Raw genomic sequence first — 72,089 nt, 5'->3', positions numbered from 1 at the left:
ATCTACATAAAGTTACTCTTTGGAATTGTTTCTGTTTATTAGAATAATAAAACGGGGCAGGAAGGAATGACTGCCTTTGATATTTTACAGTGTGCTAAGACTTTTATGCCTCATCATTCCTAAAAGCTACCCCAGAATTATAGAATGGCAATATTTATAAGCTTGTCTTCCATTTCTTCTTTCTTATGCAGAAGAAATAAAAGAAGGATCTTCTTTTCATCTTTAATAGGAGATTATCAGTACAAAAGAACAAAAACTGTGTTCTTCAATTTGAGTAATTCAAGTTTTAGGCAACGTTTTCCAAAGTTCCTTCTTTCCCAGGGAGCAGTTTCAACACACACAGTTCTCTCCCACCACTTCATACAGTTCACCCTCACTCAAAATCAGAAAACAGTATTTTTAACACATTAAAACCACCTAATGTGGTTATAAACAGGAGGACAGGAGGAGAGGGAATGGCCTCCAGCCGTGCCAGGGGAGGCTCAGGTTGGACAGCAGGAGGAATTTTTTTGCTGGAAAGGGTGGTGCCCAACCACCCTCTGGGGGAAGAACCTTGTCCTGAGATCCACCCTGAGCCTGCCCTGACACAGCTCCAGCCATTCCCTGGGGGCTGTCCCTGTCCCCCAGAGCAGAGCTCAGTCCTGCCCCTCCTCTGCCCTGCCCAGGAAGATGGAGCTGCAGGGAGGTCTCCCCTCAGTCTCCTCTGCTCCAGCTGAACACACCAAGCACCCTCAGCTGCTCCTCAATGGCCCCTCCAGACCCTCCACCACATCCATGTCCCTCCTTTGGACACTCTCCAGCAGCTTTAGATCTTTCTTTCGTTGTGTCACCCAAAACTGCCCCCAGCACTCGCTGCCCCAGCTCAGAGCAGAGGGGACGATCCCCTCCCTCGCCCAGTTCAATTCCTTCCAGTCTCTGATCTGAAACAGGGTCCTGAGCCATCACTGGGAATTCTGAACCCCGTGGTTTAAGACTTAATTTTGTGCTGATGTGCTCAGTTTGTTCCCCTTGCTCAGCCAAAAAATGTGAAATGTTGTTTCTTGGCTCATCTTTAGAATCTGTTCAGAGAGCTGGTGCCCAAACCCCTCTCTGCTGCCAGCAGGGTGATGTTTATTTTCAAGAGAGCATTTTTCTTCCGTGCCCTCCTCCAGTTTGTTATTTCTTTTATTTTGTAAACAAATCATTGGATACTAATTTTTTTTTTAAGTCATCTGAATAACTCCTGCATTAGAGAATGAACCACTGCGTGCACAAATCCCTGAGCAAACCAAACAAAGAGCGGAGCTCACCAAGCTCTCATTTCAAAAACCAATGGTGTTATTACTGGAGGGTAATTCTGATTTTAATAAAATCTCTCCCCTGTTCTATAAAATTTCAGCAAATGTGCCACCTCTAGAGTAAAAAATTAGTAGGTTTTTACCAAGTACTAAAAGTTGTCTCACAAAAGGAACTGTGGAGTTTAACAGACCTGAAAGACATTTGTGTTGTAATTGTAGCTCAAAAAGCTCACAGCGTTATGATCCTGAAGGTTCTAGAAACACCAACCCTTTGAGGTAAATAATGGCCAGAACTAAGCATTTTACTGAAAAATAGGCCCCTCTTCCCAAACTGAGAGGCACCAGAATGACCTTCAAATAAATTGGTCCAATTCTTTGGTCAGTTCTTTGGTAAAAACCAGAATTATAAACTGGTGATGGGAGGAATAATGGAGAACTGATGTTCTGGAAAGGATTCCTGACGCCTGTGGAGCAGGCAGCTGATTTCTAGGTGGGGAGTCTGTTTAAAACTAACATTTTTCCAGGTATTTTCAGTCTTCTTTCCTTCCTTTGCTCTCATCCCCATTTCCCAAGACTCTGCATCAACTGGGGCTGGAGAGAATAAAATAATTCAGATTCTTCAGTCAGTTAAGTGAGAGAAACAAGCATGTTGTTGACAGAATAATGACATAGTCCTGCCTAATTATGGTTGGAATCTTAGTTATCCCTGGATTTCAGTTATCCTGTTATAAAAGTATTATTTTTTTTCCTAAAGTGTTGGCCCTGACCACCAGCATATTCAGGTTCAGTAGTGGATAAACAACATTAAAAAGAGGCCACAGAAACACAAATATAAGGTGGAATTTAGCTCATCAAAAGACAAACAAATTCAACAGGACAAAATAGAAAATAATAAAACATGGACAAACATAAGAATGGCTGAAGCTAAAATCAAAAGAGATTTTTAATCCTTCACCTTTAACACCTTCAAAGAACAATCTCTGCCAAAACTGGCAGTTGATTGGCATTATTTTTTTTTATGCCACACACTTCTGCACAAACAAAGAATATTCAGAGTTAGCAAAACAGAGAACATTCAGTAGTTTTGCATTCCTGGCACTGTGTATTCAGCACTGACTCCTTTGTCTCCCTACCTTTATTCTTTCCCATAATAACAGCACTTTGCACAGCTTATTTTGATAGATTATCCAAAAATCTCCTTGCATTTTGCACACTGAAAAACAAATTGAAGAAACAGGCTTTTATTTTAAAAGAAAGTATATATTATATTTTGCTCAAATCTCCAGGGGAATTATTACCGGGAAACAAAGAGCATTAATGCTTCTTTTTCTTCTTATCTTTCTCACCCCGTTCCTTCTACTAAATAAATAAATAAATACATAAATACATAAAAATTACTGCTAAAGTTTGGTCTTGCAACGAGTTTCTGGAGATTTCAAAGACAGAGGCCCCGCCAAACCTTCCACCACCTCATAGCCTTTGTCCTTATTAGGCACCACAGAACCAAGGCAGACCTAGAAACTCATCTGAGTGAATTAAACACTGTTTTCATGATATCAAATGAGATAAAGAGGCTGTTGCTGCAGACAAAACAGTCAGCCAGGTCATTTTTGTCAGTGAAAGTGCAATCCCAGGTCTCCCTCTGCCTTTGAACATCCCATCCATCTTCAAGCTGGATTATTTTAAACCTGTGTTCATTTAAAAATAATTAGTTGGAATATTTCATATGAAAAGTAGGAAACATCTCCTTAATGAAGGAAAGGCATTTGCAAGAGATAACATTGCCATTAATGAAGTCTAATTAGAGATTCATTTAAAAAATAATCTCCTGTGCTAATTTATCAGGGAAAGCTAATAGAGTTCTAACTTGAGACCAGAATAGTTCTTTGGAGTTTTACAAATGCTCTTGTCTAAGTTAACTATTTCTATTATTCACAAACATTAAATTGGCGTGTTAGAAACCTGACTATTAAATAAAATCATTGTACAACACTTTTTTGAAGTTATTTTTGTGAAGGGGCTTTTTGTGTTTTTCGCCTTTGTGGGTTTTGAAATCAAATCCTGTAATTTTTGTTCCTCTGCCTCTTGTGTTCCCCAGTTCCTCCCCCTGACCAAAGCAAGGCTGACCTTCCTCTTTTCTCCTGAGAGCTTTGGTGAGCAAAGAGCAGTTGTTTTCCAAGTTATCATCCCTGGCACATTCAAAACTGAGCTCCTGGAGGAGCAGGGATGAGTGGGGGAATACTGAGAACCTCCCCAGTGAAAAGCAGTGCTGCCCAGCTGCTCCACTTCCAGGAAAGGCTGGATTAGCCTATCCAAGGAGAAGGATGACTTCCAGAAGAGCCAGGGGATAAACTCTTCACCTCAGCAGCTGAAAGGGAGGTGAGGTGGGACCTCCAGGCCAGGGGGCTTCTGGGGTGCAAGGGGAGAACGTTTGGGGAGGGTGTAAAACTCACTGTGGGGCTGTGGAGGTGGATGGGGATTAATATGGGATATATGGATGCTCCATCCCTGGAAGAGTCCCAGGCCAGGCTGGACATGGCTTGGTGGGAGCTGTTCTCTGATTCTGTGATTCAGAAAATGGACCAGAAGTGTGGAAAGGGGAGGGATCAAGGTGGGTTGGCAGGAGCACAGGTGGGAAAAGAGAGGGATAAGAGGTTCAGAGGGAGCTGCTTTGCTCCTGCCAAGCCACCCTCTGTGATTTTCTGAATCGCAGAATGGGTTGGAAGGGACCTTAAAGCCCACCCAGTGCCACCCCTTGCCCTGGGCAGGGACACCTTCCACCAGCCCAGGCTGCTCCAAGCCCCATCCAACCTGGCCTGGGACACTTCCAGGGATCCAGGGGCATCCAGATATCCCAGATTAAGCCCCATCCACCTCCACAGCCCCACAGTGAGTTTTACACCCTCCTCAAACGTTCCTCCCTGGCCCCTCAGAAGCTCCATAACATTTTTTGATGTGACAAATTGCTGTGATTATATCAGAGTTCTGCTCAGCCTGGCTGGTGTTTTCTGAATAATTTCCATAATAATACTGTCTGGCAAACAATAATAAAAAAAAAGAGGTCTTGAACATCCTATTGATTATTTCTGTCTGATGCTGAATTATCTTCTCTAATGGGCCCTGAGGTTGTTCCTGATGTAACAGGTTTGGGATATGATTAGTACATTATTAAGAAAAAAAATGTGATAAACAGCCTTCTACAGAATACCAAATGAATTTCAGGATGCATCAACATCTTCATTCTCGAAGTAATTCTGCAGGTGAATAATTTGTGTTGTAATGGGAAGGAAACGGAGAAAAACATGTCCTGGCATCTGAAAGAACACACGTGAGGTATGGATCTGTGCATTTCAATTTACACATCCAAATCCCACTTGGCTGGGGCCTGGAGCAATCTGGTCCAGGGAAAGGTGTGCCCTAGACACCTTCAAGGGTCCAGAAGGCTTTTCAGGGTCTAACCCTTCTAGGAGTGGGACTAAATGATCTTTAAGGTTCCCTCCAACCCAAAGGATTCTGTGATTCCATTTGTATGTGGATATTCACTACACAGGGTAAATTAATATTTTAAACCAATAAAATATTATTCCTTCCATATTTATATGCTTTCTTTTTACTTTATGTGCTTCTTTTTAATCTAATATCGTGCTGAGGAACAGCTGTCCTCAGGACTGCACATTACTCAGGCTTAGAACCAAACCTACTACAAATTTGCAAGTGATGGTTCTGCTGCAAGACTTTGTTCAATTCACAGAAATAACATTCACTCCACCCTCTGCTGCCCCAGGAAACCTCCTGCTTTGCCTGCTTGGAGGAGAGGGATCAGCTGCTGATGCTTGGTTTGCCAAAGAATTCTTTCTAAATTCAAATCAGTGATACTAAGTAGTAACAGCATAAGATAAAATTGGCATATCAAACATGATTTACCTTTGTTATACTATTTCACTTTTTTTTTTTTTTTTTGCTTTGGATTTTTGAATGTATTTTGCAACTTTATGGAACAAAAAGTGTTAGTTGGTGGATTAAAATTGGTGTGGAAACACGAACTTCAATTTAAATTCCATTTCAATTAAAATGACAATAGTTGATGTAACAAAGAAACAACAGTTGTTACTCAAGTTCATCGTGTTTTTCCTCGAGGAGCTCATTTTTGAATATGCCAGGGATGATATAATGAAAAAGGGTGGAACATCATTCTATAACTGCCCCCAGTCTGAGGTGAAATGTCTCTCATGTCTCAGATTCAGAGTAGGGAAAAGATATGGAAAGATTGGCAAGGATTGCCTGGATATCTACAGGATATTTTGATTAAGGATTGCTGGATCAAAAGATGATTTCTCCTCAACTGTCCAACAACAGTTCTCTTACTCCTGAATTAAAAGGAATAAAAGCTGCTCTGGGCTTTCCAATTGTTAATAATATTAATGTCCAACACTGAACTCTTGTCATTGATCTTTCTTTGGTGGAGGCTAAAAAAATATTTTCATGGAAAATAACACTGGAGCCCAACCACAGAATCCCAGAACATGCTGGGCTGGAAGGGACACACAAGCATCATCCAGTCCAGTTACTGTCACACCACAACCTTTATTAATTTCATGTGCTAAAGCCACTCAATTCTCTGTTTTTCTACCTCCCTTATTCACACATAAAGAGTAAGACTCATTATATATATATTTTTTTTTTTTTCCAGGATGTCTGAATCTGACTCATTGTAGGAACCATCACACATTTGGAATTGCAGGGGAAAATAAAGACATTACAAAGCAAAGTCCCTTCAGTTCCCAACTAATTGTGCTGTTTTCTCACCAAGGTACAAAGTGGAGTCACAAATATAGACAGACTGTGACTAATTCAACCAGCAGTCCCTGCCAAGCTTCTTTCTTTCCAGAGGGAATAAGTTTTCCCTCATTTCTGTCAGGTAGCACAGGTGGGTGGACTGATTTTGTCCAAAATAGAGGCACTTAGACACCTAATTTTTGTGTGTACTATATATATATATTTCAGAGCCTGAAGTCCTGCTGAAGCTTTCAGTCCATTCTTAAAAAAAAGATTAATTGAATATGTTCTTTCCAAGTGTCGCTGTGGAGCAGAGCAGGAATACATGGAGCGCAGAGCTGCCTGGATGAAAATGCTCTCAGGAGGATTCCTGAGCTCCTTGCTTGCTCTGTGGTTTATCTTTCACCTTTCAAATATTTCCCCCTTCATCTGAGCCTGAGATAGTTTGAAGTCTTGCTCCACATTTTATCCTCCTGTAAATATTTGCAGCAATTTCACAGAGACATTTTCGTTGGAGCTGAAGGTTCATTCAAAAGAAGGATCCTGGAAAGGACTTTGAGAATCTGCCTCACAGTAAAGATTTTTTTTTACATAGGAAAGGAGTCCTCTTGGCCCTTTTGCAGAACAACCTGCACTCTGGGTCTGTAAAATCCCTCTCTTTGTACTCTGATGGTCAAACAGTTTTTTTGAACCCTCAGTCCCTCAGCCCCCTGTGAGGGATTTGGGTCTATTGAACACCAGGATCAGAGAACAGACTCTGGTCCAAACCAAACAGTGAAGACTTTGTGCATTTTCCTCTATGAACTCTTCAAGTACGGTTGGAAACAGCCAGTAATGATCACAAATTAAAAAATCCATCTCTGGGAGTTCTCTTCCACATTTTAACCAAGGAGTTTGCCTTTCACTGTGTCTAGCTGCTTAAAAAAAAGGTGTATCAAGGAAAATACCCCAAAAATCACTGTACAAGGAGAGTATTTTTATCTTTCACATTACGCAAGATTTAAAAATGCCAAAATATTTGAGCTGGCATTCTTAAAACAGGACTTTTTATGCATTCTTTGCTTTTGAACTGAATGTCATTCTGCAAGCGTTCCCAAATAGATTCATTTCATCCAATTTTAACAATGGATTAAATCTCTCTTTCCAATTTCCAGGCACCATCCAATATCAAATATCTCATAACCACAGCGAAGGAACTACTTCTGTAGGCTTTTGATGACACACACTATTGCCTTTCAACACTGCAAGTGCCAGAGAAATAAAAGCTGAGCTATCCCACCATTTTTCTGGACCCCAACGACTTCCCACCAATTAGAAGCAAAAAAAGAAAGCAAAACTCCTCAGTTTTTTCTGTTGTTAATTAAAATTCTAACAACAGGAGCTAACTACAACAGGAGCCACCTTCAACACTCCCTGTGCACAAGGGATGAGAACTTCTACTCAAGTTCTTCCAGTGCCCCAAAAATCATCTGAAAAATCATTTTTTACCGCTCCAAGTCCAGCAAACCCCACAGTTCAGACCTACAGGAACATCCCAGGTCCTGTTGTTGTCTCCCCAGCACCTTCTGTAGTTAAAGTTGGAGCCTCTTCACCTGCAAGCTCTGATACAGCAGGAAGGATTAGGCAGTTTGTCAGCAGGGAAATATTTCCTGACACTGTGGTGGCACAGCCAGCCCAAACACTGCAATGTTTCCAATAATTCTGGGAGCACTTGGACTCCAAAGGAGGGGAACAAAAGAAAGGTGTGGCTTCCCCTGGTGACAGCAAGTTGCAAGACGAAGGACAAGGAACAGGATGAGTATCAGTGGCTGGAACAACCAACCCCAAGGTAAACAACATCCACAGCAGGCAAGGTCTGCTTTGGAGAGGGAAAATCACCACAAATAAGGAGAGATGGAGTGAAAGACAACCCATTTCTCTTTCAGCCTCTCTGGACACCTTCATGGCTGCAGTGAAGACCCAGCAAAGAGCACAGATTCCTGTGCTAATTAATTGTGCTGTAACCATGGGACTAAGTTAGACTGTGAGGTTAAAAATGGACATTTTTTTCCAGAATCACAGAATATTCTGTGTTGGAAGGGACCCACAAGGATGCTGGAGTCCAGCTCTTCAGTGAATGGCCCTGTATGGGGTTTGACCCCCTGACCTTGGCATTTACAGCACCAACTTTTACCCAGCTGAGCTAATTTTGCTGTTTGTGGGGCTGATCATTAAGAACCTGACATCAGCACAAACTGTCTTGCTAATGGGTGAACTTCATAAAGGCTTGGTCAGGTTTTACAAAGATGAAAACTGGTGTGGTGGGTCTAAACCCTTCCCATCACAGTGGCCTGGAGATGATATGAATGTGCATATTTACTTACAACTTCCTATTAAAGCACTGCCAGTTGTTTACAGTGGTTTTAATCCACAGCCTTATTAGTGGGAAACAAAACCTGGTGTCAGAACCTGACCCAGCCAATCTCCACCAACAACAATCTCTCAGTACATTTAATATTTCCCTCCTAATGAGCCTCCTTGTGACTTGTGTTTCTGTACCTGTAGCACGGGGGAGAGTCTCCTAGATCCTCGTTTGAATATTTAACCACAGAAATCCACCCATCAGCCCTTTTTTGCCGAATGATTAATGTGAATTTCTGTGTGAGGAGCGTCCCTGTTGCACTGCCAGTGTGACACTGCTGGCAAGTGGTGCAGAAAATGGCTCTTCAAAAATTGATGCAGCTTTTCAGCTCTGAAGAAATGCATGAGCAGGTGCGTCCTCATGATGAATGTTTCACTTGATTATTAAAACAGGCTTTTTTTTTTTTTCCCCCCTTGTTTTTCTTTTTAATATTTAGGTTGTGGTGGTGGTTGGGATGGGTGAAGAAACCCAGAGTATAATGGAAGTGGAACTAAAAATTCCCAGTGCTCGTGGTAACTGGAATAGGGGAGTCAGGGGGGCTCAAACCACCTAATGAGTTGTGTTGTTTTGTGGCCAGGAAGCACAACCATAAATCAAAATTGTTGCTTCATCAATTCCGTTGCATTTATCGGAATCTTCAGATTTTGAAATCCATTTTTACTACTTTTTGATTTGCTCCTTAGAGGCCAATTAATCTGAGAACTATTGATTACACGAAAAGCTATTTCAGAACGATTCCTTTGGCTCCCAAGGACGGATGAGGAGTGATTTCCCCATAAGGAAATAAACGTGGGAAGTCAAAGTTTTAATTTTCCTGACGCTTCCAGAAGGCACATCACGGCTTCCATCACAATTCCACCGGCTTCAAACCAAAGGAGGGCAGGGTTAGATGGGATATTGGGGAAAAAATCCTTCCCTGGTGTTTGGTGTTTGGGCAGCTCTTCCTGGAGGGGGCTGAAATGCAAACAGGGCAGGCCAGTTTGCTTTCCTGGGAATGGGAAGTTTCTCTGTGAATCTGGGGGAAGTTAAGGCAGCAGAAGACTGGCTCTGTGCACTGAAGTTGAATATTCATGAACCCCAACAGGGCTGCTCAGTGAAAGCTGGTTTGCTTCCACCTCTTGATTAATATTTTTGCAAATGCCAACAGAAGGGAGTAAAATACCTACAATGAAGGATTTTCTGTATGCACATGGAGTGCCTTGACTTCATTTGTGAGAGGAAAAAAAAAAAAACACCCTCCTAACTAACAGTTTGATATTGCTTTTGTTATTTCCTTTATGACGCTCATAATTGCATTGCTGATTTTTAATTAAACATGCATTTTGCGAAATATGTCTCATAAATAACCCTTCTGAGCCCTCCTTTTAATAACTATTCATCACTCATTTAGTGAGTACAAAGGGCAGTGGAAACAATTACTGAAATGTGCTTATACAGGGAGAGTAGAACACAGGAGACTTCCCCGAGCATCTCATTGTCTGATTAAACCCACTGATGGATTTCCAGTGGACCCCGTTTGAACAGATGAGATAAATTTACTGTTGTCCTTATTCTTTATTATTAAAACCAATATCCTAATTATTCCTGGCAGGTTAGTTCTAAGGTGTTGCTTTGGCTGTTCATAAAGTGAACATTTGTATCCTTGCTGTCATTTTTCTTTCCCTGGGATTTTGTGTCCTGCTCTGCTGTAAAGGACATTGGACACTGGAATTGTGTGTCCAGCTGACTGACCAGACATTTAAATACATTATTAAAATCTGGGCTTCTGGGGGCCATGAAGACAGACAGATAAATTATCAGTATTTAATGAGATTCATTTACCTTTCAGACTGCAGGGAGCAGGTTCTGTGTCCAGTATATTGGAATTTTTCGTGGCTGTGGCCTGTGAAATGTTTGATGCTCCAGCACTGCTCTGTTGAACCCAGAAGGTTTCATGTAGGAAGAAAAGGTCACAGAGGTGCCACAGATTTCATCTGGCTTTGCATTTTAAGGTCCAGTTTTTATAAATTTTAAACAACAGTAATTTTCAAAATAGTATAAATATATATATATATTCAAAATAATTTGATCTGGTTTCAGCCTGGAGATTCAACGTTATGGAGTCTGTTATTATAAATATATACATACTATATGTATTGCAGAATAAATTTATAAAATATTATAAATATTGCCTGTTCATGTGGGCTCAGCCCAGAGAAGGGAAAGGGATTCTAGAGAGCTGGAGAGGGACCTGGGACAAGGCATGGAGGGACAGGACACAGGGAATGGCTTCCCACTGCCAAAGGGCATGGAGAGATGGGAGATTGGGAAGGAATTCTTGGCTGGGAGGGTGGGGAGGGGTTGGGATGGAATTCCCAGAGAAGCTGTGGCTGCCCCTGGATCCCTGGAAGTGTCCCAGGCCAGGTTGGACGGGGCTTGGAGCAGCCTGGGCTGGTGGGAGGTGTCCCTGCCCATGGCAGGGGGTGGAATGGGATGGGCTTTAAGGTCCCTTCCAACAAAACCATTCTGGGATTCTCTGATGATACAAAGGAAAAATAAGTTTTGCTATATTTTCAAGCCTAAACCTAATTTTTTTCTGCCATTCATGCCAAAGAAAACCCTCCCTGAGATGCCCAAAAACTTCTCTGAGTAGAGAAAGGCTTTAGGCTGATTTACACTTCACCTTTACCACAATCACCATTAAATAGTGGTGTTTTAACTTTCTCTCAGCCCTTCCTTCATTCCACGCTCTTTGCAGTGAAGGTAGAATCCATTTTCAGACTCTAAAACACTGGGGCACATGTATAATAAATAGATAATGATGTATAATAACAAATATATAATGGCAAAAAATTATAAATAATCAAAATGTAACAGAGAAAAATATATAAAACAAATATATATGTAAATAGTAAATAAAATAAGTATCAAATATGAAACAATATATAGACATAAATAAGCATAAATAATAAAATATAGTAACAATAATATGAACAAATAAATAATAATTGGAAGAGAAGCAGTTCTCCAGTAAAAGGAGACAAACAGACTTAAAATTGCTTGTTATTGCCCAGGAATAATCACAAATTCCTCTTCTAGCCTCGAGATTGGTGACTGAAATGTGCAGGAGAGGAGCTGACTGGGGGCATGGCTTGGTCTGAAAGAGCTGCAGGTGATGCCAGTTGGTTGCAGGATGAGGGTTCCTTAAAATAGACATTTTTTTCCTCCAAGAGCTCACAGATTAAAAGGAAAATGGCCTTTAAATGTCTTAGAAATAACAATTTTCCGCTTCCTAGAAAATAAATCCAAGACCCACCCCCCTTCAGTTTTGAAACCATCAGAGATGAAGCTGGAGCAGGTTTTAATTATTGGACAAAGGCAGTAATTGATGTGCTGAGGGTTAAGAGTTCATTTGGGCTTGATGATTTTATCTTTTACTATTTTACTCTCTGCAATTAATTTTTAAGCTTCCTGTAATATTTAAAAATAAAACTCGTTTGGCAGTTGCCTTTAAAAATAGAAAACCCAGCACTTGAAATACATTTTTTCATTTCAAAACTGGTGGAAGCCACTTGGATACCCATTTACCAGCAGTGGGAAACTGCCCTATATTTGAAATGCTAATGGTGCCACTGACATTTCGAGGAATTTTATGCCAAAAGTTAAAGAAAATACATGACTTAGTCCAGTGCTAATCTTTCACTTTCTCTAATGCTCAGCCTCATTGATGCTTTTAAACTCCATTAAAAATAACTGCAGTGCCTTATTATTTTAAATGGCCTTTCTCATCAAAAAATGTCTTTTTTTTTTTTTTTCTCCAGTATAATTTTCTTTTCCTTATATTGAGGACTTTCTATTGACTTTTGGCTTTCACTTTGCAAATAATGTTATTTTTTTTCTTGGATAATTTGGCTTTCCTTCCTGAGATAAGTGTTGCAAGCTGAAAATCTGACTGTGTGGAAGAGAATGAGCATTAGGAAACTGCCCAGGTCATCCTTAGAAATTCCTGGAGGAATTCTCTTGTGTGTGAAGGGACAATTAATGCTGAATTCCCAGATCCAACATGTTCTTGCCTCTTGCACCAGGAAGCTTTTTGGTCTCTCTGAGCCCAGAAATGGGTATTTTAACAGCCCTCACTGGGTAATTCCTACCAAAATAAGGGTCTTGTCCATCCATAGAAAGCTGTAATTATAATCTAAATATAATCTATAATATAATTATGATCTAAAATTATTATGTGACCTTTAGGAAAAACATGAGGATCCTGCTTAAAGGCCTAGAGGTGATTTATTTATTTATTTCAGGGCTCAAAACATGTGAGGATGAGGCACTTGAGGACATGGTTTAGTGGGGAACATGCAGGGTTGGACTTGACGACCTTAAAGGTCTTTTCCAACCTTTTTTGATTCTCTGTCTCCTTTTTTTTTTTTTTTTTCCTCCAGTCTATATATTTAATTTGTAGCAGTACCAACTGGGGCTTTGAAAATTCCAGCTGAAAGGAGTGGGAAACTGGGAAACAAGTCTAAGGAATGGCTATGATCAAAATTCAGGGCAAATTCAAGTTAAAACATTGATATTATTGATCAAACGATTCCCTTCCATCACCCAGACTTTTGAAACTGGAATTTCTCAGTTTAAATTCCTCAGTAACTGTAATTCTCAATTTATTTTTCTCCAGTACATGTTTTTGTTGGGGTTTTTTTTGTGTTTTGTTTGTTTGTTTTTAGTTTCAATAATTGTCGAACACGTTTTTTCAGACCTATTTGAAGTTAAAAACTTGACAAAAAATGGTTGAACACCCTTTCTGAACTAAGAGGCCTGATCTGAACCAATGTGGTTATTCAGATTTTCTTAGCAGGCAAAAGAGGTGATGAATTGGATAAAAGAAAAGTCTCCCTTGGGATTTCTACCAGTTCTGCAATTAGGGTTTATTTTCTGGTGTTCCTCTTGCAGTGAATTCCAGTTTCAGAGCAAACTTATTCTTGTGGGAGACAATAAATCCATGTAATTTCCTACCACTCTGCTAGAAAATGATTATGACACCCCATCCTATTTACAGTTTTTGTCTCTTGTGTTGCAGCAGAGAAGGAATAAAAATCAGGCTGGAAAACCTTAATGAAACAGAACTTTATTGGATACATTTAAAAAGAATCCAGATGCAGAAGGAAGGCTGTGAAAATAGATGTTATAAAACGCTTCCTTTTGATGTTTTCTGATACACAGAACTGATCTTTTAGGCATAAAAATCTTCCTCAGTTTCCTGAAATTTCCAAAATCACCTCAGGGCTGTCCAACAACTGTCTGTACATTTGACTTTTTCTTCCTGGGGAAGTTTTTCTGGAATTATTCCTGGTTAACATTAAGTGCTGATTTTGGAGATGCATTTGAACTGGTGCATCTCTGGCCTCTCCAAAAGCATTTAAAATAGTTGTTGTATCAAATAAAATAGCCCAAATTCAAGCTGCCACATTACTAGCCCCTTCCTGGGGGAATAAGTAAGAGATTTAATGATTTTTAAGTCAAGTCAACAGATTAATTTCCATTCCTGAGGTCTCTCAAAGTCTTTATGGCCGGGTTTTGGTGAGTTTTATGGCTGCAGAATTGCTCTCTTGAAAGCACTGCTTTATGCAAAAGAATAACATTTCTGCTCTAAATAATTGAGCTGAGATCTGCAGAAACAAGTTCCAAACCAGAGGCCAAACCAGGGAACAGCTGCTCTTCTGCCTTGTTTGTAAACTGGGCTTCCAGGGTTTTCCTGGGATTGCCTGGAGAGAGGGCAATAAACTGGATTCTCTGAGGTCTCACTCCTTTTTTATGCTCTCTTCCCATGTTTATCCTGCACTTTTACAGCTGAAATAATCTCTGGATAACCTGCCTTCCTTTAGGAATGAGATGAGTACGGACAGAAGGCTGGGAATAGACAAAATCAGAAAATTTGGGAAAAAAAACAAACTAGAAAAATGACAGCATTTCCTTCCAGGCCTGCTCAGGAACAGTAAATTCGAGGTAGAAATACCTTCAAAACACTTATAAAAGCTGAGCTCTGCTGAAATGCTTTCTGCTTTTGTTTCCAGTGTAATGATTCTGGGAAAGTCTCATTTCTGAAACATGATCAGCCCTGTGCTTTCAAGTCTCATTTCAGGAGATAACCCAGAGTTTATTGTGGAACAGAAAATGAAACTATTGCCAAGCTTTATAAACTCTCAGCAATATTTGTTTTTTTCTTAGAGTGGTCAAGAAGAATTGAGGCTCTTTTCTTTTGACTGGGCAGGCTTTTGCACCCCTTGCATTAGCATTTTAAATGCTTTTTTCAACTGATCCAAAATAATGAAACAGTCATTTTCCAGCAGCTTTGACTTCAGAAAACTCCTATTTCTTCTGTTTTCATTCAGTTCATGTTGGGTTTATAATTTGTACTGAAAGTTGGAATAAATCAATACAATTACAAAGGGACTAAATATCCTGACATTTATTAGATTCTTAAGTAAATTAATGCTAGAAGTCCAAAGGGAATATCCATTTTTATATGAGGGATAACAATAAAAGGAACCACGAAGTTAATTCACATCAGTCCCTACTCGATGGGAATAACCCTCAGTGATTTGGAGGAATCCTCCATGCCAGCTGTGGCAGCTTTGCACGAATTAAGATCACAAAGTACATCTAAACTGAAGTACATCTGAACTTTTTATGTATTGGAAGCCCAATCTGTGCTGTCAGAGCCCATTGCACGGGGTGACAGTGGCTGGTGAGTGCAGAGCAGCCTCAGGCACGGGCTGAGCAGCACCACAGAGTAATTACGGGCACTTCAGGAAGAACTAATAAACGTTTCCCAAATCCATTTGAAGGGAAATTGGAAAAGGACTCTGTCAGCCTTCAGACAGGCTGAACAGAAGGACACAGCCTCTGACATTTCCAGTGAACCAGCCCTTCCCTGCTCCCGCTTACCTTCAGGAAAAGGGAGTTTTCAGAGCTCTCTGAGTCACAGTGTCGAAGATTTCTCATCACTGGGTCAAATGTGGAGCTCCTGAGGACTCCTCTGTCACAAATGTTCCTCCTAAATTGAAGAGGCTTTCTGAAAAGCTGGAACAGTCTATAGAGCAGAAAGTGCAGTTTCTGTCAAGTCAGAAACACGACAATTTTGTGACTATTTCGGGAACGAACGCATTGATGCTTTATTGTGTTTGCCAGATCTCTGCTTGTTGAAAGGGGAAATGTGACCTAACAGAGTAAAAGATTGCAGCAGTTCTGACAGGGATTGGAAGAAAAAAGGATAAAATATGTTTGCAGTGCTGCAAGTTCTCCCCTGGGAGGGTGGGCAGGCCCTGGCACAGGGTGCCCAGGGAAGCTGTGGCTGCCCCTGGATCCCTGGGAGTGTCCCAGGCCAGGTTGGAGCACCCTGGTCTGGTGGGAGGAGTCCCTGCCCATGGCAGAGGTGGGATGAGATGAGCTTTAAGTTCCCTTCCCACTCAAACCATCCTGGAATTCTGGGATTCCATACTGTAACTGGAGCATCCCTGTTTCAACATGTGAGTTTGTTCCAGGCCTGATGAGCTCCACATCCTGCCATCCCAACACCCTGCAGCAGGCACAGCTGTGGATAAAGGCACATATTTCAGAATTTTCTTATTGCTTCTGTTAATGCAAAGCAACCCAGTGAAAACACAAACTGATTCTCTTGTTCCTGTCACTCAGGTGGGAAAGTCTGAACCCTGCAGACGCTCTCCTGTCTGCAACAATTTGGGTATTTCCATGCACTTGAAACATCTGTATTTTATGTTTCTTCCTTCCCTGTCAGACCCAAACGTGCTTCTAATTTAAACATTTCAAACTGTCTGCATCAGCTAAACATCCTTCAGGATCTGCTTAACATGCAGGGATATGATAATCCCACAGTTTCATTTGTTCTCTCATAAAGTTGTTACTTTCAGAAGGAAACTTTACATGACTTCAGAAAGATCTCTTGTTTATCCATAGATTCCAGGGGTTTTCTTATCCTCTATAAATTTCTTTGCTTAGTTTTCTGTTTGATGAAAATATGTTAGTAAGGTTGTGCTTTCTGAACTGCTGGTGGGAATTAAATTCCTGGGTGTGAGAGAAAAGGCAACAAATCAGAAGAACGAAAGAGATGGAGAGAACAGAACCTTTGTTTCAATGGGGAATGTATTGAATGTATTAACTGAGGTTAAATGAGAGATAAATCTGGACAATAGTAACTGGAAAGGGTTTCTTCTTCTTTTGCTGTATAGTGTTTGATAGTTGAATACATTACAGATCCTTTCCTGCCTCATCTTCCACTCATCTCTGTTATAGCAGTGCAGGGAGAAGGTTTAATTTCACTTTAATAGTTTTGTTTGTTCATCTTCAGTTATAACAGACAAAATTAAGGTTTATTCACGTTAGAGAAATAAACACTGTTGTCATCACCTTCTGAAGTCTTATGCAAGAAAAATTACTTCCTTCACACTTTCTAATGTATTTATTTTGTTTGGCTGGCTGTTGGTTTGTTTTCTGGCTCACAGAGAGCTGCAGGTTCTAGTGGGTCATTTTTTACCTCTAGACCATTCAGGCCAAATTTAAACAGGTTACAGGTTTAATTTGAACAGATAAATAATAACCAAAGAGGTAATGTAGCAGGGTAGGAAAGCTGAAGAACTGATGTCATAATGTAACTGTAGCTTATTAAGGGTGGTTTTAATCTTTGTCCTCCGGGTGCTGAAAGTTTTGGGAGTGTTTCTCAGTTTGTGCCAAAAAATGCTCCCTGGGCATGAGACAGACTGAAGAAAGGACTTAAACCTTTGGACTTAAACCTGTAACTTTAATATAAACTGAATAAATTGTATTGTGGACATTGCCAGACATCTCTTTCTGGGACCACGACCCATCCCTGGAATTGTCCAAGGCTTGGACAGGGCTTGGAGCAACCTGGGACAGTGCAAGGTGGGAAGAAGGTGGAATTGGATGGGCTTTAAGGTCCCCTCCAGCCCAAATCATCCTGTGATTCCATGACAATATAGATCCCTGTGTTCTTTTATTTTTCCTCTTGAATTCCTTTGACACATTTGCACAAGAATCTCAGACCTAGTTTGATGTCTGCTGCTTATTTTTGGCTGGTGTTCTCAGTCTCCTGGTTTAGCCATCCTAATTGTTTACTTTGGAAGCAATTTTCATGTAAGAGATAAAGTATAGATGGGAATGGAACAGAAAAGCTTCTTTCAGTTGGATATTGATATTATTCATGTTTTAACTCCATCAGGGTGAGCCAGACTGTGCATCCTCCCTTTCTGTACTCCCAAGAAACTCTGACCTGAGGCAGGTGTAGAATTCTGGCTTTCAGAGGTTAAACCTGAATTTACCAGGAGAAACTTTCCATCATCCACTCTTCCTTCCAGCCACAAAGACAGGCACTGCAAAGGGAACAAATAAATAGTGGTTTCTGTTTATCACCAGCGTTTCACAGCCCACAAATTTTAGATGGAATCGGTTTTATTTCTCGCGGATAATTCCGTGCCTTCCCCCACCCCGTCACACCATGAACCTTTCAGCAGGTTATTTCGCTCCTCTCTCAGTTTTGCTTCTGGAAATATCAAGGCCAAGGCGTTGATAAATGCCTGGAATAGCTGGATCAGTGCACAGAGAGCTCAGAAATCTCCCTTTTCCTGAAGGTAAGCGGTGTGTAAAGGCAGCAGGTGGTGAGCAACCGGGTTTTTTTTTGCATCCCTGGCATCTCTGGGGCTTTGTTTCCCCCTGTTGTCACTGCTGTGCAGCGTTGCCCTCACCACGTTGGGCACTCCCAGCTAGTGCAGAACGGGAGTGGTGCCTGGGAACGAGGCAGCTGTTTCCCACCCGTTTTCCCACTGATGTGCTGCAAATTATCACCTGTCTGAGCTTTTCAAAGGAGCACAACTCCCAGACGCTCCTTGTTTTATTGTGTGCTCAGATGTGCTAAAGGAACTTTCTAATTTTAACCACAGAAGTTTCGTTTTCTCCGTAATAACTGGAATTTTTTTTTCTTTTTTTTTTTCCTTTTTTCCCCCTTCTTTCATTGATTTGTAACTTTTCAGTAACTAAGGCATGAGGTGGGATGTTTGAAACCTTGGAGAAACAGGTTAGATGGATGGGCTTTAATGTCCCTTCCAACCTAAAGCATCCCGGGATTCTGGGATTTCTCTCCATGCCTACACAGAACCATCCAGAAGGCACCTCCTTTGTTGAAATGAATCAACCTCATCCCGAATATTCATGGATTTCAAAATTCTCATTCAGCTCCCGATTTCCATCAGTAACACAAAATAGGTCACTATGAACAGTTCCATTATAAGAAATTTTCTTAGACATAGAAAGGTGTTGCCAGAAATTTTCAGCTTCAAGTGCTGATTCTGTTAATTTTCAGTCAGCAAATAAAGCATTTTCCAGAGCCAAACTGAATCAACATCCCATAACACTTTTTAGAGCTTCCATTCCAATGTTTGTCCCAGATCATCTTCGTGAAATGTCCAAAAATATAACCCAGTCCAGCCTCATGTTTTAGAAAGCTGATTTACTTTGTGAATTAACTTTATGGTTCCTTTTATTGTTATCCCTCATATAAAAATGGATATTCCTTTTGGAATCCAGTCTCTTTTCCCATGCTAATCATTTTATGGCCAGCATTGCCCACTTTTTTTCCCTTTTTTTAGAGCAGGATGCTTTGCTGTTTGCACAGAGGAACTGCCATGAGTAATTCTGGTTATTTCAGAATTATGGCTTTGCCACTGAGTTCCCTGAATTTTCCAAAGGAGCTGTAAGCAATATATATTTTTGTGGAGAATGTGATGGAGGAAATATTCACCACAAGGGGCTGAATGTGGCTCCCACTGCTCTTTCCTTCTGATCTTCCCACCTTTCCAGTGCGTCCTGTTGTTCCTGGGGACTTTGTTTAAAACACTGACATCCATGAAAATCTCCACTGCAAAAAGTCCAAATCTGTTACATCTTCAAGAAGTAAAGAGGGAGACTCCAAGGACTTGGTGAATTCTTTCTGTGATTGGTAATTCTGCACCAGTGTTTGCTGCAATCACACCAGAGGATGTGTCTGGGGAGCACGAGGCTCCAAGAAGCTCTTGATTTGCCTTTGGCTTTCCAAAGCTGAGCTGGGATGAGAATTTACAGGTTTATCACCATAAACAGAAGGGAGTAAATTCACCTTTCTGCTCCTTTGGCCACAAACAGAACAGAACATTGGATCAACTCTATTTATTCTATAACATTGGAACAACTCTACAATATCGGATCTACTCTATTTATTTATCCTATAGCAGTGTTTATTTCTTCTACAGTATTGGATCAACTCTATTTATTTATTCTAGAGCAGTTTCTATTTATTCTATAGTATTATATGGAAGTGTTTATTTCTTCTCCAGTATTGGATCAACTCTATTTTTTATTCTAGGGCAGTTACTGTTGGACAGTCTGGTCCAGGCTCATCTTCCACCAGTTGAGTAGGAGAACAGAAGTTTTACATTTAAATAGCTTGGCAAGCGTGGCAGTTTTCTTAATGCCATATCCAGAGCTGGGAATTATCAGTGCAAGTCCAACAGCTGAAGGAAGGACAGAAGCAAAGGTGTTCTTGTGATCAAATCAACAAGTAATGTAAAAAACCCCAATATAATTAATATTTTCAGTGGTTTATTCCCATGTATACAAAGTTTCTTGTCATTCCATGAAAAGGTTTCCCACTTCCCATGGACCATCAGCTCTCATCAGGTTCATTGCATCAGTCTGGATTTTTTAATTTGATGATATTGTAGATTTAATTGAAATTCCTCTCATTTATGTTTTGGGTTTTTTTTTTTTTTTTGGTTGGAGCTTTAAGCCAAGCATAATGACACTTAGATAAAACCAAATTATTTTCTCCTCATTTGCTCTCCTCCTAAGTTCTACAGCCTGTTCCAATCTTATTTTGTCACCTTCCAAATGAATTTTTAACTAGAAAAATATTCCAGGTGAGGTTTCAGTCCCTTATTCCCCCATATTCTTCTCATTTTCTGGGGAAATAAATCATGACATTATCAGATTCCGATTATTCCCAGTTACTGCGTAATTTTGTCATTTAGTTTCATTATGGAATATTGGCAGCAAGAAGATTCTTAATTAGGTGTTCTTAGAAAAGTTTTTAGAAAAGTCAGGAAAATCAAAAGCTCCACCTAAGCATGTTCTTCCAAACTTCAATTAATCGGATTAATCACCTGAGTAGTTTGAGGTGAAACGAGGGAAGAGATGATTCTCAGAATCAACTGCACATGGAATATGACATGGAGTATGGTTGCTAAGCCTAAAGCAAGCTGTACCTTAGATCAAACCATGTGCCAGGAGCAAAGAGCAATGGAACAGCTCAGTGATTCCAGGAAGGTGTCCCTGCCCAGGGCAGGGGTTGGAACCAGATGAGCTTTAAGGTCCCTTCCAACCCAAACCACTGTGGGATTCTGTGAAACACCAATAAACATGTAAAATCACCAGAAACAGTGTGGATGTAGAACCACCTGAAGGCTGTAGGAGCCATATGTTTTTTCCTGTGACGTGGATCTTCTGGTTTGGAAAGCAGCCAAGGTCTCAGGGCAGGAGAGCGGAGCTGCCCCAGCGCCCACGGTGGGAAGCGCAGACGTGGAGCTCCGACCGTGCCGAGCCCTTTCTACTTCAACCTTTAGCCTCGGGGAGAGAAAGAGTCCAGAGGCATCAGAGGTGCCTCCCCAACATCTGCAAAGATAAGTAAGGTCTTTGTGCCCCTTTCAAGAGCCCGGGGCCGTAGTGCCTGCTCCTCCTAAAGGAAGGATTTCACAGATCTGACGGCGCAGCCACAAAGCTCGGAGCAGAACTGAACCCTCCTTTCTACCCCTGGCAACGATTAACCTTTTCCCTCAGATCTCCCAAGGCGAGATGAAAGATCCCTAAAGATCAGAACCCCCTCAAGAGAGTGTGACCCACTCTATTAAGGGCTTGAAACGTTCAGGCCAAGGCCTTGAACTCCATCAAAACGCCAACAAGCGGTTTGTGCACAGCGGAGCAGCGGGAAGGATCAAAACCCCTCCACCCCAACTTCATAGGAACTGCCCCTGCTGTATCCTGCACGAGCTGGAGGTAATTGCAAAGATTTTTTAGCAGCATAGGGGGTGTTTGAAGCAGTTTGACCGTGCTCTGACAAAGACATGCAATAATGCCGTGTCAAAGGAGCAGGAGCGCTGCAGTCCAGCCACACTGTAAGGCTGGAAACAAAACCAGGCTGAGCAGCTCCTCTTACTCCTTCCATGGTCCAGCAAGGATGCACAACTCCTGCTGGTGAACCAGGGAGACCTGAGGAATGAATGGCCTCTCTAAATTTCCAGCTGAATTTTCCTGTGGTTGGTCATAACCATAGTTGGGGCCCTGAATGATTCTGTGATGGCAAACACAGCTCAGTTGGAGAGGAAGGAAACCACTGAATAATCAGTTATGAGATGACAATTGGAAGGTGACCAGGGACAGCCCCCAGGGAATGGCTGGAGCTGTGCCAGGGCAGGCTCAGGGTGGATCTCAGGGAAAGGTTCTTCCCCCAGAGGGTGGTTGGCACTGAACAGGCTCCCCAGGGCAGTGGGCATGGCCCCAAGGCTGCCAGAGCTCCAGGAGGGTTTGGACAACGCTCTGAGGGACAGGGGGGATTGTTGGGGTGTCTGTGCAGGGCCAGGAGCTGGACTGGATGATCCTTGTGTGTCCCTTCCAGCTGAGGATATTCCATGATTTTTTGTGTAAGCAAGTCCAATATTAGAAGATCAGATCGGGGGAAGCAATCCCACAGTGACAATTAAAGTATTAAAAACTGGGACAGGAAGGATACATTGACATGGTGCATTACATACCTCATGTAACCTGTGAAATCATTACTGCTGCACACCTAAGGTGATATAAACATTAGATAGTCAGCCTGACTAAAAGCACCTACAAAATGCAGTAATGTTTGGGAATGAATCCCAGTGGGCTCCAATTCAAACACTCCCTGGAAGATCCAGCTCACTGCTAACTGGGAACATTCCATTTTGGAAGGGACCTTTGGTGGGACCAGACCTGCTGGACCTACTGGGCAAGGGGAGTGTCCTTGGCAGCTGCAGGATTGAAGTTTTCCTGGCTGTAACATGTTGTCTCGGGGGAAATGCCTGCTGGGAGGAGAGGTGTTTCTTTGTGACACATCCAATTCAGCTGAACATTATTCACAGTTTTGTCAACACTTCTCCAGAGTGTTTGAAGAAGTTATTTAAGAACTCTGGGAGTTGAAAAAAAAAAAAAAGTTTATTTGAAACATAATGGATGTGTGGAGAAGAAAATCAAAAGCAGTGTAGATGACAGATTTTTTTATAGCTAGGGAATGAATAATGTTTTAATCCTTTGCACGGGGGAACGGGTGAGGGAACAAAATAAATCTCTTAAAGGTCACAGGTGGTGCTTTGTCTTCATAATAAAAAAGTTTAGCTTCACACTTTATTAAGAAACTTATTTTTCTGCTTTTCCTGCTTTCTATAATAAGACTTGCAGGTTTATTTCTTTCCTCTTAGTGCTATTTAAACTGCCCAGGACACTAAATTCCTACTCAGCCTTTAATGTGTTGAATTATTTTGTAGCTGTTTGGTGGCTGCTGGCCTTGGAACAGTGAAGTGTCCTCACATGGATTCAAACCAAGGCCCTTCCCCATCTGAACAACACATTCACCCATGTACACCCAGACTCTGTTTCCATCCCAAAGAAATTAAGGATGGAAAGACTTTTCTGTTCTTCCTCAAGTGTAGAACTTAACAAAAAGAAAAGCAAAATGGTTTCTTACTGTTTTAGTGAAAGATTTCAAGAGACTGTGATGTCTTATGGCTCATCCCTACAACAAATGAACACAGTGCTTTTATCTGGCTGGTATCACAGAGCTACAAAGTCATGGAAGCTGGAAAAGACCTCCAAGATCATCAAGTCTCTGGCTGAACAGCACCTTGTTGACTAAACCAACTGGAACAGAAAACAGAACAGCCCAAACCAGCCTTTACACCACTGGACAAAGGGTCCAAAAATTATTCTCAAAGCTAAGGCTTTGCTGGTGGCCTGGCAGGCACTGAACAAAGCTCAATCACAACACTAAAACTGTAAGATGAAAATCAAAAACAAAAGTAAAAGACAACCCCTCCCAAAACCAGAAGAATATCAAAAAACATATAAATCAGCTCTCTTGCTTTTAAGAACACAGCAAAAGGAAGTTTCAGCCGAGGAAATGCATTGGAAATGAGGAATCTGCACGAAGTTCAGTGTCTGAAAAACAAAACCTCCGAGCTAAAACAGTGCTAGCACAGTCTGGGAAAACACACTGCCTTCAAAGTCCTGGGAGTGCTGATTCCTCACCAACAGTCTCACTGCCAGGGGAGCTGTGTGGCACCCCAGTCAAACCACCAAAACACAAACAGCCTCTGGGAACACGTTCCTTCACTCCCCTAAAACAAACTCAATTAAAACAAACACAGTCTGAGGCACTTCTGCATCTCCAAAAACACACAGGGCTGTGAAAGCATCAGCAGTGAGAGGAAAGCAGAGGGAACACCGAGACAACACTGACTCACTCATTTCCATGGCACTAAAGATAAAGCCAAGTGCACTTTTTGAAGTGTTCAGAGGTTTTTTTTGTTTTCAATCGACAGAGTCCAAAGAGGCTGAAACACTGAGCCAAGCACCAGTCCCAGATGGGGATTTGTCTGCTAAATGTGACGGTGGCTTCAAGGGGGTCTCCAAAGCAGGCACTTTAAAGGCTTCCTTGTGGCCACTGTGCTTTAAAATTCATCCTAATATTAAGTTGTATTCTTTTTTTATTTTTTTTCCCTTTTTTTTGAGATTATCTCATTTACTTCTGGGAGGAGGGCATAAAACATCAGCCATGGGAAAGGAAAGCTGGGGAGGAAAGAGGAGCGATCCTAGTTTGGAGTGAATTACTCTTCTTTCACCAAAAAAACCTCTTTATCATTAAGAAGTTCCTTTAAAGCTCACATCCAGTGTCCAACCAGCAACAGGTAGCAAGGAAACAATATTTCTATTATTTATATTTATATGTATATGTATATTTATATTTATATAAACAACTTGTATATTTATAATATATAATTCTAACAGAATGAAAATCCATAGTCTGAACATTTTCACTGTAAACTCGTCCTGTCATAAGCTGAGGTTATTTCTGCTTTAAATTCATTTGCTTTAGGTGACAATTTTCAAGAAGAAATCATAGCTTTTTTTTTTTTTATTAATCTATTTGGGTATGGTCTACTTTACTTCCAGATATGTCCTATTGACTAAAAAAAAAAAAGAAGAAGAAAACTCTAATTTTTCACAGTTTTTCCAGGATCAGTTTGTCATAATTTGATTCATTCCCTCCTCATCTTCTTCTTGCTTTCTAATGTAATAAATCAACCTAATCAAATCATTGTCACCTTCTTCACAGAGGCAGAAAAAAGACAGTTTGTCTTTACTGTCAGCACTTGGCAGAATTCTGAACTATGGAGTTTTTTAAAAAATAGGAACAAGCAGAAAGTACAGACTGCAAAAGCCACAGCTCCTGTCCAGGGCTAAGCAGCTGGGACTCATATTAATCATCCATCCAATTTCATCTCCTTCCTATCTCCCGTCTCACCTAAATGCAGGAGTTTGGAATTGGATTTATCACTGGAAATAACCCAAACAGGGGAAAGGAGAGGATACTTTTGCAAAAGCAGTGATTCACGAGGGACACTTGGAGTCTGCTCTGTTTGTCTTGCCTGAATCTCCTTTCAGTGGTCCACCCTGGAGGACAGACCTCACTCTGCTCATCTGGAACAGCCTGTGGTGCTGCTGGGGGTAGAAAACATGGAATTCCAGCCTTCTTCCCTAAAATCCACCACCATTTTCCCTTGGGAAATGATTTGCCTTTGCCTCTTGCCCTTTTCCCTCCCTTTCCTTCTAATGTAAACTTTTAGCTGACAAATTATAATTTAATTATAACTCAAACCTCTCTAGCAGAATCCATTTCAGCCATGGACAGCAGGAGAGGATCACAGAGGAGAACACTGGTTAATAAACCAGCACAGAGGAATCGTTCTTATTTCTGCAAATGAGCATTTTATTGCAATGAGAGCAGTGTGTTTATGTTCTCAGTGACTTTATAATCCAATTTTTATCAGTGGGTGTGAGGACAGAACTGCGAGTTTACAAGAAGGAGAAGGTTGCTGTTCTCTTGCCTGTAATAATAAGGTTCTCCAAGTTTGGAGCAAATGGAAAATGAGTGAGATTAATTTACAGCTTCTCCCCACTGAGCAATGTAAAGAGTGGGAAAGATAACACTGAGCACAGAGCCCAGCATTAATGCTATTTACCCTTGCAGTTCCACCCCAAGGCACAGATGATAAGAGCAATCATCTTAGGAATTATGTTACTCTATCTTGTTCAAATAACATTGCAAACCCACAGTTAATTGTTCTTAAAATACTTATGATCTGGGACATTTCCTTTGCTGGAGTACTATTCAGATAACTCTTAAGCAACCTGTCTATTGATAGCCTCATTATTCATTCTCTTACATGCCCCACACGTTTTAAATCTGTTTTCCCAATTTAGAAGAAAATAAAAATTGTGAAGCTGAGAAAATGATGGACCATATAGACTTATTTTCGTTATCTAAGGTAATATTAGGTGCATCCAGATTAGAGCCAAGAATAATAGAGTGAAAATTGTCCTGGAGCAGCAGATCAGATGCAGAGACTGAAGGTGTATTTCAATTTAATCATCACAAAGTCACTCCTGTGTTCCTGCTGCCGGTGCTGTTGCTCTTGGCAGCTCCAAGAGGCTGCAAACACCCACCTGGCTGGGCCTGATGCTGATTCTTGACTGTAAGGACCAGAAAATGGGGATTTGTGGTCATGATCTTGAGGCTTTAGGAAATGGTGTCCCCCGTTTCCTAAAAACAGGCTGCAAGTTGTGTCTCTGTCACCACAAATCTGGTTTTTAACTGGCACAGTGTATGACATTTTGGTTTTTGTTCTGCTCATTGGTTTGCTTAACACAAGTCTGCTTTTTCTCTTTGCTTCCTGCATTATTGTGAATATTCCATCTCATTAAAAAACATCACGCTCTGAAAAAGGCTCTAAATGGGCAATTGATAAATCTTTTCAAGTGACAAAAGATTTTTACTTTTTTATTTTACTTCTGTGACTGAAGCAATGAAAGAGCAACGTGGCAAGTAACAAGAATACAGGAAAATGCTCATAAAAAGTTTGGAGATGTTCCTTATGCATAATATCAATTGTCAGTTTATGTTAATTCACTGGAAGTTTTATTTTCCTGGGTAGTTTTGTGCAGGGAGGGGGTTAAAGGTTGAATCCAACATAGTAATTACTTAAACCCAAATCAGCTGTTAAAAACTACCAAAAAAAAAGGGCAAAGTTAAACATACAACTAAAACTGACAGATATTTATAGGAAAATTATATGAAATTACATCTGGTAACCTTCAGCATTATTATGATTCAAGATTCAGAAAAATATGTGGAAAATTGGCAGCTTCTGCAGGAAGTAGAGACTTCTTAAAGCATCCAAAATACATAAAATTAGGGTGGTATTTCTTTTGGAATATTGAAATAGTGTTTTTTCCAGGTGGAAGGCAGCAAATAACTATGATCCACTGGGGATTTGCAAAAAAAACCACTTCATGTGTCCTTTTAGGACTTCATTTTGCAGGCAATCCTGTTCTTTTGAAGGCTATGCAGCAAACATCCATTTAGATTTAAATGCCACCTGTGTGGGAGAATTCAACACTGATGGAAAGTAGCACTGGAAGGAAATCATGAGGTAAAACCTGCCATGAAGATTAGCTGCAGTGATACAGGAAAGAAAATAATTAGTACTGAAAATCACCTGTTTTACCTGGTTTAGCAGTTGGGGGCCCTGGCCTTTAAAATTTAAACAAAAAAAAAGCTAAACACCATTTAAACAAAACATTTAAAAGGTTGATTTTATTAAACATTCAGCATTAAAAATTAAACCCTAAAATTTAAAATTAAAATTGTAAAATTTTAAAAGATGTTTAAGGATTCATTTTATAGACAACTGAATCTAAGAACAGGTGGGTTGGTGTCCTCAATGCAGTGGGGATTTCTCCTTGAAGAAATCAAGATGCAGCACAAAATGGTCACAGTGAGTTATTTATAATGCACATTCGAATATAGAATGTTAACATGGGATTTATGCTTTGATTTCATGATTTATTCAGCATGAACAGTGGGGGGGGGGAATATTTTCAGTGGGAAAGGTTCCTCTCATCCCTGGTCACACACACAGTCCCCACCCAGCTGGAGGAGGAAACTGCTCTATTGGAGAGATGATGGACCAGGATGAGGAAAAAAACAACATGAGGGCAGCAGCAGCTCATATTTTGCATTAATTTCCAGTTGCTGGGACATTGCAGGCCCAGCTGCAGTTGTGGCTGGGCAATGATTTAGGTGATTGTCTCCATACCTTGCAATAAAGGATTTGCTTCTACCTGGAAACCACCAATGTGCAAAATTCCACAGTCAATCTACTTTTCAATCTGTTTGTTTTTTGGTTTTTGGGGTTTTTTTAATACTAAACTTTCTGGCTGGTACAGAAATTGCCTGAACCAGCAGCACTTATAAGAGAAGGTCAATAATTCGATATCAACTGAAACAGATTTTCTACAGTTAAGCTCGGGAGGTTTTTATTTTGGGTACCAGAAACTCCTTTGCATTCAAAGCAGACTTTGTTTTGCAGAGAGAGCAATACTTTCTGATTAGTTTTTACTTTTAGCACTTTATTTAGTGGTCACAAGCACATTTGTTTGCAAAGCTAAACCAAAAACCAGCGGCATTTAGCAGGTAATTGTTCCTAAAGCCAAACACAAAGCAATGTAAATTAGAGCTGAGCGTGAGGAGTTGCTAAAGCTGAGCAGACACAGAGAGATGAAGGAAGGTGGTGGTTCTGAGACTGACAGAGCATCATATACCTGGATATCCCCTGGGCAACGAGCCTGGGAAGGACCCTTTGCTCAGGTGTCCAGCTGCTGAAGAAGAAATGACTCCTTTGCAGTTTACTTCACTAGGAAGATTCTTCCTACAACTCCTTTGGGTTGTCAGGCACTGGAACACGCTGTCCAGGGAGGGTGTGGAGTCCCCACCCCTGGGAGTGTTCCAAAAACACGTGGATGTGGCACTTGGGGATGTGGTTCAGTGGTGAACGTGGTGGTGCTGCTGGACTTGATGATCTTAAAGATGTTGTCCAACCTTAATGGTTCTGAAAGTCCTCCCTGATTTGCAGTGGAGGGGCAGAGGAGGGGCAGGACTGAGCTCTGCTCTGTGTGAGCAGGGACAGCCCCCAGGGAATGGCTGGAGCTGTGTCAGGGCAGGCTCAGGGTGGATCTCAGCAAAAGGTTCTTCCCCCAGAGGGTGGTTGGCACTGAACAGGCTCCCCAGGGCAGTGGGCACAGCCCCAAGGCTGCCAGAGCTCCAGGAGGGTTGGGATGATCCTCTGGGGCACAGGGGGTGACCCTTGGGGATGGGTCTGTGCAGGGCTGAGGGTTGGACTGGGTGATCCTTGTGGGTCCCTTCCAACTTGGCATACCCTGGGATTCTGTGATACAAAAAAAGAAGGGGGGCAAAAGAGGTCATGACTTAAGACCCATCCCTAGAATTTAATATCTGAAACTTCTGACTTTCATAATTAATGAGGCTTTTCTCCCTCCAGAATTGTGAACTGAGTGTATTGAGCCCTTTTCCAACTATTAACTCCCAGAATATTCAGCACTCGGGCTGCTTTTGAATGATTTCCTGAGTAATAAGAAACTTGCAGTGAACTTTGGATTCCCATCCTTTAAAGCCATTGACTTGCAGTTAACGTATGAAAAGTGCAATTGATTTCCATTTAGCTGGGATGGGATTTGTGCCTGGGCTGTGAGGAGTGGGGTGAGGGATGTGGATGGCAGTGAATCACCACTCCCAGCTCGCTCCGTCTCGGAGGGGCTGGAGCTCCCTGGAAATCAAATCCCCACGTTTCTCTGCAGTCGATTCACTTGCAGGGCTTGTCTGGTGGAGTCACTAAGGGGTGATTTTAAGCAGAAACAAGAGGTGGATGATCGACCTTAAAGCTTCTCTAATGAATTAAATCACAGCAGTGATACTTTCGTGTTGTTCCAGACAGTAGTGCCTGATATCCACCAGCCCATGGGCAATAATCCTGAGGAAACAGCAGGATCTGGGTTGATGTCACTTATTACTTTCCCATTCCCCCTGTCAGCAAAGGATTTTAGAGCCATAGGTCGGGACTACTCGTCTGAAATACATTTGAAGAGGTCAAGAGGTGTTATTGGAAGTCCTCTGGGAGAGATTTCCTACTCCTCTGAAAGACAGTGCACATAAGCCAATGCCTCATTTCAAAGTGCTTCAAAGGGGTCTGAAAGAAGTTTTTAGTCACATCTGTCACTTTATTGTCACAGTTTCTGTTGCTGGGATTTATTTGCAGGGCATGCCAGAGCTCCAGGAGGGTTTGGACAACGCTCTGAGGGACAGGGGGGATTGTTGGGGTGTCTGTGCAGGGCCAGGGGTTGCACTGGATGGTCCTTGGGGGTCCCTTCCAAACTCCATCACATTCTGTGAGTCTATGAGTGATTCTTCCATACAAACACCTTGGACACTCTGTTATTGCAGCTTCCTCATCACCTGAGAGGAAATCCTTGCTTACCAATCAGGTCTGTTCTGTATAGAGTCTTTTGAAGTTTGTTCTCTTTTGTTTTGTCTGTTTTGAGTTTCAAGCTGAACAGGGTGAGCTCCACCTTGTCTTTTTTGTAAAACCCTAATGGGGTTTTATAAAAAACACTGCCATCCGTGTTTGGCCGTGGGGTGACTTTAGTGCTCCACGTGGATAAAATTCCCAGGTAAAGGTGGGGAAGGGCGATGGCATCTCCATCACTGTCACAAGAGAGAGTGCTCAGCCCAGTGATTACACCCAGGATTGGGTTAATTTTTGAGCCCTCTCTCATTTACTCTGAGACAGGTGGTTTTAATGTACACAGCGTTTTCTGAGGGTGATGGACTCTGCTGCCATTAAGTTTTAATGCATCATTAATTTTCCAGGCAGATGTAAAACAAGGACTGTGATATTCTGTTCTGCCTTCCCAAGGTTGACTTAAAAGTTGGTGACCTCTCCTGATTGAGTGGTCATTAAAATAGTCTATACTATAGTCATTTTAATCTTCAGAGCATATAAATATTAGGAGTTTAAAAAAAAAAATCATGAAAATTTTGCCTAAGACTCCAGCTTATTAATATCTACAATAAAATAATGCATGGACTTCTCTCCAAATGCACCTGAGAGAACCTTTCAGATTCCTTTGTCTCCTTTGTCCAAGGTGAAAGTCTATCAGAAATGATTGCACAATGCTAAAAGCGTTTCAGGCACTTGATCTGGAAAGATTGAAGCAGGTTTAATTTTTAGGTATTTAAAATACCCTCCTCAGGTGAAATTTGTGTGAAGGCAAGAAGAAAACAGTGTTCCATCAGCTCCCTGCCCCTGGACTCGTGGTAGGGACTGTTTCCCAGGCAACTTCTAAATGTATTTATTGGTGATTCTGTCTAAAATTACTGGGGTGAGGAGGCAGGAGAAGCAGAGAGGGGCTTTTATGGACTGACCAAGACACTCCATTGCCCACCTGCTCTGCTGGGGGAGGAGCTGGGAGAGAAGGAGCAAAGGGTGTGTGGTGGAAAGTATTTTAGTTTGGTTTTGTTTCTTATTCCCCAAACACATTTTAGTTGGTACTAAATTCAATTAATTTCCCCAAGTCGAGGCTGTCTGGCCTGTGACTGTAACTGAGAACTGATCTCCTTGTCTTCAATTTTTACCTTAATCCACGAGCTTTTTCACCTTATTTTCCTCCCCTGCCCTGTTGAGGGAGAGCAAGGGAGCAGCTGAGTGGGCAGCTGGCAGCCAGATGAGGTCAACATATATATCTATATATGAATAATTTTATATAATATATCAATATTTGTAGGAGGCAAAGTCCTGCTTTGAAATCAGCTGTCACAGAACACGAGGTTTTATGGCATTGTCAGTACAGATGAAGGTGGGAGGAATTAGAGGAGTGTGAGAGTGATGTAAACAGGATTTATTACTGTGCCACTCTTTGCAACACTTTCACCTTTTAGGAACATAAAAATGGTTGGGCAGTGACCAATCCTACCTTTCCCTCAGAGCAGCATTTGGGGAGCACAGAGAGGGAAAAAAAGTAGCTTCCTATCCATAAATATTTATTTCCATGCCAGTAATTTACAAATTTCAAAGCTTCAATAGAATTAATCTGGGATGTTGCCCTACCTATGGTATTTGGAATAGTTCTGGCATCAGGACTCCAGTTGTGATCAGAACATTTTCTGCATCTCAGCAAAGCTGCAGCTCCAGATGATTAATTGCTGTGGCTAGATCTGGTTATAATGTTCTTGTTTTAATATTTACTACATTAGATAAATAAAATGTTGTCTGAATGTCTAACACTCATTCTAAATAATAATAATAATAATTACAATAATAATAATGAGGAGGAGGAAGAAGAAGAAGAAGAAGAAACCCAAACCAAGATGCTATTAAACTTTATGGTACCTATTAAATTTAGGATTTAAATTTCAGTGATTATGAAGGAGATCATTTACTGAGCTGAGACACTGGCACAGGTTGCCCAGAGAAAACCTGGACCAGTGGAAGGTGTCCCTGCCCATGAGGAGACTGGAACAGGATGAGCTTTAAGGTCCCTTCCAACCCAAACCATTCTGTGATCCCCTGAACTAATATATTTCTGGATCAGTGTTTATCCCTAAAAGGAGTTCAATCATGTCAGCTTTGACTGATTATTAAAAAGAAATAAGCTCAGTATTAAATAAAATACTCAAGACAGAATATTCTTAACACATTAAAAAAGATAAAAAGGAAAAATCCATCTATAGGTCAGGTAGTCACCCAAAGTGTGTGGCCTTTGGTGCTTGGTTCTGCAGCTGAGATAATGAGTATTTCCAAATGGTTTACCAGCAAAGGAAATGAAAGTTTGCCCTCCTAAACATTCAAACAAAGGATCTGAAAATTGTAATCCCAGTCAGTGTGCTCCTGGTGAGAAATCTGTGTCAGTGCTTGTCCCTAAAAGAAGTTGAATCATCTCAGTTCTGACCATTAAAAGAAATAAGCTCAGTATTAAAATAAATATTTAAGAAAGAACATTCTTAAAACACTAATATATATATATTTATATATAAAAAAAGAATATATAGATCAGTCACCAAAAGTGTGCACCCAGTGAGTCCTGGTTGTTGGTGTTTGGTCCTGAAGCTCAGGTGCCGAGTATTTCCTAATGGTTTACCAATGAAGGGAACTAAACTCTGCTCTCCTAAATATTGAGCAAAGAATCTGAAAATTGTACCCCTTGTTTCTTGCATTAGCTGTTCCAGTCAGTGTGTTCCTGGGGTAATGACAAATCCTACTGCAAATAAGAGAAGTGCTTGAACAAGATGTTTATAACACACAGCATATTACAGCACATTTTATGATTCATGTAGCCTAAATATGAATATAAATTGATGATTTTCTCCTTTCTTGTGCTCCACTGGAAATGTAAGTTGGTGGTGGTTTTTTTTTTTTTGCTTTAACAACCTACCAGTGATTTTTCAGAGCAAAGAGTCTTTCTGTGTCATTAGACTTTGCCTTCTTGTAAATATGTAAATTCTGCCAACTCACAAATATTATCATTTGTCCCGGTGCTGAGGGATGTAAATACAGCTTTGGGGGATTTGGAGCTGGGGGATGAGGAAAAGGGAGGAAACAGTAACAAGGAAACCATGGAACAAGGGTTTCTAAGTTCAAACTTATAAAACTAGATGTTTTGAATTAAAATACATGGATAGTTCATTGTCCTTTCAGCTCATGCCCATTTTTAGGCTCATAGTCAAATATGGATGTGGTATTTTCAAATCACTCTTTTTTTCTTTCTTTCTTTCTTTCTTCCTTTCTTTCTTTCTTTCCTTCTTTCTTTCCTTCTTTCTTTCCTTCCTTCTTTTTTTCTTCTTTTCTTCTTTCCTTCCTTTCTTCTTTCCTTCTTTTCCTCTTCCCTTCTTTCTTTCTTTTTTTAACTTATCCAAATAGTTGCAATTAATGGATAAATGAAAGTAATACTTCACTATTTAAATCATGAATCCTTGTGAAGAAGAGGAGACCAACCTGTTCTTCTGAGCACATGGTGATTTAGAGAGACAGTTATAAATTTACTGAGGAATTGGGAGAGATGTTTCCATAGTTAGACAGATCCCAGGTCATTTATTTTAGTGGGAAACACTTCATTAGGAAGACTTTCAAAAGCCTGTTGGGGAAATGGCTGCTACAAATAACCTGTGTCCAACTGATGACAACTTGCAAGAGGAAATTGGAGCTGGTAACAGTCCCTAAAAGCTTTGTTTGCTGGGATTATAGCTCTTTGTGATGGCCTTGGAAAACAAAATGTTTATTTATATTTATTTTAATTAAGTAATTTTGTTGATTATTTAATTTATTGTGTTTGGTATGAAATATAAAATATAATTATCTTATACAATAAGATGATGATAATATACTATATACTATATAATTTAATATATAATACAACACACTTTATATATTAAATATATAACACAATTTACTTTGACTTTTGACTTTCTTCTGGCACCAGACTAATATCTTGTTTTGACTGAGGAGATTCTTAGGCATTTTATACAAGGTAAAGATAAAAAACAAACATGCTTTGTTTGTAGTCACTGTGTTGAGGGTTTGGAGGTGTTCAGAGATTCACAAGAGCTCGAGTGATTTATAAAGCAAACAATCTATCAGGAAAAAAACAATAGAAAAGCAGATGTTTTTCATTTCACAGTGCCTTCAGACTAAGTGTTCCAGCAACACACGGCTCAGCTGAACACAGAATATTGGACTCCAAGAAATATGAAGCCCAAGTTAATGGTCTGTGGTATTGGTAGAAAATTATCTCTCCCACCTCACAGACACACACAGAGAACAGCAAGCATTTCATCCCATGCAAGAAGTTGAAAGTCTTTCATATATTCCAAAATGGAAGTAATTCCTGTCCCGAGAAAATCTACAGGAGAGATTGAAATTGGGAATAAACATCAGGGGAGAGCAAAGCCATTTTTTACCAAAACACACAGAAAGGAATAATTTTATTTTGCACTTGTGTTTTTCCCCCTCTCTAAAATATAATGTAACTGCCTAAAAGATAGATTCTTTCTGTTGTGCTGATCTGGAAGAAATATTTAGGGTGGGTTTTGGTTTGGGGCTTATTTATTTTGGGTTGTTGGGGTTTTTTGTTGCTGTTGTGCATTCTGGAAACTAAACCAGAGCTGAAGTAACTTACTGAGTCATTGCCTTTATACAGTCAAGCAACTTTGAGATGTTCATTCTCTTCCAGAGAACATCTGGATGAAAATTTAGAAAGCAACTGCATTGTATATCCAAATACTTTTTCACTGAGACCTAAAAAACCCCTCCAAAACAAACACACCCTTTTAATTCTTAACATGTGATCCCTTGCAACTCTATTGGTTGTTTTCTCTCAGAAATCCCTTTGAAAGATGAGGATCAGGTAGCACTTTTTATACAGCAGTTCCTTTTACAGGACACTGCAATGAACCTCTAAGGATGAATTAAACACCCCACCTATAAGGGCTGGATTTCCTTCTCGAGCTGCACCTCCAGACTCTCCTAAACCCCTCTGAAAAACAGTTATGGCTCTTCTGCACAAATCCTTAGGGGAGAAGTTGGACATTCAGACTCTGTTCTTTGCTGCTACTCATCTGATTGTTTGGTGTGATGAGTAAGTGTTTGGTGTGATGGGTAAGATCACAATAATTCCATTTATAATACACAGAATGTGTCACTGCAGTCCCTGATGAACAGCCCAGCCCCTCTGACCTCAGGCAAGTGGAAACTTTAAACTTGCATCTTATTTCCTGTAGAACAAGTTCTAATCCTTCCTCTGTTTTGGCATTTTTATGGTGGGAACTGCATTCCTTTTTTCTGACATTCTAATCCGGATTTCATTGAAAATTCCCATTTCTATTTGCTCATGGTTCCTGTTGCTGAATTTAATTAGGGTTTTGCCAGGATTGGCTGAAGGCTGTTTTGGGGAGGGAATTTGTAAGACAAGCTGTAGCAAACGGCAGAAATTATAACCTTGGGCTTTTTGAAATTAAAGGAAAGTGAAGGGTAAAAATTAAAAGTATGATGCAAAAGTATTAATCTCCCTTCGCACATAAAAATTCATAAACCTAAATATTATGCAAGTCTTGTTAAAAGTTGGAGCAAAACAGTGTAGTCTCATTGCTTCTACAGCATTGTTCTGTCCTTCAGCTATTTCAGAATGAAACCGAGCCTTTTGTGTCTAAAGAGAATTAAAACTACTAAAATTAAAGACTGCTAAACAAATAAAATGTGTAATGGCAAAAGTTCTTCCTGCAGAAAAGCCATTGCTGAGAATCCTTTCGAATCCCCACTTGACTGAGCTGTTAACCTGTGTGCTGGAGGACAGCACACTGCAAGTTAAATACCGATTTTTACGGGCATTTTTACGTGCTGACGATTTTATTGGGGGTTTTATTTGTTTGTTTATTTTCTCTGTAATTGCAGCACTGAAACACAAAATCATCTCCAGGAGGAAGTTTGTCATCCTCCTGAGGCTCAGGTGAATTTTCCCTGGAGGTGTTTCAGCAGAGGCTGGACGTGGCATCAGTGCCATGGGCTGGGGGCCAAGGTGGGGTTGGGTCACAGGAGGATCTCTGAGGTCTTTTCCAACCTCAGTGGTTCTGTAACTTTGAAATTCCAAGTAGAGACTTGGAATCCACCTCCTAAATCCACCTCCTAAAATTTTACTCTCACATTTTAGCATGGCACAGGGCTGCCCAGAACATCCTGACTGCAGGAGGAACCACCTCACATTGCTGATAAATGTGATTATTTTAAGAGGCCTTCAGGTCCTACAGGATTGTGGGGCTGATTTGTTGCACAACATCTTCATCACCCAAAATACTTGAATTACCTGTCTCAGGTGGAGGTCATCATTTGCTTCTTTGGAAATACAATTGTAAAAGCTGGTGAAAAAAGTGTCAGTATTATCAGTATCAGTAAGGCAGGGAATTAATGGAAAATATTTAAGAAGTTTCTGGGAAGGCTGTAAATTGGGTGAGCTTTCTGTCTGCAACTGGCATAAATGAGTGTACATCTAATGGCACTAAAAATTAACTTCTAGGGTTTTTTTTTTTCCCAGTTGCTGTGAGCACAGAAATCTTCCTTTATTGCTGTGATATCTTTTAATGTTCAGTGGGAAAGCTGCAGGTGCTTGGTCTGGCATGTCACTCACATCTCCAACACCTCACCACAGCACAAGGCATCTGAAGCTGGAGCTGACTGCATTTTGGTTTCTATTGTAATAATATTGAAATAGAAAAATCATCCAGTGTTTGTGTTCCTGACCCAGTCCTGGTCACTGACTGTGGGGTAAAAACATGGTGGAATTATAAAGAAATTTGAATACATTGCTATTGGGTCATTTTACATCGACAAATTCTCTTGTCATGCCTTGATCACTTCAACCACTTTGAAAAAAAATGAAAGCATGAATGTAGACTAATGACAATAAAAGCCTGATTGCTTTGTGAAGCTGTTTGGAAACTCTGAAGAAAATCCACATTAGTTAATCTGTGTGAGTGGCCCATGATGCAATGAGCTTCTTTTGGCATTGATGAAAACAGAGCTGGTTTTATATAAAGAAAAACCTCTAGAAATAACTGCCAACCCCAGCCTGTTGAAAAAATCCTACACATATTTCAAATCCATATTCCCATATGGATATGTATTTATATATATACATATCTATATATACATGGTCAATACATATTCCTGTATTAAGTTTCCTTGAAATACAGAATCTATTCTAAAATTTTGAGCAAGTTCAGAAGTTTTTAACTGTGTTGTCTACATTTTCTGATGCTAAGATCACTTTTAATAAAATTTAAAGCCCGAATTAGAAGAGCATGCAGGTTGTGTGTGTACATACCCTGCATATGAGATGCTGTAAAAGGTTATTGCAAGGCAGGAAAAAGAGAATGCTGAGCAGAAAATTCCCTCTGGGGATGAAATGCACACACTAAAAGCGGGATGAATGTTTCAAAATGAATATTTACAGTGCACAGGTACAGGTAAGTTCAGGGCTTGGGTAAAATGAGCTGTTTATTCCACACTGTCATTCTAAAAGATCACGAAGAAGCTCAAAGCCAAATCTGAGAGATGTATTTTTTTTATTATTATTACTACCCTTAAGAGGCAATGCTTTAGTGAATATTTTAGCAGCAATCTACTCCCCTGACCCAAAATTTCTTTCTAATATGATTGCTGAGGTGGCTTGTCAAGCCAATATTTCTAATAAACAATTTTTACAGCCACTTTTTTAAGTCGTGGCCACTGCAGTTCAAAACTGGGGGCTGAGGGCCACGACCTCTTCCAAGAGCAAAGCAAAGAATCGTCTGTCCTAGGGCACAGTTTGTCCTTTTGGCCTTATGTAGCACAGACAAGTTGAAGTAAGGAAAACAGAGCCCAGATCCAAGTTTCCAGGCACATCTTGAAAGAATGGTAAATAAAAATAAACCAGAGAAGATGAAAGGGAGTTTAAAAGGATGGATTTTTCAGGTTGGTAACAAGTGGTGTCATTCTGTGTCTATTTTCCCAAGCTTATTACCATATTTTAGGATGAAGGGGAATTGATTTTCAGTTCATCTTATCTTTTAAAAATGGTCATAGAGAATGTAGGGAATATTAACACTCATAGTTTGCTAACTTTGTATGTTTTCTATTAACAGAGCCTAAAAATAAATCATCTGCAGTGTCGTAGCTGTTCCTGCAGGTTAATACCAGGCCTAAGAGGTCATGACTGTGTTTTGTGCTCTAAGTTCATGAGCAAAAGGCAGAGGAAAAAAATGCCATGAATTCCTTGCCAATGGTAAGACCTTATTTGGAAGCCATCTGTTAATAAATAGTTTTTAAAAGGCTCTGATTTTAGGAAGGATATTGATGGGGTTGAGCTCTGACCAAGCTGACCAGTAGAAGGTGTCCCTGCCCATGGCAGGGGTGGGACTGGATGAGCTTTAAAGTCCTTTCCCACCTAAACCAGTCTGGAATTCTATCAAATATCCATCCTAAATTATCCTCTCCAGTCCCACAATTTATTTCTCTTACCTAATTCATCCTAATTGGCTTCATCCCATTCTCCAAATTATTTCTTTCACCTCCTCATTCCCTTTTTCATTATGTTAATCAATTAATTTTCATGATTACTGATAATTTCCAAGTCTGATTAGGGAGAAGGTGTTTCCAGCACAAGCCACTTTTATTCCTGGATAAAAGTTGAGGAAAAAAATTTTTGCTGAAGGTTTTTCTTCTCTTGAAGAACATTGTAATTAAAATAAAGCATGCAGGGCACTAAGTTTCAGATTGCCCTGAATGACATTTTTATGTAACAAATTCTTGCTGTTCCACCTGTTGTCCTTATTGTTTGCTCCTTCCAACCAAAAAAGAAAAGAAAAAAATAAATCGAGTTTGATGTTCTTACAGAAGCAATCCCTGTCAAAGACGAGGTTTGTAAAGAGGCAGTGAGGAGATTTGTCACACATTAAATAGTTACTGAAAATGTCAAACTTGCCAGGGCTAAATCCAGGATTTGAACATGAGCTCCCGAGTAAGCTCCTGCTTTGAAAGAAAGAACTGGGATAACACCGACTTCAGGAAAAAAAACACCAGTTTTGAGAAGCATTTTCTCCAAACTCTCTGTCTTTAAATATCTGTCACTAATATGAACCCTTTCCAATTAAACTTGTAAGATGTTCCTTTCATCGTGTTTCCTTTTCAAGCCCAAATCTGAGAAGAATGATTCTAAAGTTGCTTTCTGTTAGAAACCCCTAAGATGCCTCTGAGCATTTACATCTGCTGAGTGCATTAATTTCAAGCAGACTTCCAAACTCGGGATGTTTGAGAAATTTAAAATTGGGGTCCCAGTCCTGCTTTCCCCTTCACCCGTGGAACTGTGCAGTTTGTGCCCATCCTCAATGCCTGACAGAAACACCGTTGTTCCATGTGAGCAAGTCCTTTCTGTGCTTCCTCTGACACAAAATCAATGGGCAGAATAAAAACAACACCGAGGAATTGTCGGGATTGCTCATTCTGTTAACGCTTCTCTCGTGAAACAACCTCGGGAGCCGGATTGATGGATGGCAGGTTCTCCCGAATCAAACCTTCACATCATCTCACCTCTCCTCTGATCTGTGTCACTTAAGCTGCATTAAATACATGAGAACAAAACAAAAATGCCTCCTAAAGACGTTAATAGATTTCTGGGGATTCATACTTACAGTTATTTATTGTTATAATTACATTCTGTGACATTTATTTTGGAATTAAGACGTGAACGTTGCAGGTATAAGGAAATTTAAACTTCCTCTGAGTCCCAGTAATGTACTGCTGGTATTCATTTTTAACCTGCCTCCCATGGGCTGGGAGGGCTTTTCCAACCTCAGGGATGCTGGGATTCCATATAAAGTTTCCCATTTGCTTATATGTTTTTGTGTTAAACCTTGTGAATCATACACATCTTCCTTCTCCATAATTGGGATAATCCTGCAAGTGTAATCTGGAGATTTTGATATTTAGCATCATCTCCTCATTTTCCTGTCAGAAATAACAATTGCTCCAGCAGCATTTCTTTGCAGAGCTCTTTAATCCCATCACTAGCATGTGTTTATACATTTATTTAGTTGCAGCAGAGAGGAGCCACATTTTAAAGCCCTGATCTGGAGAGGGACTTGTGCACAGCCAAGCAGAAATATGATGTATTTAATGCCAGGTTTGTGGGTTTTTCTTCCCTCCCTCTGTTCCTGTCAACATGCCTTGTTGAGGAAGGGAAATCTGAAATCTACTGTCATGTCCAGACTTGAGAGGTTTGAAGAATTCTGACGTGCTGTATATCAAAAATCATTTGGAAGCCTTCAGGGGTGAGTATCCAGGCAGGGGCAGCAACTTTCATCCGTATAAAAGCTGTGGGACAAACAACAAAGAGCTTTGATAAGACATGGACAAAAACCTGCTCCTCTCATTGAATGTGTTTTAACCACATCATTTAGGATTTCAGTGCTGTAAACATGAGAAAACAGATAGAGAGCCTTTAAGAGGGAATATATCTGTATTCAACAAACTCACCATCTCAGGATCAATGGGAAATCTTGTTATCTCGAGATGTAGAGAGAGAAGAAAATTAAAGGAACATCATTAATTCCTTGGCTTTGTGGTTGGATTTTTATCAAGTGTTATGGACTTGCCTTTTAAATGACAGGAATGAAGAAGCAATTTGAGCTTTGTCTTCTACTGCATTTGATATACAGATTCCCTTAGTTTGTAAACTGTAGTCTTGATTATTTAATGAAATGTTATTTTAAAAGTTATTTTAATTAAATGTAGTTTTATTTTATTTTATCTTATTTTTAACTTTATTTCAATTTATTTTAATTTAGCTTTATTTTGTTTTATTTTTCTAATTTTTATTTAATTTCATTTCCACGATTTCAAGAGTCTGTGAAAGAAATCAGCTTTGGGAGCCCAGCTTAAGACAGCTTTAAGTTTTCACAAGTGTCATAAATTGCCATTTTCTACCCTGTGTTAATGTTTAGGATTGAAGCTGAAGCAGAACCTGCCCTTTACAAAGTTCTCCTCAGAACCTGCCCTTTGAAAGGTCTCCATTGATCAGCTCCTTCCATTTCTTTCAGGATTCCTTGTTCACCCTCTGCTTGCCAGGGAGATTTCCCTCTCCAGGGGAGCAGTTTGAATGAATTCCTAGAGCGGAGAGGAGAGAGCCAAAGGCTGTGCTGAGCCCCCAGTGAGAGGAGCAGAGTGGTGCCCACCAGCCCAGGTTGCTCCAAGCCCCATCCAACCTGGCCTTGGACACTTCCAGGGATGGGGAATCTAAGAAAATAGTCTATTGATTAGGAACAAAAAGGTAAATAATAGACACATTTCTATGCACAATATCTCAGTGGAATTTTCTTTTTGCAAGGTGATGATTTGATATATTTTTACTATCTGATAGCATCATATTTATCCCTTTATCTCTTGATGAAACGATATCATAGCTGCCTAAAATTAGGAAGACTCAGACAGTACTCTAAGTCTTTTAAGTTTAGATTTAGGAGTTTTAGCAGTAATAGTAGACAAATAATTCTAATGAGAAAATCCTGGTCACCATACCCTTTCAAAGCTGCAAGAGCACTCTGATATCTGAATTTGTGATTGTTGTTTTTCCTTCCTCTTCAGCCTACATTACTTTTTCTCACTGTCTAATTTCAGGTTTCTGTCAACTTAACAAACTCAAGTAGTTCATCATGAAAACGTAAGAGTGCTGAGTGAAATGCTGGAACAGGGACAAGTTTGGGATCAGACCAGGGAAAATGTCCATTGGGAAAGCCACACAGAAATAGTTCTACTGGGGCTGACCAGTCCAGCCCAAAGGCCATGCCAGTGTTTCTTCAGGGTGTAGCTTTATGTGTGTCTAAACCCAGTTTAATCTGTGCCTTCCCTGACAAGAAGTTCAGTGTCACAAGCTCTTCACAACTGCCCATCATCCTTATCCACTCAATACTGCAGCATCTGAAGGACACCTGGACAATTCCCTAATTTTTGTTTAATTTTAGAAGACAACAGGGCACATCAAGGGATTTTGTTGAGATATTTCTGAAGGTCTCAGTGGCTAACAAATGTTTATGGCAAATGCTTTATTACGGGAGCTGTGTTTCTCCGTGGGTGAAGTGCATCAGAAATAAAATCTGCCTTGATATTGGAAGTGTCCCACTAAATATGACAGGTTTTAAACAGATTAGGAATGGAATTCAGGTGTCCCTATTCCCCAGAATTTATTTGCAAACAGAAGCAGAGATCACTCTGATTTCTGTGTAACATCCCTTGTGAAGGAGCAGCCTCTGAAATCAGATATCCCAGAGGATGCTCCCCTGGAGATCTGCTGGGCTTTGGTCTGGGATCTGACTGGACCTTCAGTTCCTGATCCTTGGGAAACACTGGCTTGTGTTTTATACAAGCACAGGAACTTTGATAGCAGCACTTTGTTGTTTCCTCCCAAGTTCATGGTGAAATAAAATCTTCTTACGCTCAAAATCTGGTTCCAGGCAAAAGGAACTCAGCAGACACACCACGAAGTGAAAAATTTATGCTTATTCTGATAAATGTTTTAACAATCTAATGATGCTTTAATAATCTAAATGTTTTAATAGTCCAAATGATTTAATCAGGACAGAAAAATCTCATTAGTGAAATCATTCTATAACAAGCCATCCTACATAAAAAAAAAGAAATCCTTTTTTTCTGTTGTTGTGTCTGTCCTAGAAGGATTTCACTTCACTCTTCCTCCAGGAAAATGTACTTCTGCTGAAGTTAAATCTGTGTTTTATTGGGATAGGCTTCTGTGTCTCCGACTCTGGAGTCAGCTGATGTATTTCCTCCTGAAGGAATAAAAAATCAAGGAAGAATTGGAAGTAAAACCTCTGTAGATTATATTTTCAAACAGATTTCACCCAGGTAAATAAAGTAGAAAATGTAGATCTTTTTTTCATGTGAGGTATTTTCTACACTTTGAAGTGTGTGTATGTTTTTGTAGGATAATCTCATTACTGGCAAGGAACAGTGCTTTTTCAGCTTCATTTGTTCTTGTTATTATTTTAATTTTATTTTTCTTGTTCCTATGGAATGCTTAGACTTTGTAAAAGACACCCTTACTCAGCATGTGTTTTGCTTAATGAATTTGCTCCTCAGACAGGAGAACATACATTAGACCAAGACAAATAGTTGAATTGGAGACATAAATTCCATATTTGCTTGGGCACCCATACCAACATAAAAAATGAGGATATAAGTCATTTTTTTCCAGATATTGGCATTTTCTGCACCAGTATCTTGCAACAACTATTTGCTGAGGGTTTTTTTCTAATTTCACAGTAATGAAATTAACACTTAAATAGTTCATAGATATGTGTTCAATCAATAGATAATGACAAAACTATTCATCTTCTGCACCTCAAAATCATTACCTGCTTTCCCTTTGCCTCCCCAAAAGGCTTTCAGCAGGAGTGAGCACACAGAAGAGACTCATTGAACAGACACGTGGTGGAGTCAGTGATGAAAGGAGCTCGAGCTGGTTGATCTAAAAGAGGTGTTTGGGGACTCATGTGACACTCGAATCCCCCATCATCGTTCTATTTGTCACTGATGAGTGATGGCAGCACTACCAGACTATCACTTTGAGCTCACTGATTGTGCTGACCTGCCCCAAACTTGCACATCTCATTATTAGGTTTGTAATCAGGGTATTTCTGGACATTTCCAACACCCAGACACTCAGGTTTAAAATCCAGCACCTCTGGCAGCCACTGGGTTGCTGTGAACACCTGAGCCAGTGGCACCTGGTTCAGGGTGAGGATTTACAGCAATATTGTTGTTATTGTAGGGGATTTCCCAGACATGAAAGTTCTCAGAGCGCCCTGTGGTCACCATTTCCTTCTTTATGCTGCAAAACACCTCACTTTTCATGTCTTGGGTGTGATATTGTGGTATTCAATGTTGGAATAATCCCTTCTTGGGTATGATATTGTGTATTTAATGTTGGAATAATCCCTTCCTGGGTATGATATTGTGGTATTTAATGTTGGAATAATCCCTTCCTGGGCATGATACTGCTGTATTTAATACTGGAATAATCAGTTGGGTGTGATATTGTGCTATTCAGTGTTGTTGTTTGGGTTGCAGGCAATGCAAAAAAAATGTAAGGATTTTAAACTAACAGACAAGTAGAGGAAAAATTAAGATCCCAAACTGTGTAATTTAGATGAGACAAAGAACTGACTTTGCAGGTTATCTGCAGGGTTCCACATTCTTTTCTCTTTACACTATCCTGCAGTTTCTGCTGAATTACAAGGAGCAAACCTTATTCTTTTCAACTTTGAGAAAATCAGCTCTTTACTGCAAACATTTTTTTTTCTAGTGAATTAAAACCAGTGATTGTGCAGTTTATTTATCTTGCCAGTCCCTGCCTTCTTTTGGGGGCAGATGTTGCAGGAGCTGCTATCAAATAATGGATGTTTTCTGCATGCTTGGATGCACTTCTACAGAGGGATTCATCCTGCTTGGCGGGTTTGGGAATGGATTTATTTCGGCAGATCAGGCAGATTTAAACACAGAGCTCGTGTATTTCAAGAGAAATGAGTTTGTTTTCTGTAAGAATCCTAAATATAGATCTCATATGAGATATGTATTAACTGTACATTGTCTTGGGTAATCCTGAGTGTAAAATCTGATTATTTGAACTGACAGAACCTTACATAACTCTGGTTTGCTTCATTTTCTATGCAAAAAGATCAAGCAGTGCATTTACTTGACTTCCCTCCCGTCCTCACCCTCCTCACACCTCTTGTTCTGCATGGAATATTGTTTCACTTCCTAGAACATCCTTCATCCTATAAAAAAACATGCATTCTGTACATGTAATAAATGAGAGCCTACAAATAGGATCTTAAAAAGTGGTCTGGAAATATGACATGTCCCTAAGTTGAAAAGTATTTTTTGCATTTGGTTGGGTTTTTACCCCATAGTGTCAAAAATCCAGCTTTATACTCAAAACACAGTTTGTTTTATACTCAAAGCTTCTGTTGGCAAAGTGATTTTAGGTTCTTTAAGAGCAGTGTAAATTCATTTTTCCTCCATTTACAGCAGTAAAAGAGCGCAGAAAATTCACCCTTTCTGGAAACACAAAAAGAAGGCCAAGATCTGGATTTATAATTTGGTCTGCTGCACTGAACAATATTATGTGTGGAAATTCTTCTTGCAGCCAACAAAAATAATGCACAAATAACTGTGAGCTGTGACTCTGCCCTCTGATCAATCAGACAGTGCTTTGTTTAGAGTTCAAATCTGGCGTGGATTTCATTGCAATTGAACACTCCCTTTGTTAATTAGTCATTAATGCAAGCTTTGCCTTCAGTCTTAGGACAAGGTTTTCAGAGAATGAGGATCTTTAAGGAGCTTGAGGATTCCACAACAGTCAGTTGTGCTTCCCTGGAGGTTTTTTTCACGGGACACGTGGGTGCAGTCTGTGGGGAAGGCTGGGAGCTCCTAAGTGACAATATTCCCCTCTGGATTTCGACTGGCTCAGCGTTCCAGCTGTGCCAAGGTTTTGCAAAGTTCTTCCTTGTCAGCTGACAGAAAGCAAGTTTGAGAAATTCACTCCAACAGGGTGAAGACACGCTCGGCTGTGCCTGCTCTCCATCAGGAAAATGAATGTTTTAGGACAGGAGTTCACTTCATTTCAGACCCCATTACACTCACACAGCGCAGCAAAGGACCAAAGACACCCAGAGCTGTCCCTGCTGACCCTGATCCCCAGCCAGGGGTGGGTAAGGAGGGTGAGGAGCCTGGGTAGCTTTCCATCACCCCTGTGAAATGTGCTTTTACTGCCCTCACTGGCTGGGGAACGATGAAGGACTTTGGTGTCAATAACAAAGCAAACACGCATCAGGAAGAGGGGAGCTGCTGTCTAGAAACACCCTAAAGCTCCTACATAAAGAGGATTAAGACCTGAGCAATCCTCCTCATCTCCTGAACTCTGATTTTTACTCATTTAACCAAGGTAATATTCCCATTGTAGCCCACTGTCCTTTGCTTTCTGAGCTCTGTGTTGGGCGTGTGACATTATGTGGACTTGGGCATAAGAAGTATGGTTTGAAATCCTGTGGGAAGCACTTGTATCCCGTGCACTATGCCAGATTTTTGGCTCCCTCTCTCTGCATTAGTGAATGGGGTAAATTCAAAGTTGCCTTCCTCTGAGTGTAGCAAGATAAACATAATACACAAGGGGTTTTGTTTTCAACATAATTTTGATTTATTTAGGAGCAAAAAAAGCATAATACTTAAGCTATAAATCCCACCTGAGACTTCATGAAAGCATTAACAAGGAGAGGTTAATCTTGAAACTCATGAAATCAGAAACAGACCTGGCAACTCCACCTGAATTTCAGCATTTCCAGGCCAAGAACGGTCTCTTTTCTGTGGTCACCCCCGGAGAAAAAAAGACTTTGTTTATTGCAGAGTTTATGGGGAGAAAGAGGAGTGATTGCTTTTAAAGATGGAGCTCTGCCTGCGTCCTGACAGGTCCCTTGCAGGGCGGGAGGCAGAATTATCTGCAGGTGTCCATAAACACAAGCACTTGGGAAATGAGTGATGGGTATTGGAGCCTGCTGTGCTCTGGGTGAGTCGCTGGCCGGGCTGTGAGCTGACACACAGTTAAAAATAAAGCCTTTTTTCCCTGCTTACAAGATGTGATACAAAAGGTGAGCACGAGCCTTGCCACCTGCTGCGTGCCGCGCTTGGTAGAAAGGAGCGGGTTGTGCTGGAACTGCTCCAAGATCTCCATTTAACCCTCAATTCCCGCTCCAAAACCCCACCTGAGGGAGCACAGCCCTGCAAGGCACGCCCTTGGTTGTGATGCCTGAAATCAGCTCTTGGTTGTGATGCCTGAAATCAGCTCTTAGAAGAGAAGACTCAATTTGTGGGTTTGAGAAGGCACCATTCCCTTTATTTCGACCTTGGATGCACGAGGACCTAATCCCTTCAAGAGCCTCTTGTTTTTATTTAGTCACCCAATTACCAGTTCGAAGGATTACCTAGCTAACATTTCAAAGCATTACCTAATTAATTATTCAAAACATCACCTGCTACACCTCCTTTCCAAACTGTCCCTCCCGTAGCACCACCCTCACTTCCCGAACTGTTGTGCTTCGGCATCCTAAAATAATCCCACCTAAAGTTAAGTTTTCCGACAATAACTACAATAAGTTGAATGATTTTCCACATCTAAGTTTTCCAGTCACTACAGTAAATTGAATGCTGGGGAAATTTCTTTTTTTTTATTTATTTTTTTTTTTTTAGCAATTCTTCTACACTATCAGCTCTGAGTGTGGAAAAAAAAAAAAAAGATGCCTTTTACACCTCCAGATCCATTTCTGGTAGAGGTATTTTCTACTCATCTGACAGGGATGTTTTCTCTACCAGCTGGAAATAAAAACCACCAGCTTGGTCATGGAATCCCAGAGTGGTTTGAGTTGGAAGGGACCTTGAAGACCATCTCATTTCAACCCCCCTGCTATGGGCAGGGTCACCTTCCACTACAGAGAAGGTTCTTGTGAGAATCTTTAGACCTGACTGCTGAGGAACTGCTCACTGAGGCCTTGTTTTCACCAGGGTTGGAAATGACAGGATCAATCTGTGCCACCCAGTTTATTCCAGGAAAATGGATCCTGTTCCACACCACAAACACAGCATCCTGTGCTAATCCTGCACAAATATGGAAATGAGCCTTGCACGGACAAGGAACTCCAAATTTCTCAGAACATCAGCACTGTAATCTGCCCATTCTCACAGGCACTGGGGTCTGTTGTAGGTTAGGTGGGATATTGGGAAGGGATTGTTCCCTGTGAGGGTGGGCAGGCCCTGGCACAGGGTGCCCAGGAAGCTGTGGCTGCCCCTGGATCCCTGGGAGTGTCCCAGGCCAGGTTGGACGGGGCTTGGAGCAACCTGGGCTGGTGGAAGGTGTCCCTGCCCAGGGCAGGGGTGGCACTGGAGGGGTTTTAAGGTCCCTTCCAACCCAAACCAGTCTTTGAGTCTCTGTTAATTCTGGTACAGCTGTAAGAGCAGGATTTTATTTATTACAGCCCTAAATCCTGACAATCATGCTCTTGCATACCAGCTGTGAGCTATTGCCACACTCAGTTCTCAGGATTGCTCACAGAATTATTTTTGGCTGGTTATCAGTCTTACCCATCTTAATTCTGTAATGAATGCAATAAAACACTTGTATTTTCTTCTTGTGGCAGTTAACAAATTAGATTTGAAGCATAAAAGATTAAAAAAAAAAAAAACCAAACAAATTTTTAGTGGTCTGTTTCATTTTTTTTCCCTCATATGAAAGTTTTAAAATATTAAAATCATTTCATTGCCACTACTTCAGTTGCAGGACAGACTAATCCTATGTCCTCATTCCTTACATAAATATTTTTACTTTCTAACCAAAGCATATGTTGATGCTTTCCCTGAGTCTTTCCCAAGGCTGTGTAGGTGCCATGAGTAGGTTTGGTTAAGCATCTCCATGAATTTCTCCTCTCTACATCTCTTGCTCGTGTGGTAACAAACCAGAACAGCCAACTTTTTCACTGAGACCATGTAGGAAATAACAGGTTCAAGCAGGTTTAAGTCATTAGTTGAACTGGTTTAATTAATTGCAGAATGAAATCTCTTGCTTTGGACTGAGAAGGGCTTTGTAGTGGATTGAAATTCTGTTATCCCCTGGGATACATCCTCACCCTCCTGCACATCATTAGATGAAAACGGTGTGATCATTTTATTTTCACTTGTTCAGCACATCCTGAAGAACCTTGTCAAGCTGCTCCTGTCCCAAGGCATGAGGACAAAAGGCTGCACAAGAAGGTTGAGGAAAGCTTTGTAGAACAACAGAGATTCAAAAAAAAAAGATCTTCCTACTTATTAGCTTAGTTAATTCTTGCAAAACGAGGTTTTATGCCCAGCCTTGTTGCTGGGTAACTGAGATGTAGAAGAGGTTACTTGTCAGACACAGAACAAATGTTTAAAAACAACTCCCTAAATTGACAAGTTTGAGCAAATTTAAGGGCTTGACCCTTGTGCCCTCCTTATCCTGGGATACAATCCTGTAATCTGGAGCAAAGATATACTCTTTTAAAGCTGTTGTCATAGCTTCTTTTTGTTCTATTTGATATTTCTGATCTCCAGCAGTTGCTGTTCCTTAAAACCAAAGTACCCTCATGCTTATGGGAGGGAAGGAGGAATGGAGTTTCAATCCATTATTCTTTAGGAATGACTTCCCTGGTGGAAAATTTGATATTTGCTGATACCTGCTCTTCAAAAGAGGAGATAAATACCTTAAGTTGAACCCCCTCCTAACTAATCAAAATTGTCCTCAAAGCATGAGATGCTCAGTAATGCACAATTAAACTCTACAGGGGATTGCAAGTTAACTAAAATTTTTAGTTTAGCTTTTCTCTTTTTTTAAAGATTTATTTACTATTTTTTCTCTGCCTTAAAACCACTTTATTGCTGCTGATGTTGCACAGGTTTAGGATAATCAATATAAATGTGTTGTATTTATATTAATTGTTGTATTTCATTCAAACATCCAAACCTTAATGAAACTTAAGCCCAGCCATATATTACCTCTTTTCACAAATGCTTATTAGAATAATATTTTCTCATTATAATATAATCCTGTACTAGCACAGGAAAAAAAGCTACATTTTGTTCCTTTCCTTTTCCCTTCAGTCAAAAAAAAAAAAAAAAAAAAAAAGGAGTTTTTTTAGTGGTTTAATAAATTTTGAAAATGCATCTGTCATATAGGAAAGTGATCCGTAGTTATTTAGATAAAATCTTTTAAGAAGCCTGAATGTGCTGAATGGGAGCTCAGTCAGAGCCTGTAAAATCTGCTCCAAACAAGGAGCTCAGCACGTTTATTCCTGCTCTCAATATCTCTTTTTTTTTATTTTCCCAGTGTCTTTATTTCAATTAGCTGTGTGAGATTGATTCTGTTGGTGTTTTCTTGTTATCAGAAAACTCATTTAAGAGGAGGAAATGTGAATTATAGCCCTGTGGGACGTGGCTGTAACCAATGGTCCTTCTGGAAACTTAGAAATGAACATTTGTCTGCCTTATTCAACATTCTTTGGCATATTAATGGAGGGATAATCCAGTAAAACATGTAAGAATTGGAGGTGTCTGATTCTCAGATGATAAATACAAACTTTAAGTCAGGGTTTTTTTTTAATATTTCAGGATTTTAGTGTGAAATAGATGATCCCCAATGTGTCTCATTTCTGAGCTCTCCAGTCCCTGCTGCTTCAGAGACATTTAATTTATCCTCTCCTACTCTTTAGTTCTGCATCTGCCACTTTTCATGTGCTTCTTCTTCATCTCCCTAAACTCCAGTCTCCCCAGATCACTCCCAGTGCTTGTTTCCCACCAGAGAAAACTCCCTGCAACAAGAAGAGAGAAATTCAGGAATAAATTCAGGAATAAAAAGGGCCAGACTTATCAGCCACTGCAGACTCGGCTTTCCTTGCCCTGCAGACTGCCTGGTACCAAAAGCAGGGGAGGATGAAAGGACAACTGGCTGCCTTTGGAGAGGAGAGCTCTGCTCCTCCCAGGAAGAAAGGGGGACACCAAAATTATTTTATGTTAACTGGTTTCTGAGGGTACCTTCTCTAGATAAATTAATTATTGTAAGTTGATCTCTTTTCTTGTTAATGGTTGGTAAGTGCCAGGGCCTCCCCACCCTCCCAGCCAACAATTTCTCCCTAATTCTTCTCCTTCCTCTCTTTCTGTTCCCTTTGCATCCATGGTTATGAATTCCATGTTCCTCTGGAAGCTGCTGGTGATAAAGACAGAAGAGGTGAATTTCCTGACCTAAGCATTTGAGCTCTTAATTCACAAGTCTTTAATTAAATTTGATTTGATGTCTTTGACTGGGAAATCTTTGTAAAATGGGAACTATTTCATTCTTTTTTTTATTTTTGTCATCATTTTGCTCTTAAGACTTAATTAAGATTAATTTTTACTCTGCACATTTCAGTTACTGATGCTAATATTTCACCAGAAATTTTCCATGAAGCCACCTTTAATACATGTTGCCTGTGAACAACTGATTCTTTGGGAAAGCCTTCAGTTAATAATGTTAGATGGGGAGAAATAATGTGAAAATATCAAATTTCTTGCAATGGGAAGCTTTCAGAAGGTTTAGCAGGTGTAATGTTTGTGCCTTGAGTCCTTTCAGTCAATTGAATGGCTGAACTGAAGAGATGCTGACCCTTAGTTTTTCAATGACATAAAATGTGGCGACTGTTTTAGTTCAATTCTCCAAACAAAAAACTGTCCAGGCTGCAACGACAGAAAAGAGTGAGGGGGTTCAGATAAAGGTCTTTACTGATGGACAAAAACACTCCCTGTTTTGGTTTGGAGTGGTCAAATCTCCAGCTGGAATTGCCTGGGGGGAGTCACTGGGTCTGTGTGATTCTTCATCCTGGTGTAAATCAACATATTAAGCACACAAACATTGAGTGTCAGTGGTACCTGCAGGACAGGATCTGCCCATCAACAGTTACGAGAAGGTTGTTTTGCCTGCTGGGGATGCCCAGCCTGAAGTTTATTTTTTGTTTGTTTGTTTGTTTGTTTTCAAAGACTAGAAAAAGCTTGTTCTTGTTTAAATGACTGAAGGAAATTCGGGGAGTGAAGTCACCTCCCTCCTTGCTGCAGCTTTCCTGGAAGCTGTTCATATCTTCCCTTGCCTGAGGAGATCAACCCACATCCCTCCAGGGGAACGGTCAAAACACAGCCCATGAATTATTCTCGGAGAGCAGCACATTTTGTCGGCCTTGACAGTTCACAGAACAATCCTTGGACTGCTCATTACACCGAAATCAATGTCAGAGCTGCCGGGTCAGAGCGGGAAAGGCAGAAAGGGAGCTGGGATATGGAACTGAGAAAAGAAGGAATCTGCCACCTTCCAATTTCAGGGACTTGCTGAGTGAGGTGACTCGTTTGCTGGTGTGTAAATTGCCTGGGAAGGAGTCGGGTGGTGTCATCCAGGTGGTGAAGGAAGGCCAAGGAACAGTGACAAAAAGTCTCCCCCCAAACTCTTTGTACATAAATGTAATTTTTTTTTTTTTTTGGAGCTGTTTAACCAGTGCTTTCCTCTCCCTTCTCCATTTGCTCCACGAAGCTTCTACAAATAATCTTCTTTTAAAATACAAACCTTCAGCCTCTGAAGTCCCTCTGAACAAATATCTGGAAGAGACATAATTCCTGTTTTCTCAGACCTTTGCATCCTCCCACTCCTCCTGCAATCCCCACAGGCTGGCACGGGGATTTTTCCTGCTGCTTCTTTTTTAACCCTGATTTGTCTGGCTCTTTGCATTCCCAGGGATTCGAGAGACCTGGTGTGTCTTCCATCCAGCCCATTGAAAATCCAGCCCTTTCTGCACATATTTCTTTGGTTTCAATTATCAACATATGACTTTTTTAGGAACCTCCAGGTAGAGATTTTCTGATTTGAAAAAATTGCTGCTCTGATTATTTTTTTTTCCCGGTTTTAATTTGGATTTTATGAGAGGATAAAGAAACAAATAAAATTTGTTTTTTTCTAATGAGAATTTATTTTCTTATTATTTTATGCCTATTTTAGTTCTCAAATTTTAAGGAAGGGTAGTTGCCTAAGCCAACTCCATTTTTCTTAATGGAATCTTGGAACTTTATTGATCCTCTTTAAGTTGATTCTAAACTGGGCAAAATCTGGCCCATTAATTTAAACTCCAACAGTAACTACATCACCAAACAGGACTGGAAAATGCCTCAAGATATTTATATTATATATCTTTATATTATATTGAATATTTATATTGGAAATACAATGGAAATAATAATTTCAAATATACCTCTATCTAGAATCAGATAATCTCAGTATGTTATTGATCACAGTGAGGTATGCTTTGAAAACACTTTTTTTTCCATAAGTGTAATTATTAAATTTATTTTACTTTAATTTGTATAGATTTCATTGATTTAACCTCTGTATTTCATTTAAGATAGATGATGAAATGGTTTTAATTGAAGATAGATGAAAAATAAAGGCTAAAGAGCTCAATCATTTCTACAGATTTTATTTTTTATCAGATAATAATTTCAAGTATCCTTCTATCTAGAACCAGATACTATTGATCACCTTTTGGCTACACACTGCTGCATGTTTTGAAAATACATTTTTTTCATGTGTTTAATTATTAAATTTATTTTACTTTAATATCATAGGTTTCATTGATTGAAGCCCTGTCTTTCATTTAAGATAGAAGCAAAATGCAAGAGCTTAACCATTTCTACTCATCTTCTTGTCATTTTCTATGAAATAATAATTCCAGATATCCTTCTGTCTAGAACCAGATGCTCTCAGTGTATCACTGATCACCTTTTGGTTACACACTGAAGTCTGTTTTGAAAATACCTTTTTTTTCATAGGTTTAATTATTAGATGCATTTGACTTTCATTCTCTTGGGCTTGTAAGTGGCACTTTACCAGTGTCCTGAACAAATCCCAGCCTGGCTGGGCTGGAGTGAGCTGGAGTTTGCTGGGAATGTGCTCCTCAAAGGAGTTGTGTGGCCAGGGGTTTTTGGGGAGTTTTCTCCTGGATCAGAGTTTTGGGAGATCTATCAATTAGTGCTAATTGCACTCCATCTCCTCTCCTTTGGCTCATATTGGAGTTTTGGAGGTTTTAACTTTTACTTTTAAAATTTCAGCTCAGCATGGAGAATTCCATCCTTCTCACACTACCAGTCCATGTGGTTTTTTTTTGGCATCATGAATTCCCATCTGAGTAAGAACCTTTCAGCTCCCCGTGTTAAATATAACTCAGTTTTGCACTCCAGATATTACCAGCCTCGGTGGTTGATGATATTATTAACTGATACTGTCAGTGTGCTTTCTAAATGGACTTGTTTAACTCCATCTAAACAGTTATCTGAGTGCTGCTTTTTAAGGATGATTAATAACCTGCAGGTGACAGCAGTTCCCAGAAAAATCCGTGAAGACCTCTCACTTCTTTCCACGTAAAAATGCATGAGGTATTATTTTAACAGTTAGGTAAGACATATCTCCTTCACGACCCCAGACTATTAAATATCCACTTAATTAACCTCTTCCTCTTTATCCAGAGCTGATCCAGACTTTCTGACAGTTCTTAAGAAATAAAAGAATAAAATGCTAATTTGTAATAATCCGGTTTAGCAGGAATCACACTTCTCTGATTGCAGCACCTTAACCTGCTGCAATGGGAACATGGTCAAATGACTATCTATCACTACTTGCCTTCATTTTCACTTCTACAGGTTCAGACTCAAAGATTTTTCTTGCAGGCCTTCCAAGAAATAATATTTTATGTCCAAAGCACTGAGCATGATAATGGGGGCCATTATCATGGAATTATGGAATTCCAGAAAGGTTTGGGTTGGAAGGAACCTTAAAGCTCACCCAGTGCCACCCCCTGCCATGGGCAGGGACACCTTCCACCAGTCCAGGTTGCTCCAAGCCCCATCCACCCTTGGAACACTTCCAGGGGTGGGGAGGAAGAGGGATGGGGATTAGGAACAGAAGGTTCTCCCTAAATTTACATTCTTTAACAGAAGGCAGATAGAAAGAGGAATGTGTAAATTCCATCTTAGGACAGTTCAATATCCACCTCGTCATTAGACTTGGCTTGAGGTCAGATTCCCAAAGATTCCCTCCCAGCCGTGTGACGACACTTACGACTCATCCTCGGTGGCTGAGCACAGCCCGTGGGCTGGGATAACAATTCCCGAGATGTGTTTGAGCCCTCCAGTGGCCGCTGCCGTTGTCTGTACTTTTTGAAAACTGCCAATTAGAGCGCCAGTGTTCATTAAAGCAGCCCCCGTGTCTCTGGGTGCAGTCAGCAATATGTTCCTGTGAACCTGAGCTGCCAAAATATTTGGTTATTCCTCCTGAAAGAGCGAGGCGATCGTCTGTCACAGCGGCAGAGCCCGTGCTCCCGGCTCTCCCGGAGTATCACTGCCAGCACCACTCCTGCATAGCTAATTTCCCTCCTCCTGACACGCACAGGGGGTGTTTTCTCTGGATGCTGGGGCTGAAACAGCCCCTTCCCCAGCAGAGCAGGGAGATCTCTGCCCTCTGTGGGGTGGACAAGGCGGCTGCCCTGGACAGGAGGTCTCCCCTCAGTCTCCTCCAGCTGAACACACCAAGTGCCCTCAGTGTCCTCACACGGCTTCAAATCAAGGCCCTTCCCCATCTCTTTGCCCTCCTTTGGACACTCTCCAATGGCTCAATCTCTCCTTCCATTGTGTCCCCCCAAACTGCCCCAATGTTGAGGTGAGGCCGCCCCAGGGCAGAGCAGAGCGGGACAATCCCCTCCCTGATGCCCCCAGGACAGGCTTGGCCCTCCTGGCTGCCAGGGCACTGCTGACAGGGCCAACTGGCACCCACCAGCACCCCCAGGGCCCTTTCCCAGCACTGCTTCCCAGCCTCTCATTCCCAGTCTGTCCGTCCATCCCAGGGGCAGAATCCAGCCCTTCCCCTGGTTGAACGTCCTGTGGTTGGTGACTTCTGCAACTTCCATTCACAACAGAGCTCTTTCTAACCTGCTTTCTAATCCCAGAGGGCTCTAAAATCTCTCCCAATGAAGCTTTTCCTGGTTTTAGGAGGAGCAGAGGAAGTCAGTGCTGCCCTTGCAAAGAGCCCTTTCCCACATCCCTGAAATCCGAGTGCTTGGCCACACGAGTAATTGCCAAATTGGAACAAACTGGCTGCCTGTGCCTTCCCCAGGGGCCTGGGCAGCTGCAATTTGTGCTGCTTGAGAGCTCCTTCACCAACCTGCTGAGCAGCTTCTGAGCTTTGGGGACAGACAAGCACTTTTCCTGCAAATCTGACAGCTCTGCAAACCTGTGTTCTCCTTATAACCAGGGCCTCTTCCATCTATCCCATCCTGAGACCTTAAAACAGACTGTGGTGGGTTTTTTCACCTCTCCTTTTTTTCTTTTTTCCTTCTCCTGATTGCCTGTTATTCAGCAATTCAGGAGGCAATAATGGATTTCACAAGCTACAATAAATTGGATATACATTTAGTAATCTTTGCTTATTTCCCCTAAATGTCTTTGAAACGACTAACACAAATCCATGAAAGAAAGGAGAGACATTTCCTTTTCCTCTGAAGGTGAGAAAAGCATTTATCTCACCCCTTTACCTGCACTATAACAAGAAAATGAAAGGTTGCTTTTTCTGCAGATCTCACAGGATGAAGAATATCAGATGGGCACCCAACACAATTCCATGGCCATTTCCAGCAGCCTAAGGAACCAAAATAGTATTTAGGGAGGTCTGGAGATCTCTTTTTTTTTTCTTCCAGATTGGTTTTCATAGCAATGAATGTTGGATGTTCTTATTTTTATTTTCAAAAGAAATGAACTTTCCCCATGATCATGTAACCTAGTATCTGGCCACTTAAGCATCAAACACCAGATCTGAAATCTGATGATAAAGATAACGAGACTTGACAAGACTTTATTCAATAAAGGCAGCAGAACTGGAGCATTGCATTATCCAAACTCTAATATCATTCAATATCTATAATATTATGCCATATTATCCCGTTATCTATATTGATGCCACAGAATCACAGAAAGATTGGTTTGGCTGGAGGGGACCTTAAAGATCTTCTAGTTCCAATCCCCCATAATGGGCAGGGATTATACCAAAATTATCCAAATTATAACTAAAATGATAACTGAATTATAGCTAAACCCATCTGCTACTGTGGTCCAGAGGAGGGGTATCTGCTACATTCCAGTAACCAAAGTTTGCAGATTCCTATCTTGTAGCTGATGGAATCAGCCAAAACGTGGGGGGTGAGGTTTGATATCCAGCACAATTTGCTGTTTGTCTCAGAATAGTTCAGGAATATTCATCCCTAGTTTTAGAACGAGGTGGAATTGTTCTGCACTGCTGGGCTTCTACACAATAATTTCCAAGCCCTGTGTTGCACAGAGCCAAAGCAGAGGCCACATATAAATTAGAAGTTCATCAATCAGGATATAATTAATACCACTTTGCCTGGGAGCCAAATATTAGCATATTAATATATTCCAGCGTACAAGTGTTTTGTAAATGTTATGGCACGGGCAGACACGATGTCTGAACGTTTCAGACAGTTCTGTGAGTCGTGGGACGAGCACAGGAGCAAAGGTGTGTGTAGGTGCATGTCAGGGGCCACCAGCAAACAACAGCTACAAGATGAAGAACAAGATAAGCAGAGAGGCAGGACATCCTCCCCAGTGCTCCTGAGGCTGAACTGCCACGAGCAAATACAAGATAAGGAGCACCAGGAGTAGCTGAAATCCCTCTTTTGGGAGTGATAAAAGCACGAAACAGAAACACCTCAGGGAGCGAGGGAGAAGAAATCCAACAGGCTGTTGCAATTCTCTCATCAAAGAGCTCTCCAGCCCCATCTCCTTGGCTTCCACCACTAAACCCAGCAAGGACTGTCAGCCCTCTGTGCTGTCCCATCACATCAGCTCAGGGTGTTCAGCTTGGAAGGGGTAAAGAGTGACAGTGATGATGAAAATTAACTGCAAACACTGTGGTAATAAGAGCTAACCAGTCAAACCAAATGTGTTGTAAATAAATCTGTTTAGAATTGTTTAGTTTTAACGTCTAAAGCTGGCCTGAGCTCTTGGTTTCTCAGCACACCAGAGTACTCTAATCCATCAGTGATCTCCCTTCCTCCTCACACCAAACCCTTTTATCCCATAAAACAATCAGGTTGATCAGGCAAGATTTATTGTTGGTAAATTCGGTGAATCTGTGCTGGTTGCTCCCAGTCACCCTCTTCTCTGTCTTGTGTCCAGAACCAGTTCCATGAGGACTCACTCCCTGGGAATCAGGTGAGACTGACCATCTCACAGCTCCCTGAATATCCTTTGAATCCATTTTGGGATGACTGTAACTCTTCCTTCTCCTCACTGGTGGAAGACCCCCCTTGATCCCCACAACCTACTGAAGTGGGTGGTGCTGCAAGGACACCTTCCAGCTCTCCCAGTACCCCCAGTGGATCCCAGGGGAGTGGATTTCCAAAATATCTCAGCTAAACCCTGAGTCTGTCCTCATCCAGTGCTGTTAACTGTGCTCCCTGAGCTCCTTCTCTGAACTCAGGGATCTGGGACACCTTGCTGGTGGGGCTGAAGGCAGAGGAGGTGTTGAGCACCTTTCCTGTGTCCCCTGTCACTAATCCCCTAACCCCACATTTGATTCTCCTTGGGTGTGGTGATGCTGCACTCTGGAATTCCTCATGTGCTCTGAGAACAGAACAGCAGCAGAAAAACAGCAGCATGATCTGAGCTTTCCAGGTGTATCACAAATATCAAAATACCGGATTGGTTTTGTCACTTGAGTGTCCCTGAAAGTTTGCAGAAGTGTCCTGCTCAGAGAGGCTGGAACATGTGGGTTCATGAATTGATGTGTAATCAGACTCTGGGGTGTCTTTCACATAAAAGAGATGTTTCAGTGAAAATACACTGGAGCTAATCCAGCAATTTCCCACTCCAGCACAGACAGTCCTTCCACCTTCATCTCTTGGCTGTGACTTCCCTCTCTGACCTTGTGCTTGGAGCTGATTCAGTTTGCAAACCCGATGATTTCATTCTGCCAGGTCAGGTTTTATTTTTCACCAGTCCAGCAAGTTGTCCTGATTGTGCAGAGGCTCCAGTGATTGCTGACATCGAGAGGAAAGGCAGAGAAGAACAGAAACCTCCCTCTTTTAGGAGCAGTGCGTTGGGAGATGGACAAAGCTCTAATGGGCTTTGGTGTCCCAAACTGCTTCAGAAGCTTGTCTGCATTCAGAGAAATTCTAACACCTAGCAAAACAATTTTAAGGAATTTGTATTCTCCATAACTGCTTGGCAAATAACATTATTGCAGCTCTTCAATTTACTGTCAGTCCACTGCTTAGAAAGGTCACAAGCCCATGAGATGCAAAAGCCAGGAGAGGCTTCTCAGTGACAGGTTTTGTAGCACCTTGATAAATGTTGCAGCTACGAGCTAAAAATGCTCATTGTAAACCCTGCTGCATCATTTATTAAAAAAATTATTAAATGAAGCCAACAGACTTTCCTCTGCATTGGGCAACCCTTGTCTGTACTACTGACAAATTCTGCAGCAGTCACAGAGGGCTTTTGCAGGAGTTGCTTTCTGCTCCCTTTTCTCTTTTTAGTTCTCCAAATTGTTATTCCTCAATGTCATCACTCCCTCCTGGCTCAGTGCACACCCTCTGCCTTTGCTTTTAATCCAACCTTTGCCACAGGAGGGTCTTTCAAATACAAATATGACACCATGTGATATAACCCTCTAAACAATTCGTGACTGGAGATGAATAAAACTCCACTCAACCAACTGAGTGCCTGCAGCTGGCACTGGGAAAATTTAGGTTTCATTTTTTTCTTATGGATTTTCAGCAAGGTTTGAGCACTGCCAGTATCAGGCCAAACACCACCAACCAAACCTGAGAAAGATTTGCATACAGGCTTAAAATTGGACTTCTGGACCCCCACCAAGTCATTTGAAGACGTGACCCAGAATTACCAGCATAGCTCTGTGTGCTTGCTTAGAAGTGATTAGCAGAAAAAACAAGTTGAAGGAATAATCTGGGAACAGCTACTGAGTGATAAAACCTCGTGAGTGGATTGATAGCAAAGATTTGGGGTTTACTCCACAACTTGCTGCACTGCTCTCTCTTAACTGAGAAACAGGTTTGCTGCCAGAGGTAATTAAATAACAAATGACACTTGACTAATTAGAAGATTGTGCCATCTAGTGACTGGACCAGCTACATGAACGTTTTGCTGAGGTTTGAGGACACCCTTGGAGGCTCCAAGTGGGAGCTGGATGTGATGAGCTCAGAGCAAGTTTTCCTCTCAGCACACAGTGTTATTTTTCCAAGCTGGAACTCATTTGGTGTCTCTCCAGCATTATCTGCTACAGTTGCTGGCAGAGTCTTTATTTATTTATTTTCCTCTCAATAATAAGCCTCTGGAAAATAACCAACATCTCTCTGCTGCACCTTTATCTTTTAACATGTCTTTTTTTGTTGTTGTTGTTTTAAAATGTCAGTTTTCTAGGACAGCTGCTGACAGACAGGTACCAGTATGATCCTAATAACATAACTATATGGCTGGAACATGTTATTCTGTCCCTCATGGAGTGTTGAAATAAGAGATTAGAAGACAGGTAGTTTGGGATGATCACTCACACTCCATTTGCAGCATTTCTGGCTGGGGTGTTTTCTATGCCCTGTTGTCTGAAAGCTGAAGATTTCTTCAAAATTATTTTCTGTGTCTCATTTCAATATTTCCTCCTCCCCAAATCCACCTTCATGTCCTCTTCCCCACCAGTTTTGGGCTTAAAAATAAGTCATGCCAGCACCAAATTTGTTCCTTCAAAGACAAGTTAGGATATGAAGAAATGTGCTCGTTGGAGTTATTTCTTATTTTGGTTTTATTGGTCTTAAGGCAAAGGGGGTTTTATCCATGTCTTCTGTTAAATGGAGACACCTAAGAGACCAGACCCACATTTTACAAATTTTAGAATAATACACCTTTGGCACTGCAACATCAGGCAGTTGGTTCTGTGCTATTGTGCTTGAGCTGAAGCAGTTTGCAGCGATGAAAATGTCCTTTGGTACTGCTGATCTGAGCTGCTGCTTGAGATCTATCAAAATAATAAAAGCAGCTTTGAAAGGGCTCACAATCACATCTGTGTTTACCCTGCTACACTAAAAAAAAAAGAAAAAAAATCAACAAAAAAAGACAACTGGAGCAAATGAAGCGTTTTAACCCCTGTCTTTTGCTGAAAGGCAAGTGAGAAGAACACGCTCAGACTCAGAAACAGATGCTGATTTCTGGAGCACTGTGCATGTCTCGTTTTTGTGCGTTTTGCCAAGAGCTGCCCCCGCTCTTGGACAGCTGACTGTGACTCCTCCAAAGGTGCAGCATCATGCAAGCAGCAGTGGGGCTGCACCCAGAGGTGCTGCTCACATCTCTAGGTCACAAACCGAATGCTAAGGAGGAATAAAACATATCTCTTTTCTGTCCCCAGAAGTGGTGAAGTGGCAACTTGCATGGGGGAAAATAACAATGCAATGCCAATCCTGCAGGAATGAGACTTCCTGCTCCGCTCAGGAGCTGTTCATCAACAGTGGTGCTGATGTTTCCAGGGTAAAATGCAGCACCTGGGAAAAAACCCGCTAATGAACACCAGGGTGCTGAGCTGGCTTTGCTGGACTCTGGGCTCCTGTCCAGATGGAGCCAAAAACCACAGCTTAATGAACTCAACAGATATTTTCTGGACGTTTCATGGCCCTAAACTGAGACAGGGGAGACTCAGATTAGATACTGGAAAAGCTTTTTCACAGTCTGTGTGGTCAGGGATTGGAGGAGGCCCCAGGGAGGGGGGGGATCCCCATCCCTGGAGGTGTCCGAGAGGTGTCCGGATCTGGCACTTGGTGATGGTTTGGTGATTTAGGGGGTCACAGGGGCAGTGCTGAGGGGAGGGTTCGACTGGATGATCCCAAAGGTGTTTTCCAACCTTGATGGCTCTGTGACATTGCAGGGGTTGTTCACTGACTAAGAGAAGGGTATCTGTGTATCAGAGCAAAGAATGGGAGATTAATGGGTGATTAATGAGGTTGCACAGAATAATGTGGGACCTGAGGGGTTTGGAATAACGGGTGGAATGTGCTGGGTTGAGTTAATGCTCCTGCAGTGGTTCCCAGAATAGGATATATTATAATATATATATATCTATTTTATAGATATTATATTAATATAATATATTATTATGTATTTATACGTGTATATTATATTATTTTATATTAAAATTTATTGTTATACACATATATAAAATATATGTATTATATTATATCTAATAATATATGCCATACAAAAATATATTTATATATTTATATATTTATATTTATTATATACAATATACTTATATATTTATATATGATATGAAAGTCATTTATTATATATTATAATTAATATTATGAAATGTTCTTGACAACTATTATTATTGTCCTATAACTTCTCATGTATTATATTATTACATATAATAGATAAAATACATATATGCCAATATAATAATATACAAGTATAAGATAATAACATACAAGCATAATAATAAAATAATAAACTATTCTATTGCAAAATAAATTGTAAAAATACTATAATAAATAAGAAAAGAATCCTGTTACTGTGATATTTTAAGGTTTCTCTTCCAATATTGGAATTTTTTTTGGATGACATGTACTGGCTGACTCCCGAGTGCTCGCAGTGCATGTGAACATCATTTCTTACACATCCTTTCTCACAAATCGATTCCTTCCCCCCACCCCCAAGTATCTGATTGCAAAATTAGATTGTGAATCACTCAGTCAAAAGTATTTCAGCTCCTTGGTGTGCAGAGCTATTTGTTTAGTCTGTCCAGCTTGTCTTGCTAATGGTGTTTCTTAATTTTTCTTAGCTCTTACAAGCAGCAGTTGTGGAAAATAAAGTGTTGCAAATAGCTCTGTACAATCCTGCTTAAATCATCACGGCTATTTTTCAAATCAGCACAGAAATGTTTAATCAGTGCAGGTCACCTGCCCAGCGAAATGGAGTTTTTTTAACAATTCTAATTAGTGAGCTGTCATCTGTTCTCAAACTCAGAGCAACCAACATTCCTTAGCTAGACCGGGAAGGAAAAATTGTCCTTTTAGCACTGGAAAGGAGTGGAGACCTAAATGCTTAAAGCTCCTAAAAGCAGGTCATTACACAGATGAAATCAGAGGTGTTCAAATCCCAGCTTATTCTTGCAGTGCTTACCAGAGAAGTTTGTGTTCAAAGAGAGAAATACCTCCCAGCTTAATGGAAAAATACAATTAGAAACCTGAAAATAAATCAAAAATATACATGTGAACACGTGCATTCAATTATTTTTTCCAGTTCCATTGGGTTTTTAACACCTTTTGTCTTGAACAGCCATTTTTATGGAAGTTTTGCTGTGTAATCCCCCCTTGGGAACTGTAACCTCAACTCTTTACGTACCTGCTCCTGCACTCAGCGTATTCCTGGGTGTCCAAGGATTAGGGCTCCTTAATTCCCCTCATCCCTGCTTGTTTCCTGCCCATATTTGTACTCTGTAGACCAGTAATTTATACTGGCATTGGCAGGAGATTTCCAAGGACTTTGTAGCTGTACCTTCCATGTTTCGCTCTACATTTCTCTGGTAAAACCCCTATTTTCTATTTACACAGTGGTGAAAAGACCTCAGAGCTAGAAAAGGCCAGAAAAAAGAAATGTTAACCCACTAGTTGAGCAAAAACCACAGTTTTAGAGGTAAAAAAGTGGGCAAAGATGATGTATTCAGCATACTTAAGGCCCTCAGCACATCCCAGATTTGGCTGTAATGCAGAGCTGCAGGTGGATGAAGAAAGACTGAGGCACTGAACACGTTAGTAAATGCTTAAAACTGAATCTAGCAGCACTTAGGGTGAGGAAGAGCATTGTAATCCTCCTCCTGAAGGACCTGGGGGAGCTGACAATGTGCTACCCTTGCCTTTCTGCCACCCTGAAGTCACCAAGCTGAGGACACGGTGGCAGAGGCAATGCAGGCAGGGAGGCAGGAGGGACCCAATAGTGTGTCAGCAGCAATTTTATAGTTTAAATTGTTGAACACTCTTCCCCCCCTCTTATATTCCTTACACTACAGCATTATGTTGCTCAGAAATATTATGTTCAACAGAGACTAATCACTCTTCATTTCAGTGTACCTTGAATATTCAGATTCCTTCCTTCTTTCCTTGCTTCCTTCCTTCTTCCCTCCCTCTGTAATAGAACTGGTTCAATACCAGCCCCTGACGAGGCTTCACCAATAATAATTTCCTCTCCATCTACAGAAGTCTTATTTCCTTTTTGATCATACCCAAGCTTTTAAATTTAAAACATTTGCAGGAGTTCTGCTTCTTCAGGAGTGTTAGGAGAAAGCCTTAGCCAGCAGTACCAGAGGGGCAGACCCTTCATCAGCCCAGCTCTACAACCTTTATGGGCTGGAGTTGTTTAGTCCTTGTTACCCTTCACGACCCCTTTTTCTGTTCTTTCACAGCTGCTAAGTCTCACCCTTCAGCCTGGAATTTGTACAATGGGAAAAATTGAAGCAGTGAATGAGTATTTTGTGCTGCAAGCACTAAAATTTTCAACACTCCTTTCTAGCACAACTGAAATGTTCTTTCCACAGGTATATTATGGTGGCAATTTCCATGTCCCAGACATCTTACGGATTAAATGGCACTGCTGAGAGTTGAGTGAGAGGTGGGAGAACCGGGAAAAAGTGTTAATATGAAATGCAGTTATGCATAAAACATTCCTATTCAACTGTGGCTGTGAACATCCCCAACATGTATATAAGAGTGCAGACATATATATATATAAAAATTAACAATTTATATGCATGAATTAATGTTACAGAAGAACAGGTTGAGAATCAGTCAGCCACAACCAACTGGCATCCCAAGGTGTTTAATTACTCTGCTGGGCTTTAGGGAAGACCTAGAAATAAACCTGGCCAGGCATTGGTGCAATGTGTGTTTTCCTGTGCAGATTGGGACAGCCCAGTCAAATGAAAGGAGCACTTTGCTGTAAGCTCAAGGTACATTGAAGAATGTCAAATGTTACCAGGGAAAAGAGAGATGTTTGGAAGCTATTAAACTGAAGGGCTGTTTATTAGCTAATATAAACCACTGTTTGCAATCAGAAATCACTGGTTTCTGAGAGAAATCAGTCATGGAGATCAGGGCACCAAACTCAGGGACCACAACAAAAGTCTCAGGAGCTGAAACTTTCTTCACTCAGCAGAGTGGGGTAGAATCAGAGAAATTCCCAGGAAAGAACCAATGTGAGGGTGGCTTTGCTAAGTGAGGCTTTCTCATGGCAGCTTTGACAGGGTTTCCATTCAAATAGCAAGGCTAATTATATCATCCCTATTTTTATTCCACACCCTTCACTTGGGGAGCTGCTCTGAGGAATAGTCCTCATCCATTTTGTGATGAGAGGATCAGAGCACACCAGAATGAGATGAGATGCTGCAGAAGGTAAAATAAATTTGGAGATAAGGAGCTGGAGCAGCACCTCACATGTCCCTTGAGCTGGTTTGTTAATGCTCATGGGCAAAGTTATTTGAGAGTCAGTTTACAGCCTGAAGGATAATGGTTTAATATCTATCTATCTATCTATCTATCTATCTATCTATCTATCTATCTATCTATCTATCTATCTATCTATCTATCTATCTTTCTTAGCTGCTGTTTTCTTTTTCATGCTGATTCTTTGGTATGAGGTGTGTTTCCTCCCCTCAAACACAGTTTAAGCTGGAAAACAACTGGAGAGGATAATTCCTTTCACAGAATCACAGAGTGGTTTGGGTTGGAAGGGACCTTAAATATTAAATATCACCCAGTTCCAACCCCCCTGCCATGGGCACTAGTTTAAGAGAAGTGACAGCAGAAATAGCTCAGACCCACAGAGCTGCAAATGTTTCAGGTGAGGTTGTTTTGTGAGGGAAATTTAGAACTTTTTAACCTAAACTATATTAATGCTAAACAATCATCAATAATGGAACTATGCAAACAGACAGAAAATGTCTTCTTTACTTATGGCAATCAAGGATCATTTTAACTAAATTATAGCTCATTCAAGCTACATAATTTGTCAAGGGGAGCTTAGGACAATTGAGACGTGGGTTGTCACAGATTGTATTATGAAACCAATGAAAAATGATCTTTTTGTGATTTATGGTAAATCTCACTGGCAATCCAAAATACCAGGGAATAAACTGAGAGTTTCAAATCTCTAATCCCTGTGTGTTTCTAGTGCAAAGTGCCCCCAGATCAATGGGGAAATTGGTTTTTCCCATCACTTAAAAGGATATCACTTAACAGAATCCATGCAATTTATACGAACCCGATCCTCAGGTGAGTTTTACAGCTGTCTCTGTTACAGAATAATCCAATGACAAGGGGAAAAAAACCATGGATTACATCCCACTTCTTCCTTTGCTTTCTCAATCGCTGACTGGGATGTGAATTTAGCATTCAGTAAATATTCAGGGAGAAAATTGACTGGGATGAAGAGATAATATTGTGCTCATGAGTGCTCGGAGGATTTTGAATTGGCATCCACAGTAGGAGCTCTCAGACACTTTTCAGCACAGCCACCTCCATTATATCTTTACATTACAGGCTATTAAAGGCCCAGTCTACTCCAAACAGGATAATTCAAGCCTCTGATTGCAGCAGTGAGTGCAAAATATACACTTACTGGTGTTCAGGAAAATGGTGATGGTGATCTATCTGTTCAGCAGGGGCTCAAGGGACTCCCTTGGCTGCCAGATGTGCCATGAAAACCCTGCACTTCTGAGAGGGGAAAGTGTGGGAAGGAAGCTCAGGGAAAAAGGGTAAATAAATGTAAAATGGGATGTATAACGGGTTGAGCAGAAGTTTCCAGCACGAGGCTTTGGTTTAGGTTGGTCCTGGAAGTCTGTGTAGGATAATAGGAGGAGTAGGACTGAGCTGATAATCCTGAGTGGTGGGTGCACAGACTGTGCCCTCAGCTCTGCTCTTTGCAATTCAAGAATAGGGTTGAAAAATCAGCCCAAAAAGAATGTTTGTGGAAGATGTGCCACAGTAAAAACACCCAGGAAAGTCTGACTTATCCAAGGGAAAATCAACAGGTGAATGGGTTCATGTACAGACCCCTCCACGAGGGAGAGAGATGGGATGATAGGAAGTAAAATCTCTTGGCAGAACAAAAACTGAGCAGGATCTGGGGGATTAACACGGGCAAAATTAACCAGACAAAATTCTGAGGGCCCGTGGGGTCTCTCAGGGTTCTTTTCTTACAGTCAATAACTGGGAGAAAGTACCAGAGAGAGGAAATTCTGGTTTGGAAAGAGTTTGCAGCTCAGGGGAGACACGGCAGAACCTCAGGGTGTGCAAAGGGCTTCAAGAACAAATATCTTTGTGCCTAAAGACGGCATCCATAAGTATGGGAACCTGTTTTAGTCAGAATCTCATTGACAGCTTGAACACAAATGTTAATTATTCACTGCTTGTGTTTCCTGGCTTAATAACAAAACTCTGGACAGACCTGCAAACCCACCACAGGCACGGAGGACACAGACATCTTTATTACCTCCTTGTGCAGATTAAATTCAATAAATTATTCAATTTCTTTTCCAAAATTTCAAACATATTTTAACTCTACGAACCCAAATCATAATGGATGGTTTGTTAATGCTCCGGAGAGCCCGAATAAAACTTTCAAAGATAGTTTTATTTAGTGCCAGCCAAAGTCAAATTAAAGAATCGAGACACCCTGAATAAACCAGCTTTAATATTTTAGTTTCTACTGCCTTGAGGCACATTTGATTAGCAGTCACTTCATGCTGTGCTTGAAAGATCAGCCCATCCACTGCAGTTTCTGTAACCCAGAATACAGATTTATGGGGTTTTTCTCCTAAAGTTCTTAAGTATTCTGAGGATGTTTAATAAGAAGCAGCCATGTGTGCTCAGAAAGTTTGAAAGGATAAATCCAATATTCCTGTTCTTTATTTTTTTTTTTCATTCTAAACGTGGATGGACCAAATACCAATAGAAATTGCCACAATTTTGAAGAATCTATCATTATTCTGTAATAAAGCACTGACATACTAATTTGTTCCAGAGACCAGATGCTGCTTGGGTAATTTTCATAAAATTAAGAAATTAAAGTTATAACCATGTGCCCTCTTTAATTTAATGCAGAGAGGAATTAGAAATAAACTCAGAGTGTAGCAGTTAATAAAATATGACATTCACATAACCTGAAACCCTTCCTCCAATAAAACTGATATATAAATAGAAATGTCATAAATAAGAATATTTCAATATGATTTTCAAATAACTTCATAATGTTCAGAGTTCAGATGTTCAATGTTCAGACAAAGCTGCTCTGGTCTCCTCCCTCTCTTTTCATTTCATTAGGTTAAAATAAAGTAGTAGATGCAAAGAAAGAAAACAGAACCAGGGTGATGCCTTCAGTGTGAGGAACCAACTCAGGGGCAGGGGGGATTGTTGGGGTGTCTGTGCAGGGACAGGGCTTGGACTGCATGGTCCTTGGGGGTCCTTCCAACCCAGGGCAATCTGGGATTCTGGGATTCAAAGAGTTTATTCTCAAGTAGTCTTTGAATTCTGCTGGGTTTTAATGACTCTGAGATGTAAGGAAGGTGTCATTTTGGAAATGCAACAGCTATGGCAGCTTTGTATTAAAACTCCAGTGTTTGTTTATTGAACAGTTGCTTCTCTTTTGCTTCTTTTGTTTTCCTTTCAGCTTATATGGCAAAAGTGATTTCTTTTAAAGTTTTCCAGAGTCCCTGCTTCTTTTGTGTCTGAAAATGATGTTCATGTTAGTTCTATTTCAGCAGCAGCTGCTGCACCTGAGGAAGGAGATCTGAGTCCCTTTCTTCACCCCCAGAGTGGAACACAACTGCCCTCAAACATTCCTCAGTAAAACCAGAACTCCAGTTTACAACAGGAACTTATTAATCATGTGCTGCATCAAATCTTCAGAGGGAACTTTAGAAAGCAGATTTTTAATTGCTGAAAATTGGGATTTGGCCAGGACACAAGGTTAATAAGCTAATTCCTCAAAGGGGTATTTAACCACTCTGCACCATCAATACTTGGTCTCTGTTTTCCATAGGAAAGATGACCCTCAGAAACAACACAGTTTCCTTAAATAATCCCTGAAACAACTTTCAGAACTGATTTACAGAACAGAGTTCTCCTCCTTGGCTACTAATGACACTCACAGAGGGCTTCCATTGCAGTGTCCAGTGCTCCCTAAGTATTTGTTTGCCAGTGTTCTTCATCACACAGTTGGTAGTTTCTCTACAAATCCTGAAATATAAAACAAGTTTAAGGGGTAAATTCTGAGTGCCTTCTCTACTAGCCAAGTTAGAAGTGCCATTTCCAAGAGTCCAAATCTCTTTCTTCCTACGAGGATGTGCAAAAAAAGTTACAAGAATTAATTGCAGTAACTGAGGCTTTTTTTTTTTTTTCTGGAGAGTTGAGTTTGTTCTTGATTTTTCTTTAAAAATCATCTGTTCAAACCACCTGCTCAAAACAGGCCCAGCTCCTACGTTAGATCATGTTGCTCAGGGTAATACCCAGCTGAGTTTTTAATAAACCCAGCTGCATTTTGAATATTAACTAATAAATCCTCCTCTAATTTGCTGGAGGGAATTTGTAAGACTAAAAGTAAGAGATTCCAAGACCTAATCCTAATCATATTGAAGTCAATTGGATCCTTCCTGCTTAACAGAGGTTTCATTTATTCTTACCAGGCTTCCTGCAGAGAGGTTTCTTGAACACTCCTACGAAGTAGAAGACAATAGAAACAGGGATAAAACGAAAGGAAGTCCACCAACAAATCTTACAAGGTCATTAATGTCCCATCTTTAAATTGCTCTGGTTTCCCTACAATTAGTTAGCAGGCATTAGAACTGGGAGGTAGCACCTATCAATCCCATCATTGCCACCTGCAAATTTAGCTGTGCTGCCACTCCCTGAGAATAATGAACTGCTCCTCTGCCTTACTTGTGGTTTTTTTGTTTGCAATTTAATCACAGAAGCTGGAACAAGTCTGAAGTGAAGGTGTTCTGCTCAGATTTTACTCTTCTCTTGTGATGCATTTCTGGCTGTCTGTGGAGGCAGCTGCCTTGTGCAGAACAGTTTGGGAACTGGCTCACAGAACACACCACCTGAACCTCACAGGGCAAGGATCTGGATTTCCAGAAAACCGAAACTACTTTGTGTGAGCTTTGTTAATAATTTTTTTTCCTACTGGATTTGGACTACAAAAAAATCCTGCCAACCGTGAGTGAGAATGGTTCCCAGGGGCTTGATAACACCACTTGGAAGGAATTGAAACGTTTGCCTACACCCCAGGGGAAACTTAGGGAGAAAGAAAAGTGGGGTTGATTTTAAGTTACCCGAGTTTAGTAACGGGGTCTTTATTTTGTTGTGGTTTGCACGGGTTTTGAGATCATAATTATTGATGTTCCTTAGTTAGACACTGGAGTTTAGGGATGTCGTGGTATAAGAATTATACTGGGCAGAACCTGAGCAGAATGTAAATGTTCTCACTGAAATCTTTTTTTTTTCCCCACTTAATAATATATAAATATATAATAATACATAAACACACAAAAATTAATTCATAAACCCCACAAATAGTGAAAGAACTGGTTCAGGGCTGGGGCTTGGGAGAACAGGAATCTGGGAAATTTGTACATTTGTGTAGGAGCTCCCTTAAATGTAAGTGGTGTCTGGAAAATGACAAGCAGATTCTGTATTTCTAACCTTTCTTACAGGGTGCAGAGGGAATGTACACTGGGAACATGGTGAGAAACAGTGGGAAAAGAAGATCACCACTCCCAAGTTTTTAAGGTGAATTGAATGGTATTAATACTAAAAGTTGAAAGGGAGCATTCTGAAACACTAAATTCTTCTACATCAGAAGTCATGGATTCACAAGCATCACTTTCTACCTATTTCCTGATGAAACATTTAAGTCCTCACCTTTTGATTCTGCCTTAAAGACATTCCAGAAAGTAAAGCAAAAACCTGCACAGGCAACAAAGACTGGTGCAGATTTTTTGAAAGCCACTCTTCTGTAGGTGTTCATGAGAGATGATCAACGTATTCGTGTTCTCAAATAGCATTTTATTGATAACAAAGCAATAATATTTTATTCCTTCCTCATAAAACTCCATATTTTAAGACATTTCGGTCTGTCTCTTGCTTTTTTTACCGATTTTACGAAGAAAAATTTGTACAACATGCTGTGCAAGATGCAATAAAATCTATAATACTCCTAGAAAATTCCCTTCCCTAGTGGATGGAAACAAAGCATGAAATGATCTTGAGGCAAAGGAAAAGGGGTTATTTCTTGTGAATCACCAAATCAGACACACTGTTTCCACTGTCCCAAGTGGAAGTATCAGTGTGATAAAAATAATTATTGAATGCCAGAATGAAAATGTTGAGTTGATGAAGAGTTGAATGCCAGAACTCTTGTTTTCTTGCCACAGTCCAAACCCAGTTCAGAAATCTTTCACTGTTATGATTCCTTTTTTATATCTAAAGCTGCAAGACCATGGAGTAAGAGAGCAGGAATGGTTCCTTTAGGCTCCATCTGAAGATCTCTTTCTTTTTAATAATTTGTTGCCTCTGTGAAGTAAAATTACTCTAATGTTCATAATGTACAAGAGATTTCTGATCAATGTATTTTTTATTAATCTTCCCACAGCCAATGTAAATTGTATTAAGTCCCTTGAACGATAGGAAATTCTGAACTTCAGAGATATTACCTCTTTTTTTCTCCAGCCATTCATTTCCATTTCTTTTGTACTGGGCTAATATTCTTCGTGCCAGTGTGACAGTTCCATGTACAGTACGAACAAATTAGAATTTAAGAGTTTGCCCTGTAATATTTTCCTTTGATAGAAACTGTATTGGAACAATTCATTGCTACTGACATTTTTTCATTAAAAATACTTCTCTAGCTGTGTAATAACAATGGTGGACAAATGCTTTTTCTTCCTTCCCTCTGGCTCTTGCTCTGGGGAAGGTTCTTGATCGTGCCTCCAAAAAGAGGCAGATTCCAGGTCAAGGCAGTTCCTGTGCCAGGGAAAACAAATTGATTGGAAAAGAAGGAAAAGTGGGTGGAGGATTCAGCAGCACCTCAGTGAAGTCC

The sequence above is a fragment of the Myiozetetes cayanensis genome, unplaced genomic scaffold (assembly GCF_022539395.1).
Source record: "Myiozetetes cayanensis isolate MyiCay16 unplaced genomic scaffold, myiCay2020 scf12, whole genome shotgun sequence".
NCBI lineage: Eukaryota > Metazoa > Chordata > Aves > Passeriformes > Tyrannidae > Myiozetetes > Myiozetetes cayanensis.
This window is presented reverse-complemented; position numbering follows the sequence as displayed.